Genomic DNA, 61,652 nt, shown 5'->3' with positions numbered 1-61,652 from the left:
TGTGGAGATAAGTACCTCTGCAAAGACGGTCCAGCTGAAAGTCACAAGACGTTTAGAGCAGCCCTTGATGTCCTCAGGATCTAGCCAGCAAACAACAGCTCAGTGCATCCCATAGTTTCTCACTGTTCTATTTCAACCATTAGTAGACTGACAAAGTCCAGATTTCATGGATTCACTTGAACTTAACCCAAATTCCAAGATCAGAATAGAAAGGCAACTCAAGCAAAAATTATCATCTTTATTTTATTATTTTTCTTTTATTCCCAGCAAGGAATATACAGCTGCAGCAGCTATATGCCAAAGAACTTCCAGTGATCTGACTTACTCTGACCATAAACCTTGAAACCCCAACGTCTGGCAAGCCTACAAGGAAGTGCACTAATAATAATGTTATTGCTGTCCTAAGCCCAAATGGACAGTCACAATTTTGTCTTGAGGGGTGATTCAGGTAGGACCAATGATTCATACAATGTCCTGTTTCTTTGAGCTGTAGTTTATCTTATATAACATACAGGCATTCTTGTTCAGAAATTGCTTTGTAAAGTACTCTAGCCAGAACAGTGCCCAAAGAGGAGCTAATTCATGGTCACTGTTGTCTTTCAGAGCCAGGCGGAAGCCTGTCTACGTCTCCCAGCTCGAGGACTTCCTACGAAATGGCACCTTACGCATTTGGAGCCTGTAAGCAGACCTTTCATCTTTCTGATCTCCAACCTTTGATTGGATAATGTTGGCCATCAATAACCCATGTTAAGCTCTCACATCAGTCTGGCTCCTGCACATCCCTCCAAAAAACAGTCCAAGTCTAAAACGTCCGCCTTCGTCAGGTCTGTCTACACATTAAAGCGTACTGCTTGTCTATCAGTTTCATCATACAGCTGTGGAGGCCTAGGGGTACACCAAAGTAAAATCACTGCTGGGGCGAGACTGGGGTAGTCTCAGCACCACCAGTAACACACTGAGGCCAAAAAGCATATGAGAAGAGCTTGATGTTTTTTCTTCTTTTTCTTTTGGCTTGTAATTACATATGTGTTGGCTGCCCCTGATTCTCTTTTTTGCTTGCCGGCTGTTTCTCACAGTTAGGACAAAAGCAGGAGAAGGCATGACTCCCAGGATCAGAGGACAACCAGCAGGCTGGAGGGTATACAGGAATGTGAAAATAGTGGCCTGGGAACAACAGCAAACCTCTCCCACAGGGCACCCCCCTAATGTGGTAAGATGTTTTGCTGGATACAGTAGTGCCCTGCCAGGGTGTCTAAACAGTAGACAGCATTTACATCTAGTCTTGGCCTTTACCTTGCATACACAAATTTGACCAGAAAACTTGGCTCAAAAGTGGAATCCCCTCGAAGTTTGAAGGGACTAAGACTTGGGGTTTTGGAAAGGCCTACGTGGAAGATTCTTAACAGCTTCTTAAGGGAAAATAATATAATTGTGCCAGTCACACAGTTCATAACCAAGAAGAAGCAGAGGTCTTAATGCCCACTTCTCCATTCACATTTTTCCCAGTGCCTGCTCATGACTGCAGTTGTGCCTCTTGTCTCCCAGGAGATGGCTCTGGTGCTGCTACAGCAATTCAACCCGTTAACGTGATTTTTTTTTTCTTTTTCCCTTTTTTTCCCTTTTTTTTAGTTGGAGTTAGTCACCTACTAGGTTAATAAGTTGGTTGACCTCTGAGAGAGTCAGAGCTGGAGCAGGGTTTGATGAGAGCAAAGATGTGAGGGATCAAGTATGAGAGTTTTTTGGCAAAAACAGGTCTTTAGTCTGGTTCTTCCTCCTCATATGACAATGCTACTTGAAGTCCATCTTATATTTATCCTTTCATTAGAGAGTCCCTCCTATATTAAGGCTTTTAATAGATGTCCACTGAAATACATTCATATTAATTCTGGACACAACTGGTTTAAGCAAGTGTAATAGCAATTAACAGGAAGAGATTAGATGGAGGAACAAAAATCAAACAGTAACAAAATTAATGGACATTTTATTTGGAATTAATATTCATAAATGTCTAATGCACAGAAACTTGGGCTGTATAGGTTAAGTACTTATACAGGTAAAAGTGATAGTCGGAATGAATAAACTTTACATAATTGGCTTTTAAATTGATTCTTGCATTAGTGAGAACTTAATACTAAGATCAGTATTCCTTTTGAAATATTAACTAGCATTGACTAAATAAATTAATCTTCTGTTTAATCCCTTCACTACCATTTTGCAAGCTTATGAAGCAATGCACACAAATACCATTTAGAGAGAGACTAGTATGTTCTTAATAGGAATAATTACACCCTGTCAGCAATATTCAATCTAAATATTCTTTTAAAATAATTTATAGAGGAAGACCTTAAGTTTGGGACATCTTCCTTAATCTTTTAATTATGACTTCAGAAAAGTTACCAATTTGCAGCAATTATTGGAGATTTGATTTATGGTGCCCTTGCCAATGGTCTACAGAAAGATGTTTGATCACCACCAGCAAAATCCTGCTGTGTCTGCTGCTGCTGGTTAGCACTAAAGGAAGTTGAAAATAGATCAAACGTTTGCTACTTCTGAGCCATAAAAACATTTTCTGCCTTAGTGAAACAACTCCAGATGAGTGCAAAAGGAAGAAGTACTCTGTATGACATCGTTAGGATATGATGCACCCCATGGAGAAGTCTGACAGTCCTTGTCCACCGACGGAAAACTCCATTCCCCATTGTCTAAGGGAGTGTTTCTTGCTTAAGGAACAGACAGCCTGGTCCCCATACATTCATCCCTCTCCACGAGCTGACAACATCAATATCATCGTCATTACCACCATCATCACAGGTATAGGATCTCTGGTCTTACCTCATTCACTCTGTACTTGCAGTGTTCTTGGGCATCTTTAACCAGAGTGTAAATGCTTCATGTAAATTAATGCAAGATCCAAATATGTGCCTTGAGGACAAGCACTTGTTTGGTCAATAAATTCTCAAAGGTCAGTGATTTAAATTTGAGAGCTGTTCAATAATTAAAACAGGTTTAAACTGGAATCTTTCTGTTTAGTCCAATACTAAGTTGAAGTGCTCTGTACTTGGGCTTTTGCCACTGTTACATGAAAGACAATTGTTAAAATGGATTAATAAGGCTTTGATTTGCCTGTTCCATTACAAAAATACATTACACAAATATTAGCCTTCGACAGCTTGGTTGGTTTGTAGGACGGAAGGCACATCTTAATACCATTATTGTGCTGCAAAAACATGTAATAAAGTTAGCCTCTCTATCAAGCAATTTACAATGGAAATAGGGACAAAAAGACTGTAGAAATTAAAAATAACAATGCTGTGAATATGGCATTACATATATTAGGTGATTATGGAAAAGAAGTAGCGAGGTTGAATTAAAGTAAATAAATTGAATGACAAAGAGAGCTTCTCATGTGTGATTAGCAGGCTCCCCATCTAGCCATTCAAGCACCAGTCAGAGCTATTGTGCTACTAAATTTATTATTGGTACCTAAATTTGAAGAAGGCATAACTTGATACTTAACCGTGTCTTGAAACTACTGAAACTGCTGCTGTTTGAGGACTAGGGAAAGTAAAGCAACTGAGCATATAATCAACTCCTTTAACAATGATCATGAACGGTGAAGGATAAAACCAATAGTGACAGGAGTTAATGTTTTATAGGAAGTGGCCTTAATTCACCCTGTTGGTGCAAGTGACTGTGTCTGAGGGGGTTCCCACACTGCAAAGATACGACATGTACGGTCTGCATATCAAATAACCCACTCTCAGCACAGCTGAGCAGTGAATAGTTTTCACTAGGGTCGTCACCACCACCCTGTGGTAATAAAAAAATATTGCAAGAGTTATGGTGCACTGGTTTTTATCTGGGATGCTATGTCTACCATGCTCTGAGGAAAAGGACAATGCAGCAATTAGCTGCTCTCCTTGAATGAACTTCTGTTGCCAAATTAGCCTTGCTGCTGTACTAATTGAGAAGAAGAAATGAGAGCCACGACAAACAATCCTTTTCTCTTTACCCATTAGACACCATGTGAAATTTTCTGGGGTTGCTCAGCCTCAGCCTCTTCTCACACCTCAAAAGTTTGAGTCATTAAAAATTAGCCCACCCTGCCAGATTAGGGCTTCACCCTCAGTGATCTGTCCTGCCATGCAGAAAATCTGGATCTACTGATGAACCTTCCTGGCTGCAGCATGCTGGGAGAGCTGGTGGCTCTGTGGGACAGCACTGAGAGCGAGTGGCTCCTGGGGACATGGCACTGGCACCAGCAGGGGCTCCTGGGGCAGCAGGACCCTTATACTGGCCCAAAAGAGATTGTGGATTTTACAAGGACAACAGTCAAGGTCTGTCTGTTCAGTCCTGAGGTGAGAATGACATAATTCATGAGCTGGATCTGCCTTGATGGACTCTGCGGTTAGTCCGGTTTGCTTTTTTAGCAGAGAAACAAGAGAAGTGCTGTAGGAATGGCCTTAGAGAGACACATTACCATCAGCTGCTTTTTAGTGTGCCCTGTCTCATCACAAAACAATGCCTTGGAAATAATTACACCAGTTCATCATTTGCTCTTAAAAAATGTTGCATCTGAATGGCAGGAGATGTGGGGCTTTTTTTTTTAAGTTTCATTGCAGTGCTAATTACCTTTGTTAGGAGCTTCATATGGCAGTAATAAAGAGATGGATGATTAATAAAATAAGATATACCCAACCTTATTAGCAGAACACCTTCTAAACACTTTTTCAGTCCTTAATGAGTCGGCACCTCTGAAGTCTGGTGGATGCTCATAGGTAGACGCCAAGGTTAACTGTGCCTAGTGACTCTCCTACTGAGAGTTCATTTCAGTGTATATCTTGGGCCTTCTGCCTTCTTATTTCTTATGTGCCAGAAATGAGGAATTTGGCTTGTGCCTGGTTCTGCCAGCACAGTCCCTTGGGAGCACCTGGAGCTCCTCCTTCTCCCTGAAGCAGTTTCAGCTTTCCAAAAATTGCTAGGAGAGTCAATAAATCCTATTAGTCCATCATCCTGTGTTTCTCTTCAGAATGCAACTCAGCCCGTGAAGAGCAGTGGATCTCCTTGCTCTGCTGACCTCTATCCTCTCAATTTGTCCTCCTGGACTTTGCTGACACCAAGCTCCAGTGATATAGGCACCTTCCAGCCTTCACTTGCCTGCAGAGCGGTTTGTCTGCCATTGCTGATGGCTCACGCTGAATGCTTGAAATATTAAAATGACTCTAGGTAAAACCTTGCCCAGGTGTTGCCTTCCCCCCTGCCAAGTTGCACAACAGAAATATAAGCTGTAACGTAAACAGAGGGAGTGTGTGATGGGTGTGGGTCACTTGTCTGGTGCAACCGCGGTACGTGCCAGCAGAGACATTATCTGGGGATGCCATATGGAGCTTATAAGGGGAGGGGGAGTTTGGGAGAGTGGGGATGTATGTAAATATGTATGTATAGAAACATACACACACCTCTTTTTGAAATCAGAGCCTAGATATCTAATAGTGGCAGTATGCGATGTCCCAGCCCTAGATATTCACCTGGACAACCAGTCAGTCCTGACTGCAGTGAACTAAGCCTAACACAGACCTAAGATTTAAAAAATGCCGAACAGTTGTGCTGACAGTTTATACAGTTTTGACACATTCTCACAATTACATGTTCTCCACTTAGTTAGAATAACTGAGTTTTGAAAAATATTCAGAAACACACTGAATGTTTGTGTACTTACAGACTACATGATATGCAGTTGATACTGTAACATAGAAAAGCTTAAATTCTTATCTTTGTTACCATCATGCAGCCTCTAAAAACCACACCAAACTGGAAAAAAAAAAAAAAGAGACAAAGAGACAAGCAGTGCTATTTCTATTTCTGCACTAAAAGCTCCACCTGATAGATCAGCTCTCCAAGAACTTAAAACCTGGTGGCATGGAATGATCTGCAGGATTGGGCCTGAATGCGAATGAAATAAAATGCACAAATGAGCTCACCATGGCCAGATGCATTTCAGGCTCCTTAGAAAGCCTGTTGATCAGAACGCTGCACTCCAGCACTTGCTCAAGGGATGGTTTTCAGCAATCTGATTGACCTCAAAAAGTGCACTTGGGAGGCCTGGGAAACTCTCAGCTTTGAGGTGAACCAAGAGACAGAGATGAGGACATTGGAAAGAGGGGAAAGGAGCTGGCAAACCCAAGTAATCTGCCAGCATTTGAACTCACCAGTGTTTTTGATGAGAAGTTTTCAGCAAAATATGTTATTAAAGCTAATGTGTCTCAGTGAAACATAATGTTTGACACAGCCTTGAGCAGGAAGGACACACACACAACTTTCAGATGTGGTTCTCTGCTCTGTCAAAATAACAAGAAATGGAAAACTTCCCTGAATCAGAGCAGTAGAATCTCCAGCACTGTTGGCAATTGCTCTAACAAGCAGGCAGGTAAGCCTCTTCACACCCATTCTCAGAACATGCCTTCTGGGTGAACCCCTCCAAAAAGTTTTGCTTTTGTTCCAAAGAAAATAAAATTTAATCTTCCTTACCCAAACCACAGTACTTAAATCACTGTCCTCTGTTAGCAGGAGCTTCATTAATACAGAAGCTGTGTTTCCATTTACTTCCCAGGGGTGCTGTGGGAGCTGTCTGCCAGAACAAGGTAAAGCACAGTGGCCACAGGTACATACGGCTGGGACAGTAACAAGGACGGGTTTTGCCTGAATGACGAAGACTTCAACCCCAGAATCAGGTTTAGTAGTCTGTTAAAATGAACTTGTACTGGGAAGTACTGTAGCTGTTACTGGAAAACCAAAAGTGGAGGGTGTGACTTTTTTGCTTAAAAATAACAAAGTAAATATGACATTTAAGAGATTTTGTAGACAATTAAAAAAAACCACAATATTTTTAAAACTGCACAGTAAAATTTTATAAGACACAGCTGAGGAACTTCAGCTTTGTACATTTTTTAATTCAAACATGTACAGTAAGAGAAAAATAATGGGAATGTAAGTGTGTACTTATTTCCAGAAAATAGATTCATTTGACAAACAGTGTTCCAAGAGTAAATAAACTTTGTAATGCAATTACTTCGGAACAAATGCACATCAAGCTACTTCAGTCCTATACATTGTAATTCAGCTGTCAACAGCCAATTCATCTGCTCTGCAGCCAGTACACTTCATTTACGATGTGTAACAGCACACAGATGGTAAGATGCACAAAGCAATGGACGCAAGATAAAATGTTACAAAACACTTGTCAAAATAAAATATATATGCAAGTCATCCCTGGTATTTACAACAAATAGTTTTAAATTAGAGATGGTTCAGAAGGCATCTCCTACATACAAATGCCACATATATAGAAAAAAAAGCAGAAAGGCAGTCAAAGAAAGGTACTGTGTTAGTTACGGCTAAAGACCTTTGGCTCAAAAATTCTGTTATAATTACTTTCAAAAGACAACTAAAATGTGGAACATTTGAGTAGTCTGTCTTTGAACTCCCTTATTACACTGACCACTAAAACTCAATGTGAAATTTAGCATGGCAAAAGCCACTTGTAAAACAATCTTATTATTTTATACATCAAATGCTCTGAGTTAGATGCAATTATGGTTTGGCGTTATCCTAACTCAGTGGGAACACACTTGTGGACAACTATATTTTACTGCATCTCATGCATGAAGTCTGAGGTTATCTGCTCAGCAGGCCATGGGGAAGGCTCTGGCTCTGCTTTATCTAAACGAGGCACAAATGCGCTTAGTAGTTACCCTAAACTTTTTATAGTAACTTAGAGCATGAGAAAGTGGGAGGAAAAGAACAGATGTTGCCATGACACCTTTTTGATCATCTATAAGCTTTGTCATCAGAATGAAGTATCAGGGTAAGAGCTGCTAGAATACAAACTTTTACATTTTAATTTGAACTCCTTTTCCTACATATTCTAAAGCCAGGCTGAACCCCAAATAAATATTTGTTTTAATTGTTGGATAATGTAATGGTGTTTTCATTTAACTGTAGTTTGTTTTAAAGATTATGGTGTAGTCTAAATTTGGCCTGTCTTGTTATATTTTATCTTAATCTGTTGCAAGGTCAGATTGCAAAGAAAGACAGAAAGAATATTATAAAACAACCATATCTCTATGCAGGGTACTATATGTAAAACTGTCCTGAGTAATCTGCACCATGAAACATTTCCTTTTTTTTTTTTTCTCTGAAATTCGCTTATTGAGAAAAAAAAAACCTGCTGCATCCAAAACCACATGCAAACATTTCTGTTCATTTTCAGGGTTAAGGCACCAGCACTACTACATGGGAAGAGCCTTCATGGGCACAGACATGTCAGATGATATATCCCAAAATCTCCTTTTCCTTTTTGCAGCACTGCACAGAACCAAGGCCTGGATGGAAGTAGGTTTTAGCAAAGACAAATATGTAAATAAGTGTTGATCTCATAATGTCTTCAGGTCCAGCTGGGACAGTTTCTGGGTGAGCACTGCAATCTAACTTCTGGCATTTTTTGCATCTAGAACAAATCTTTCAAAATATGATTATGAAAAACATCACCTCCACTTCCACACCACTTTGGTTTGCAGGCCTGAACGTGGCAAGTACCCATGAAAATGGTTATGTAAGAAACACAGAAGGGTTGCTCATTTAAGGGGAAGGGCATGCATCCATGCCTGCATTTGGAAGTCTGCTCCTTGTGTTTAAATTGAGCATTTAGAATTATATTTTTTAGAAATGTGAAAGGAGATGGCTTGTTTTAAACATCAAAAGAAAAATACAACCCAGCCAGCTTTTTTCACTAGCTTTCCTGTGCATTTTCTTTAAGCTGGATCATTGAAAATGTCAGTGTGTATTTCCAGTTCTTAACAGTTTCAGGTCATCTTCCATCACTATGGGAAAGCACAAGCAATGAAGTTCACTATGCAGTGAACGATTCGGCTGAGCATCACCAGACTTTGCATTATTGCTGCACTAGATACACAAGGCATTTGAAATGTACAGTTCTCAAAAGATTAAAAATCAAACCTACATACCCGGGGTTTGCAGAAGTTGCGACAAAATTATCAAATCACAAAATCTAGTGACTAGTGGGCTTCACAACACTGACGATAAATAAAAAGATAGAGGTAACAAAGTAGTAGGAACAAATACATGTTTAAAATAAGGCTTTTTTACATTGTTATTAAGATGCCTGGCTTCTAGCCCCTTGTTTATTCTTCATATATTACAGACTCATGACAACACTGATTGTGTCCATTGTCAAAGAATACTCTTGGATCTATCCTTATCATCAGGTAATGCCCCCAATCAGCAGCATAGGGTATTGTAAAGACATTCATAACAGATCAGTTCTGAAACATATGAAGTCTTTCTTTCCTTCCATATCAGCAACAGTCTTGTCATCCTTAGTGAGAGTTATCAAGCAGAAATGATCAGTGCTGCAAATAATCAAGATCCTGTTTCTTCCTGGTGGCTTTTTAAAAGTTATTTTCCCAAATCAGCTTCATGTCATAGGCAAATCGCAGCAATGCCAGACTGACGACTCTGAGACAAAAATCCATCTCTGATCCACACAATTTCTTTGTCTCTTTCAGTAAGGATTTCTCTTCCTTTGTGAAGAAATAATTGGTTAAAACCCATTGCCAATTGACTGTGTATAAGAAGCACGGATCCCAGACCACTTCAATATATTTACATTACCATTAATCCATTTTCTAAGTCAAGATATATGAAGTGTGAGAACTATGTAACATAGCAAGCGGTCAGCACATACTGTCTCAACTGACTTTGTACATTCACATAATCTCTGTTAAAAAATAAAAAAATACTTTTTACACAGAGAAAAAAGCATATTGGAAATACAAAGAAGTATCTCCCAGGCTAAGAAGTGCACAAAAAGTGATATAAAAGCTCTAAACTGAAGAGCATACATGCATGCAGTATATTGCTGCGACTGAAAGTAAGCAAACCGAGATGCCCTGGGCTCTTCTTGTTTCCACTTGTGTGCAAAAACTGCACACATCTTTACAGTCCATTTTGCACTCTGTTCATGTTTCTATATGACAGAATAAAATTTCCCTGTTCCAATCTGGAATATGGTAAGGCCTTGTGGGATGTTCTCCTGCCATTTGGCAATTTAATAGAAAAAGACAGGAAGGATCAGGGTCCACTGAATTCTGCAACAGCAGATTAATCACATGGGATCTCTCCACTTGATTTTAATGGGCAGTCTCTGCTCAGTGCTCCAGAAAGGAGAAAACTCTCCTAAGAATCCTTGCTGATACACCTACTATTAAGGAAAACCTCCTCCCTATCCTAAATTTGGCCATCGATATAAGATTAAGAGAAATGAAATGTTACAATGACCTGCCTGATTCCATCACTACTTCAACATAACTAAGAAAACAGAGATCAAATGCTGCTGCTTCAGAGTAACAGCAAGTTGTCTTTGTCAGAAAGGAAATTGCTCTTCATCAGCAATGCTCACACCTGGTAACATTGACTTCAGAGCAGTGTTGAGGAACTTCCTTCTTCTTCTGGACAAAGGTGCTATTTCGGGCTGAAGGGAGCCCGAGATTTTCCCTCCACAACTGGAGATTCACTGAGCTCAAATAAGCTTAACTGTGCCTCCAAGGTCTTTCTCTGGAGACAGTCTCCCTGCGTGCCGATGCCCTTCCCAGGTCCTTGGCCTCTCACTTTTTGAAGGGGGTGAGTTTGTTGAAGGTGTGCCAGAAGAGGGATGGCTTCCGCTTGGGTTCTGCCAGGGCAAAAACCTGCTGCTGCGGGATGCTGGTGGGCACAGTGATGTGGCGCTGATGGATAGGATGCAGGCTTTGGTGTGGGGGAGGCACAGGACACCCGTTATAGCTGACACCTGCAAAAGGAACAGTTTTAACAAAGCTTATGAGTCAGCTAGCAGTGCAACTAATACTGGGAAAACTGAAGCACGGGACCATGGGACAAATTCAATGGTCAGTAAAGCCAGTAGAATTTTGCCATGATTGTGAATGGAAGCAGTACTAAAGGTTACATGTTCTGACGTCAGATTTTTTAAAAATTGCTGCATTGATTTGGCTTAAGAAGAGAGTAATACCAGTAAAATAACATTACAGAATTACCAAAAATAAGCAGCAGTTTCACATAGCCAGACTATATTGTTTGCACCAGTAAATTTTGGTATTTCAAAGCAATAACTTAACATGGTAGATACTTGTATTTTAGTCAACTCTCAATAGAAGGCTGGGTAAAATATTGCTACCAACAAAACTGTTATTTCTTAATTTGGAAAATATTTTTCCAGGCTAATATTCTCAGACTTTGTGTATTCTGAACAGAATTTCCTGATCACAATTTTCAGCAACTTCCCTGAAAATCCAGACAGGCTTTCTAGGTACCTAGTGACTGATATCAAGATAAAATGCTTTAATAATATTAATCCCAGGGAGCAGAAGACTACCTAACATCAACTCCTTCACTTCTAAATTCAGACTTAATCTGCTCCCACTTGCTCAATTTATTCTCTCAACACACTAGAGATTTACCCAAATCTGACTTTAAGATGGAAAAGGACAAAATTACAACACGTTTTCTGAGAGACAAAAGGAATAAAAAAGCTGTTTCCAGAAAAACACATTTCTAGTCCATCCTTCCATGTAGTCTAGGACAGAAGGAAGACAGTCTGAGTGTGTTATCATAAATACAGCAACATGTGGCTTGCAGGAAGAACTTTAGGATATTTTAAACAAAGCACAGAATTGCTAAAGAAGAACAAGCTGTTTGAGTGAAAGCAAAGGAAGGAATCGGTAACCCTCATTTCTAATTTAATCTCTGCATGCACTTTCTTACATCCTGAAATAAACCACTTGCCTTACCTCTTTTCTTCTCTAATAAAGAGAATACTGACTTGCCTGTCTGAAGGAGACTAGGGAGCTGATTTAGCAGACAGTTTACAAAGGTTTTGGAATTTCATATTAAAATGCAGGTTAATGGAAACTATTTCAACTCCATGTAAACCATGGAAATTTTTTAAAAGACTGAAGAAATCAACTACAGCCAGATTGTGCTATTTCCTAACATAAAGAACACTGGAACACAGTAAGAATGTCAAGCAATTCTAAACACCCACCTTTAATTTTTCCATGCCTTGACTTACGGGCATTCTGCATAGCTTGTTTCTTCTGATTTTCTGAGATCTCCATTCCTAGGTCAAAGTGTAAATTAGGGCACTGGTATAAAAATACTGTATCTAATAACTGATTACATTAAATTCAAACCAATAAGCAAACTACAGAGTGTTTCAAAAAGATGGACCAAATTTTAAAGCAGTATGATTTCAAATTTGGTCCATCTTTTTTAAGTACCCTGTATATTTTAAACAATTTTTAGTAAAGCTTAAGAGTGATATACATTACGTTTTTAGAAGTATGTTTTGCTTTGTCATATAAATTTAAATATAGTTTTTCACTGGGATGACAATAGGAACATTAATTTGCCTGTAGATTACTGGGAAAAGCTGCTTTCCAGTTCCAGCAAATGGCAATCACTGGGGAACTGACTACACAAAAAGTTATTTTTATAGATAAGTTCAGGTAACTAGAGATTAAAAAAAAGTGTAAATTTACACTTCAGAAAGCTACAAGCCACCAAGTAATGGATCACAAATGCAGAATCTGAGCTAACATGGGGTAACAAATTGAAGTCGCTGGTATTGCAGTACAAATGTGGGTACCTTTCCCTCCACTCGGAGGTGACAGTATCACATAACCCATCAGACCCCAAAGCAGGCTCAGATGTGGTTGTGGCTGCACCAGACTGGGGCTGGATCCCTCACCCCGGTTTCTTGTGTACTTGCTTGCGTACTTGTATGACTTGCATGATGCTACAGCGTGTGGGGATCCTGTGCTATTTACCGTCACGTGATGGGTGTGTGATGGATCTGTGCTGACTACAGAGACGCCAGACATGTGCTGTGAAAGGTGACACCAGTGGCCAGTGTCACTCTAGTGTCCTCTCCCTGTGTAAAGGACAGCTGAGATACACTGATGCGGTACATACATGAGCACAAGGAGACCACAGCGCACACACGCTGTCACTCATTTCGCTCATATGCACATAAAGAGCACAGAAGTTGTGATTCAAAGCCAGAATGAAGTGTCTCGTTTGGTTCCATTTTGCATCTTCCTGCAATACTTTTAAAATTCCCTTTGCTTTTTTAGCCTGAACTTAGGAAGAAGTTATTACAAATCAGCCTATTAACTCACAATACAACAGCACTTAGCCATAATTTTGGGGTAGCAGAACTTTATTTTATTTTGCAGGGGGTTTTTTCCTTTATAGAAACAAGGAAACATTTAAAAAATGAAAGCAATTTAATCAACGGAGATCAGACCACTTTCTCAGGGTTACTATTAGTGGTTTGGAGAAGGATTTTCTGGCTGTGGCCTTTTCTTCCCATATATTCACAAAAGCTAAGAAAAGCTGGATATGGTTTAGGAGACAGTGACTCGTACCAAAGTGACTTTGAAAATAGAAATAAAATGCCATTTGCAATTCTGAATTGGAAGAGTATGTATTTGTTCTCTGAGAGGTTAGATTAGAGGTTTTATGTGAAGTCCAGCAAGATAGCTTACAAAATCAACAAGATAAATTTAAACCTGAGGTTGAGAATACTGGCGCCTTTCCACTGGTTTTGGCTAAAGGAAATGTTTAATTATGCCAAAAAAATGAAATTTTAGAAAATAAGCAGTTCTTCTGGGTAATGGAGAAAACATCTAAGCCACTGAGACTCACAAGACCAGATGGGCATTAGCTGTTACAATTCAACTATCTTTCCTCTGGTTCATGATACCTATGCCAAAACCAGGTACCACCAAATCCAAATAATGAGTTGTAACATTTGAAAAACAAGTTTCCAGAAGGCTGGATGTTACATGGGCAGAAAAGACTGTATGTGCCTATGTGCCCTTATAAAAAACATAGTTTCTCATCATCCGAATTTTCTTCACAATATTGCACCGTGCCTTAAGAGCAGCAAACACGATGGACCGTCCCTCGCAATACTTGTGCCCAGCACCAGGGGAATCTGTGACCTAGCCCTAAAGAAGGGTTAGCACTATTATGATATGATCACTGCCACTGCCATCGCTGTTGCATGGTTACCCTTTGGAGTGTCACATGTTGATTTTCATGAGGTCCCAGTAGAATAAATAATGACATGTAGGGTTGTAGCTGCTACACTTTTGCAGTTTCCTCACACTTGGGGATTTCTGGAGCAGTGTCACCTACAAGGAATGGTAACACCTCACTGCTTGCACATGACAGCCCTGTTGCTGCCCACAGCAAGCACTAGTGCAAGCCTCAGAAACATCCTGACGCATGGCGTTTAGCCTGCTCAACATACTCTCCCAGTGCTCCATAACAACCACTGCAGGAGGAGGTGTAGATACAGATTTGAAGAGCTAAATAATGCTCCTCAGAAATTACAGGAATGGCAAATGCTTACACTTTCTCCTCTTTTGCTCAGCCCTGTTCACAAAAGTGCACAAGCTGTGATTTATTCAGTACCATCCTTCCATCTGACTGTACTGCTGTTCTCATCCTATGCTGGAGTTGAGGCTTTCAGTAACTTTGTTACTATAGGGATTGTTTGCATCATCATCATCAGATCCTCTGCACTGCTTTATTACTTTCCAATCACCTTCAGCCATTTGCAGTATCCACTTTATTTCAGAGTTCTGTTTAGGCAGATTAGGAAAGGTGGCCACCACCCATCCCCATGAGAACAAGGTGACTGAACGAGCTCTACACAGAGGAACTCGTGAAAGCCATCAGTGTTGTGCTCAACAGGATCATAATGTCACAGCCTGATGTTCAGAACAGGAGAAGAGTTGGTTTTGAAAAGTTTGCAAAGTTTGAGGAAAGCTTGAGGAAAGTTTAACAGTGGCTCCTTCACTGTTTACTCTGGATTCAAGACAATTTGGGTTAACTGCAACTGTTGGTGCAATGGGAAGAGTTAAAACTGGGTTTAGAGTATGAACTGGTAAACTTGGAAGTATTTTCTTTAGCTTATGGAGTATCTACAATACATTTGGAAGAGGCCTTATTTTTCTCATCTTTACAACAGTATGAAACAAGAAAAAGCCACTAAGATCAAAAGGTTTACATTGGTAATCTAAGGGTTATTCCTCTTTTCCTCTTCTTCTGACCAGATGTTTCAAGTGAACATGGAATGTGAGATTTGGCACCTTGTTCAAATTTTAATCCTTTCTGAGTTATATAATCTACTCCAATACACTTCCAATCTTAATCTGCTGTCATCCAAAGCCTGGACAATATTATAAAAATACGTTCTTATGCAGTCAACACACAGAGGTGCACGAATACCTTCATTACTTCTTTAGCAATATTAAAAATAGCTTCATTTTTCTTATTAGTGTTGCTGTCTCCTTTGTGTATATTTTGCCAATGAAATTTTGTTGCACTTTTTGTCACTGATTTTAAAGAAAGCAGGGAACTATGCAAACCTCACAATTTTAAAATAACAACCCTCAATGTACATTCACGCAGAAGGCATCGTCCCACAGGCTGTGGGTCTAAAGCTGATCCTAGGATTTGCAAGGTCCTACATTTTTCCTTGCTCACTCAATGTTGGGCTTCATTTCTCTGTAAACTGCCCAATGCTGTTGTTGGGTCTGTAACTAATTAATGGTACCACACAACTGCACAGGTCTCCTGGGCACAGGAGGTGCCATTATAGGCCACAGACAGTATAAATCTACAATTATTCCTGCTTCGCTTTATTATAAAGTGTCCTTCACAAACAAACATTTCGGGCCAATGATTCATAAAAAAGTGCTGGGATTTTGGATGGGTTTTTATTATTGACTAGTCTTTGTGAATTGCATCTTGCCATATCTCATTCCGCTCCATAATGCACCAGAATGACTCGGGTGATGCTGTGACACGGATGTCATAGTTAGCTGCCCTGGACATCAGGCTGAACACACTGGACAGGCTTCACTTACACAGCTAAAGGTCATGTCGGGTAAGAAAGACACAACAGTCTCAGAAGGCAGAGTGCACATCTGCACAAAGCATAAAGAAGTGGAAAAGCAAGAACATTCCCCTTTGTTTTTACCACCTTTTAGAGAGGAAATCCTTCCACTCACCCATTTCCTTGTCTTCCTGAACTCTTCTCCTTTCATTTTCGCAAGCCTCCATCCATCTCTTTTTATCCTCCTGTTTTTTTGCACAGAACAAATGAATGTCCTCTGTTGCTCTGTTTATTATCTTAAAAGCATTCTTAACATTAATGTTAAAGTCTTTGTCTCTGCCATCTTCAGTGTCCACAATTTCCATCTCATCCATGTCAATACGATCCTTATAATACAAGATGTCCCTCCTCAGTAGGTCCTTCTTACAGAACACGAGCTGGTGGTCAAAAAGGAAGAAAGTCCTCTGCTGGCTTTTGCCTTGCTTTGATATTTTGGTCAGTTCTCCTGAGTGGATCAGTTCAGAGCTTCTGGCTAACACATCTGGTCCCTAAGGAGATATACACATATGTAGTAAGTAAATAATATTTTAAGATCTTACTGTGTGCCTAACCAGTCTCATTTTACAATCAAGTCTGTTCATTCACTTTTCTTGTATTTTTATTATTTGAAACTATATATTTGAAAATGTCATGCAATGTAGATAATCTCATACAGGCAAACTCAATGAATGTAGTTCTGCTCTACTTTATTTCTGCAGAAATCAGGAGGAAAGTCATTAAAGTTAGTGAAGCGGGTTCAAGTTCTGATAGAACTATCAAAAATTGAAAGCAGATATAGGTCTAGTATTTAAAAAAAGATCCATTTTATCAACACAATCCATTGTCACGTCAAAGAAGTGTCCATGCTAATAGATGCTGCTCTTCCTCAGTAATGAACAAGGTAATCAGTAACAGAATAACTGCAAATGAAGCAACTGGACTTTTAACTGAGCAATGACCAGTTGAAAAGTAGACACCATAAACTACCTACTATGCAGAAAAATATACACTGTAGAGGACATTAAGTACTGTACACAGTACCTTTGCTCAGGGAAGGGACCCATTGACACTTACCTCCCAGTCTACGATAGAGACTTGCCAACGTGCAATCTTGTCTATGCTTTCTAGTCTTCGTTTTCGCTCATTGATCAGACATGCTACGTTCTTCATAGCCTCATATGCGGCTTTTATGTTGTTATAATCACTGTGAAATGTAGGCACATTTCAAAGATCACTTAAGCAATGGATATGATGCAATCAAAAACTGTGACACAATGCTCGAAGTATTAGCCCACATTGCCCATTTATTCCTCTCTTCTGGGTACTTAAGTAAGAGAAACCTGATTCTCTGCTATCCTGAACCTCACACAGTAGTCTGTACAACTCAGTGCTGCGGTACTTCTAGGCTTTGTCCAGGAGCAAATTAATAAACTGGTAGAAGGAGGCAGAAGAAGTAGATTAATTAATTGAAATAGTCTCTACTGAAAACAATGGTAGAACTCTCATTGACCTCAGTGATACCTACATTTCACCAAAGGAACCTGTTGTTAAGTAAGATTTTACTGAGATTTTATTGGGAAGGGCATTCCTTTAATCATGTTTAGCAATTGTATTTTCTCCTTCTTGTTCCCAATGGCTGGGTCAGTGAATGCAAACAGAGAACACTATCTGGGCAGAAAAAATACTGAAAGCAACCTTAAACAGGGTGAGCAAAGGAACCAAGAATATGGGTACCAAAGAGAAGAATTAAAGGAAACAATGCTGACAAAGTGGCCCATTTTCATGGAACAAATGTGTAAGAGACAAGACCGTCACCTTCCCCTGCCTGCTGCAGGTCAAATGCAAACCTCCTGTCTTCTTCCATTGCTCTGCTCCCCTCCTTCTTTCCCTGAGCTCCCCACATGCTTATGAATCTCCCGAACCTGCAGGGAGGTTTTGGTTCCATTTGTATAGCATCCATCACTCCTTCCCCTTCCTCAGAGTGTCTGAGAAGAGGGAAGGAAAGAGATATATTTGTTGCCTTGGAGTCTCAGCAGAGCAGCTGCCTTCCCTCCTTTATCAGAAGGCCTCTTGCAGAAAAGGCAGCCAGAAGCAGAAAACAGCACAAGCCAGAAATAAATCCTGCAAAGGAGTCAGCCTCTCTGTCCTTTTGATCTGCTTCTGTCTCAGTTCCTATTTTCATCGCCTGCTGCTGATAGACGCGCTTCCCTTCTGAATCTGCACGTTACTCTCCCTCTCTCTATTTATACCTCTGGAAACTCTTTTCTGCCACACTGTCTACAAAAAGTGAGATTAACAATAACAGGATCCTACTAACACCAGGGAGATGTCCCATAGGGTGACTGCATGATAGCCACGGTGCTGCTCTTGCCTTTCCTTATCTCAGTTCCTTCTTTCTCTGTTGGTGTGTAAGTTATTTTCCTTGCTGCATAACCTCTGGCCTTCCCGGCAGGCTGTGCACATTGGATCCTCAAACTTTTTATGAAAACAAACCAAAAAGCTACAAAAACAAACTTGTCTGGAGCTCTACCAAGGCTCTGTGTGGGTGGGGGCCTGCCCGTTTGTGAGCATCTCTGTATCTGGGCATGTGTCTGTGTATGGGGGCATCTCTGGATGCTGTGCCACAGAAGAGGAAAATGGGTACTATGGGTGGAAGGTGGCAAGACCTTGCTGGCACTTCATCTACAGGCTTAGTAGCTCAACAGATACCCATGTTAGAAATTGTTATTGCAGGTCTTTCCAGGTAACCACAGAACTGAATGGAGGCATTTTGCACCTGAGCGTCAGTACTTGACATCCTCCATGCAACGGCCTCTGGAAAAAATCCCTTCATCTCCAAGGAGAGCTTTCTCAAGGTTAAAGGAATGCAGACTTTGGCCCAGGAATAGAACCATAGAATCACAGAATCATTTTGTTTGGAAGAGACCCTCAAGATCATCAAGTACAACCATAACCTAACTCTGGCACTAAACCATGTCCCTAAGAACATCATCTATACATCTTTTAAACACCTCCAGGGATGAGGGATGGTGACTCCATCACTCGCCTGGGCAGCCTATTCCAATGCCTGACAACCCTTTCTGTGAAGAATTTTCCCTAATATCCAACCTAAACCTCCCCTGGCGCAACTTGAGGCCAGGAAGCATCACCTCAGGCTGCATTTGGACTTTGAGCACAGGAGTCACAATGGAACATTTTTCTTGCAATTGTACAAGGTAAAAAAGCAGACATTTAAAGATAAAATCTTAATTTAGTCAACTAATTAATCAGCTCAGGGGTAAACTAGACAGGCTAATAACCTGCAACTTCAGTTCTTATTTATGCAGCTGAAAAATCTAATGGCTGGACTTCATTGCAAACAAAGGCAATGTTTATTACTAATAAATTTCTAAAAAAAATTTACTTTCAAACTTGCTCAGATTGTGGTTATTTTTCCTAGGCCCTCTTCACCTTTTCCTGTGTCCACAACATTTATGCAACTTCCCCCTTTCTGCTGTGGATTTCCTTCTCCTTAATTTCTTTGACACATTGGCTTTTTTCCACTCTGATTTACACATCCCTCCCTGCATCCTATTTCAGCACCTTTTTTCCTTCTCCCTCTTTCAGTTTTTCCTCATTCTGGCTTGTATCCTGTCAGTCTCCTGTGCTACATTCCAGATACTGTTTTTCTTGACATTTGTGATGGTTCCAAGATGCCCATCTAGTAAGCAGCTCCCACGTATAGCAATGAGTTTTGTTCCTGATCTCAAAAGCTTCAGTGTTGTGTCACCCAGAAAGCTTGAGTGTTGTTACTATTAGAAGATTTGCCTTTTTTCATCCTCTCACCTGTGCTCCTGAGTGGTGTATTTGAGCAATTCTGCAAGCTGCAGAGGGTATTTGCAGATTTTCTGAACGGGTGTGAGAAGAAAACCATCAATGGCAATGTCAATCATCTGCTGAAGCAAGCGACAGGCCTCAAAGAAGTGACGGTATTTGCCCTGTTTCATTAGTTTGGAAAGTTCAATGCAGGCACTGGGATGATTGTTACAATACTCTGAATAAATAGCAAAGCCTTCTTGCTACAAAATAAAAAAAATAAAGAAAGAAAAGTCAAAGCTTTAACTAAAGTATGTGCCTACTGGGGAGGAAAGATTTTTTTAACTTTTATTATATCTAATTAGATTAAATAATCCATTTCCTATATTCTTTCCAAGTTGATCAGCCTTGAAAGTATGCAGAAATCTACTTAATAACTGTCCAAACTATGTACCTTATTTGTAAGAATACAGAAAATAGAGGCCTCCATTGAGTCAGGATAATCAAACCCACTTTAAGAAGTACTTTTCTTTGGGGAAGACAGCTGTAGGCTTACAAAGTGTCTATCATGAACTCACAGCCTCTTTCCCCATCACCTTCTTTCCTTATTTTGTTTAGTAAATTTTTGCATGCCCAATATGAGATCACTGCAAATAGTCCAGCTCATCTGTGATAATTAGTTTTGAAAAGGAAACTTAATTCTGTATAAAGTTACATGCTGGCTAAAGATGAGGAGAAATCTAAAACTTTTAAATAATTAATTAATTGTGAATTATTTCACAACTCTGAAATGCTATCTATACATAGCTTAGTATTTGATAAGCATTTATTACTACTATCTCCTCCTTACATCATAACATAGCATTTTCTTATCACATTTTGATAATTTCATAAATAAAATCAACTTTTGCAACGTACATGTTGAAGAAAACATGACCCTATTTCACTCAGATGAGGTTCCTCTTTGTTGTACTGTTTCTCAAGATCCTTCAGAAACTTCCTTTGGAACTTGTAAATATCTTCAATATTTCCAAAAATGGTGCTTAACTGAGCTGCGGTGAACATTCCTGTATGTTTACGACACTGCCGGATATAACCCTGGAAATTAAAGAAAAAGAATCATTAGTTTGAAGATGTGAAAAGAGGTTCTACCCTGAACAGTCTGTTTGAGCTGGCAAAACTCCTGTGATCTACGGCCAGGTGAGTGGTTTCCCAGCCATACACACACACACGAACACGCAGTTTCAAATTTTCATCTGAAATGTTTACACATCGGTTCTTGCAGTCCAGCTTCTGTCTCACAGTACCGTAAATGAACCAGGGAACCAGAAACCTGCAGAGCGCGTGAAGCCTACTCGCATCTCCTTGTTCCGACTACCCGCCAGGCCGGTGGCGAGCCCGGCGTGAGGCCCCGTGCGCGCTGCTGCCTCAGCCGCCGCGCTTCTCCACAGCAATTGCTCTGTGCCATGACAGTTCTTCTCTGTGTGGATAAGAACAAACCCTGAAACGACTAATATCAAGACAATTTCTACCAAGGCGAAAGTACAGGTTCCTTAACAAGTAGGTAAGCAGGGCACGGTCTAAGCCAGAGAGGCAAAACGGAGAACTCACTGTAACACATTCAGAATGCTGCTGTTTGGTAAAATCCATATAGTATTGGCAGGAGGTAAAAGTATCGGCAAGACCGCACATAAAAATACGATCGGTTTTCCAGTTTTTTTCTCTTTACTTGTAAGAACAGCACAGGATTCCAGCGCACTTCATTCACAGTGTTAAGTAGATACACAACTGAGTCCTCCAGTTTTAAAATACACTCGGAGTAAATTCTGCTCTGCCATCAGTAACCAACATTAGATGGCATCGGCACTCACATCGCTAAGAGGCAAAGGTACGGTGGGGGTCTCTACGGGCCGAAACAGGCAGCAGCAGCCGCCGCACACAGCCGGCATGTCCCCAGGTACCTGTTCCACAAAGCTGAGCGTGGCGAGGAGGACACGGTGCAGGGGCTGAACGTCCAGCAACAGCTGCTGTGCTCCTGCTCTGCTGTCAATTGGTTATGGTGCCGGGGTGCAGACGAGAGTGAAGGTTAACTGGTGTGACAGGGGTTATTTGCCAGGCTCCTCCGTTTGGCTGCTCTCAGGCAGGTTTTCCCCAAATCGCTTTGGGAGCAGACAGCTGCAAAAAGCCTCGCAATTGCTCCAGTGAGGTTTACCAGGAAGCAACCCTGAATATTGCTGGCGCCCCTCCACAGCCATCTGCTCTGAGAGCTGTGCCGCGGCTACGCTGCAAGCCAGCTACCACATTTACTACTGTTAGGAGGATAACACTCAGAAGGAAAACCACTTCCCGTGCAGCTCTTGTCATGCAGACTGCAGACACTTCTTCAGCGTAAAATGTTTTTCAGCATATATTCCAGCTTGACCCTGGCTGCACCAGCCCTAGTGATTCATTCTAGTGCAGAGCTTGCAAATTTGGATTATTATCTGCAGTAGCTTTTCTGGCTTAGTCGTACTTGAGTATATTTTCAGCCTTATGTCCTGCTTGCACCACCCTACAGATTCAATCTGAGGAAAGCAGACCATCTCTACCCCACATGTTGAACATGGAGCATCACTTCTCTACTTGGAAAATCTGTGTTTGCTCTCCTGTGCTAAACTCAGAGGCATGTCAGATTTAAAAAAAAAAAAAAAAAAAAAAGAGGTACGGAATATATGTATTAGAGAAAAAGAATTACTAATATCAGCCTAAGAATTAATAGGTCAGTAAAACAGGAACGTCATGTCCCAGAACTCAGCTAACCATGGCAGCGACACAGCTGCATGTATGAATTCCTCCCTGATCATTTAGGCACACAGTCAAGCTTACTAGCTTAAGTCGGTAGTGAGTCTAAATGGCAAAACTTCCATTTAATGTTTAAAAATTAGCCAGGTAGCAACCATTTTTGCCATTTTGTTTTTCCCTTTTTCTTCAAAACGCATTAAAAAGGCCTGATCTTTAAAAATTAAAAATAAAAATAAAAAAAACCTTCTGTCTTGTCTACTTGGTTGTCCATGAAAGAATCTAATAATGAGTGGTGGACTGAAGAACAACATGACAAATATAGACAGAGACATAGCAAACTAAGGGTACAAAGAATATTTTGATAGGTTGCTTAGCACCCTTCCAGATGCTAACCACAAATACAAGTCAAATACAGGTCAAATGTGTCACAGTCCACGTCAAACTCCAGTGAAAAGTATGAAGAAGCTTCCTGTCCAAGTGTGGGCCTCCAACAAAATTTGAACAAAAAGCAGACAAAACTCCCACATTTTATGGTTCAAATAAGCAAGGTAGCTCTAAAACACCTTTATAGACTTCTTCATAGCTACTAAGCATCCAGCAAAAATCTCTTTGTGGGAGAAAACAACAAAAAAATTTCACCCAGTAAACATTATCTCTGCAAGTTACTTTCAGAAAGTATTGTCCCTGAACTGTAATTGATGTTATTAAAGTGACAGAAAGTTTTCTATCTAAATCAAGTGATAAAAAGTTCTAAATAAACTGGACTTCCTTCTCACATTATTATGGAAATAGTCAGATAAGCAAAGCACATTTTCCACGTCAAAAGTGGATTTTTTTTAATAAAAGAAGGAAGCAGTGCCTTATGGCAGTCGGCAGAGAGGAAAGCCATAAGCAGACACAAGAAAGGTCTGACTGACAGCCTCAAAAGCGCAATTGGGAATATTCTGATATGAAAAACCACTCCAGTTCTCAACTTATATGCGATGTTTTGTTCACATAAAGTCAACAGAATGCCCTCAGGTGTATACCTCACAGATGTCCTTGAGATGCTTGATATAGACTCGTTCTGTGTTCATAATTTCCTGTATAACGTTGGTTCTCATCTGATCCTTGTTTTCAGCTATTTTCTGGCGATGTTTGCTCATATCTGCATCTTGTTCTTCATCCTGGATACTACTACCATTTTCTGGCACTTCTTCCTGATTAACTCGCAGCTGCAGCCAGAACAAACAAAGCAAACTAGAGTAAAGCAGCAAACTTTTACAAAATGTGATAAAACTGTTACAAACTTCTTACAATTAAGAGAGGACTTGCTACAGAAATGTTGTCATTCTTACCTTATGGAGAGTGGTCCACAACAGAATTTATTTCATTGCACCTACTGCATATTCAAATAAAGTGTTGGGCTCTCTGCCTGGTTAAATACATAGCTTTCTACTCATAGTATCTGAGAGACGCCATGTTGTGTTGCCTGTGTATTTTTCAGACCTAAGCTTATTTTTGACCCTTACTAGTAGCTTATGTGTTATTTTGGCCAAACCAGCATATGGGTAAACACTACAAAAGCAGACAACTCAAACACTTTTAAATACTTTGCCCCAGGTTCCCCATCTGTATGACGTGTTAACAGCACCTCTTTTTTCAACTTTTACCCATGCTGGCTAGAGATCTTGGAAGGGCAAAGGCAGGAACCATCTCTTGCACTTTGTGTAGTACTTCACACATTGTGGCGCAAGCTTCATTATAGGCTCTCAAAAAGTACCTCAAAATAATTTCTAAAACATAGTTCAATTTTACACGATTCGAGAATTATACTGTCATTAATCTGGCTGAGTTCTGATCTGGGAGTTCAGACTGTGAACCAGATGCCTACACAACATTGTGATAATAAATTAAGCCCTATGTTACCAAGAAATCCCTGTGGCATAGCTTTCTCCACTCCCTCATGAAAACTGCTACGTCCTCTCCATATAGATAGCTCATGGTTGAGCTTTCTGATGCCCTCATTTCTGCTCGAGAAATTCCTTTCATTACAACAGGACCACAGAAAGGAAGAAGGCAGAGTAAAAGGTGTCGGAGGAGCTAAGGGATCTTGGGGTGTGATTCTCTATTGCTTTTTTTCCTTGTGAAGTCATTAAGAGTTACACCTCTGACATTCAGACACAAAGACGCTAAGGATCGGGCCCTTCACTTAAACCTAATGCCGTGACCATTGCACCGTTGCACCCTGCTAGGAACCTTGTGTGACAATGGTGCAAAAGCAAGAGTTACTCACCCTGACAAAGCTCGCTGGAAACCAGGCTTCCTTGTCTTCATTTCTTCCCCACCACCAGTCTTTGTTGGAAGCTTCTAGGACTCTAATGACATCTCCAGCTTTGAAGCCCAGCTCTTGATCATCCATAGTCACATGGTCCCAGAGAGCCTCTGCATAGACAATGCTGCCATCGCTGATCAGCTGAGACAGGAAGAAAATGAGGTTGTGAAGGACAAAGGATAAACAATTAACTGCTTATAGATTACTAGAAAGATTAAAATACCTCAATAGCATGTCCGTGATTACTCCTACTACAGGATAAAAGTAACATTTTGGATTTTCAGATATCTCTGCATATATTATTAGTGAGAACAATTAAGAGTCCTACTCCAAAGCGGTTACATAGGCTAAGGAGTTAAGCTCCCAGAAAAGTACTAGTCCCTGTGCTCCTCCCTTGGCATCTGCTCGCGGGCCCTGCCAGAGACAGGACACCGTGGCTGCTGGATTCTTCGCTACGTTGGCTACTGCCGTTACACTTTTTATCAATATGAAACCTCAGACCCGTGGAAACCACACACCCCACACCCCCCACCCCGTCATTACAGCCACGCAAAGCCCAGGACGTTACCTCATTAATTGCTAGCTGTTCCCCTCCAGGCTGCAGGTACCTGGGGGTGGCTTGGCAGAGCTCCTCGTAACTGTAGTCTTCCTCACTGCCATTGTCATCCACTAAGGCTGAAGATTCAGTCCCACCATCTGCAGCAACTAAAACAAAGGTGCGACAGCTGTTTGCTTCATCATTTTTATGATTCCCCCCAAAAAACAATACAAGAGGAATCGCTGAGAAGTTGCCTTTGTTGTCAGGAATATAACAATAACAGCAGAAGTGGAGGGCAGCAGAGCTCTCAGGAAAACCACTTTTCCGCCACTAAATACTTTTTATTCTTCTTCGGTATTTTCTCATTTAGCAGCTCATGAAACTGAGAAATTCTCCTTTTCGTGCACAAAAACCAGAACTACGACTGTTATTTTCTTATTTTTTATCCAGCGGAGATCTCAAATGCCCTGAATCAGAAGGGAGGGCTCAGGGCCGCTTCCCACACAGCAGACGGGAGAGCTCCAACGGGCTCCAAGCAGCCAGAGGGGACCACTGCCGGTCCCAGGCTGGGCACTGTCACCTCGTCACGTTCCCTGCAGGGATGTAACCACCCAACACCTCCGTGCCCACCCACTCGTCAGAGAGGTGGGCAGCCCACACCACAGCCCCTGCTCTGACCACGGCCGGAGGAGGCTCTGGCAGCACCGATACCTGTGGGGTGGCCCAAGGGGACAGGGAGTCCAGCCTGAGCACGGTGTAACTGCCTGCGAAAAAAATTGTTCTAATTGCCCCAAACACAAAAAAAGCCCCTTGGTTTGACAATTGTGCATTTTCTGACCAAAGAGGCAGCTTTGTAAAGAAACAGATGCCAGAACTAAGATGGGCTTCATCTTATTTACGCAGCCACATAAACCACAACAAACATCATTTAAGTGACTGTCACTATGCACATTTAAACGTGCAGTTACTGTATAAAACTGTAAAAGCCATTTGGGGCTACATCGCTGGGTGGTAGATCCTTTCGGTGATCATCTCTACCGGCAGAGGAAGAAGACCAGGGACAGATGAGGCCACTGACTGACCCATGTCCACACTGCTCAGTGCTAGACTCTTTCAGAGCGGGTTTGCCTTTGGAAGCCAGCTGTTAAGTTCAAACAGATGAGCTAGTAATCAAGAAGCATTTATGACCAGTGATCCAGTGCTTGGGTGGTCCTTGTTAATTTATCCCTAAAGGTTTATTCCCATGGCAGGCTCAAGCTGTGAAAAACTAGAAAGCCTGAAGATCGTACAGTGCCCAAAAATCCTATAAAAAAATTAAGTAAAAAAAATATATAAAAAAACCCAGAATGGGCTGCTATCACTAAACTCCTTTTCTAACAGTTACTGTGTCCCAGATAAGCTGCCATGCAGCCTACAGAGCATCTCTCTCACTCCCGAGTGTCTGGGAAGGGACCTTTAAGCTGAGTTACTGAACCTGCTGCTTTCACCTGGCCCTGACCCTGCCTCTTCTCCGCCCTGCACCAAGCCTGGGACTGCCCAGCGCTGGGCTCCGGATGGGTGAGAGTCGCAGAGAGATGACTCCTGGTTTTACTGCACACACTGCACAACTAATAGACACACCATTGCCTATCCATTATTTACCTTGTAGGGAGAAACACTTCAACCTTCTCCTCATGGGTGCTTGTACCATCACTAGCATCTTTGGTCACTTGGGTATTAATTTGCAAGAGAGATCAAAGCTGATCACTGCACAGATTCACTAAAAAAGTTAGAAGATTTCTCTTCCCTTTAAAAGCGCAAAACCATGGCATACTCCTGATGTAACTAAACATGGCTATTTGGCAGTTCTCTTCTACTCCCCAGCATTTAAAATATACACTCACATTAACGATACAGTCTGCCTAACCAGGGAAGATGCAGAATCCCTATTTAAAAAAACCAAGATTTGTTTCCCTACAGACTCATAAATCTGAGCACTTATCAACTTTTAAAATACATCTTGTGAAACTTACTGAAACTGCTTTATTTTAAAAAATCTGTAAATAAATAATTCATTAAATCAATTTTTAGCTTATAAAGCAACACCAAAAAATTAATCCCAATGATCCTTTATACATCTCCACTGTACTGTGAGTACTGCCTGTTGGTTTGTTCCAGTAACAACACCACATCAAAACAACCTAATTAATTTGTCTCCAGATGAAAAACGACTACAATTTTGGGACCGATAACTGTTCATTATTCTGTACCAAAGCAACAAGCTTACATTGTCTTCGTAGTTATTCTCAAGCAAAAACCAGTCGCTTGCATTCTGCGTCTATTCCTCTATTGTTTACAGCCATAAATATCAGAGGTAGGGGTGGGCTTTCCTGATCACACCAACGGGATGCAGAAACTTGAAAGACAGCCTGGGACTGATTCTGATCTCCGAGCAGCTTTGTCACCAGTGTAAGGCTGCAGACTCCCATGGATGGCATGGTGCAGGCGTGATCAGAATCAGGCCCCCTGACTGCCACAGTTTATCAGCTCAATCTAAAAACACTGTAAAAAATAGCGAGAGAGAGCATGTTCTACTCACACGTACCCATCTGAAGGCTCTCCAGACTCCAGAATCGTGCCACTGCCCCCCTGGCTACCATGCTGCCGTCAGCCTGGACCCCAGAGCAAGGGCTTGACCTCTGACAGGTGATGCTCGGTCCTGCGGGGCTGGCGGAGGGTGACGAACGGCTCTGAGCTACCCCCGGCGCGGAGAAACAGCCTGTTCGCTGCCTTCAGCTGCCGGCTGTGCCCCCGAGCCCGGCGGGGAGCTGCCGCGGCTCAGCCTGGCCGCCGCTCCCTCGCCGCTCGCTGACATCATGGGGTGCCCTTGGGGAGGAAGTTCCAGAAAAGAAACAAAAACCTGGCTGCCCGGCCCCGGCCGCGCTGCGCCTGCAGCCGCCGGCGCTGCCCACCCCGCTCCCAGAGTGCCCGAGCGTCTCCAACGCAGCAAGCCAAGGAGTACATTTGTTTTTCATTAAGGCAGCTTAATGCGATTTCAATCTATATTCAAATGACTGCAATTCAAAGGGAAAGACTACTTGGACGAGAGCTGGGAGTTCTTTGTATTACAACACTGTTTGGAGTATCGGTCTATCCTTGTTATATTATACCGCTTAAAATTCCAGTAGAAGTAAACAATGAAGGTATTTTTTTGCATGGCCATTAAAACTTCTCTTGTTCACAGGCAAATGCTGCACCATTATTTAGGGCACAAGCAGCCGAAGCGTTAAGGCTGTGGCAGACTGCTCCCAGGAAAAAAAGAGGACGGAGACATTTTCTCATTCAAACTACAAACTTAATTCAGCTGCTCCAGAAAACAGGGAATGAAGCAGGGAAGCACCGAAACAGTCTCACTTTCACTGGGAATGACCCAGCCAGAGCACAACCTCATTCATTCTCCACCCTAATACCTGCACCGTTCTGCAGGGAAGCTTCATCTGTTCAAGCACTGGAAGCAGAGGCAGGAGCTGCTCCCATCAGCAGAGCGCAAAGCCTGCTGCGACCTGTGCTTGTACACAGCACTACATTCACAGCTTGGAAAGCTCCATAAACCTTATGGCTCATTCTTTACCTGCAAACTGTGTTGCTCAGCTGAGCCCGTCCTTAAACTGGGGACTGCCTCCTCCAGGGACTGTTCACAAAACCCTGAAGGCATTTCTGCACACAGAGACCTCTCAACACCCACTGAAATCACATGGTTTCCCCTAACACTGCTTCAGACAGAGAAGGAAAGGCCAAACATCGCCCTGCAATATTAATGCCATCTTCCTACAAAAATCCAGACTGCGCTGCACCACATAGGAGACCGATAGAAATTATCTTCCAGATCCCCAAACTTCCCTATTATTTCTTGCTGCAAGGAGACTTGCTGCACAGCACAGTAAAAAGAAGCTACTACATATTACAAGATGTTTATACAAAGGCCCAAAAATTTTTCTGGGCACAAATCAGTAAAAAGAAAAAAAAAATCAACCCAGCAAACAGAAAGGACACTGAAGTGTTGATGATCCTGGGACCTGCAAGTGAAGACTTCATGCTCTTAATTACAGCCAGAGCACAAGCTCTCAGCTGTGTCAAACTCCTACTTGCAAGGGAAAACCAGCTGAACTGCTAAAGGAAAATGAGATCAAACCCCAGATAATTCTTCTAGAAGAAATGTTAAAAACTATCTCTGAAAACCAGTCATTTGGTTTGATTTTTGCAGAATGGAACAGACTGGATTTTTGCAGAATGGAACAGACTGTGTGCTTTTGCCTGATGACGACCCCAGCACCACCGTGGGATGCTGCCGGCAGCAGGGTGATCTGTTTTCCCTCCTCTGCGTGGGCACGTCCACGTGCGCGGCCACAAACTGAAGCACCACAAAAGTCCTCATTTGGGGGGAGCTGGTGGCGGGTTCGTTTCCTCACAGCATCAGCCGGGGACAGGAGGAGGTGCAGGCTGTCCTTTGTGGTGACAGTCCACAGTGACCCTGTCCAAACACGCGGAGCTGGCTTACCCGCTGCACCAGGCCCTCTGAAAAGGCTGTGGGTGGCACATACTAAAATACTAGAACTAAAAGCTAGTTTACCGCCTCAAGAAAATCCAGTTCTTCATAGCCCGCTGGTTTCAAAGCTTCCCCCACTCACTGCTCTGACAGCAGCCAGTAGCGAATGCCCAGAGAACATAAAAATAGATGGTGCATGTAATGGCATTTTTCTGTTGTACTTTCCTAAATTCCAGCTATCTGCAGATTGGAGTCAGATCCCTCCTGAGGCAGAAGTGATATCTTTGTGTTTAATGAACTGAATTTTTCAAACCTCCTTCTAAATTTCTGTAAACTTTTGGGACATGAAATATGTGTAGCAATTAGTTTCATAGTTCAATTTTATAGAGTGTGAAAACTATCTTTTTTTTCAACTTGCTGACTTCATTTGGTGCCCTTTAGTTCATACATTATTGGAAACAATAACTATTATCTATTCATTTTTCCTATGCCAATGATACTTTTATTCCCTTATCGAGCTTTTCCCAAGTTGAAGAGCCCCAGCCGTGTTAACCATTCCTCACACAGAGACAGAGAGTAGGTTTTCCTGTCCTTTTGCCTTTCTCTGTATTGTCCCCTGTAAAAAATGCCTTTTGAAGTAGAAAGGAACGGGGGGATGGCCCCCCCACACCACACCAGTGGCACAATCGGGCTTTCTGTTTTGTTCTCTATTCCCTTCCTACAAATTCCTGCCCTTCTATTTACTGTTTTGACTGCTACTATGCACTGAACTGACACTTTATCTGTTAGGATTGCAAGGTCTCTTACTGAATGACAACATCCAGCCCAAAGTCTCTTCTTCTGCAAGCACACCAGGCTCATGTTCCATGTTCCACCTTGCCTTTATCAACACCAATTCACCTGCTGCCAATGCACCGTGTCTCAGTATTGTGAAATCCTCCTGCAACTCTGTTCAAGCAGCTTGTGCTTTTACTGCCGTGAATAATTTAGCACACGAGCAAGAATTATATTTTCATTCTGTACGTCCCTTTCCACATTATTTGTGAAGACAATTAATATCTGACTCCATGTGACCTCTCTCCTTAAGAAAACCAAGCACTTTCTCTGTTTCTTAGTGCTTACTCGCTTGTTAAAGCATGGGAGGATCTTTCTTATCACAGGCCTCTAGTAAGAGACACTTCTGAGAGATCTTGTCAAAGGCCTTTTGGAGAATAAAGTATATTATACCTGGCCAAACCCTCAGTAATGTTTTTTAGAAAACCTAATCCATTTGTGGGGCACAACTTTCTTCTATATAGGGCACATGGACTCTTCTTCATCATAAAACTCCACCACCCTGTTGATGTTACTCTCTGTTACAGTTCTAAGACCTAAATACATTATTTATATATTCTATGTACTATTATATCAGGCCTGCTGGTCTATTGCTCAGTGGATCCCTCCTGACTCTTCTTTATCCCAATGCTGCCTTCTTCCTTGTACTGAGGCAATTTTCAGGAACGAATTCCATGCTGAGGCAGTAACTCAGCAATTTCATTCTGAAATCTCTTCAGAAGTGTTAGTTCTGGCAGTTTGTTACTATTCATTAAGTTACTCTAAAACTGTTACTGAGATTTTGAGATGGATTCTTATCTGATTTTTGCTTAGGTTTTATTTCTCAGTCACTTGCAAGGCCTACAGACTGTCTGGTAATCTACTGGCTTCTCATATTTTTGAAAAAGGACATTGTTTTTATATCTTTAGCAAATTGTTTCTACATTCCTGTAGTTTTACATCAAAACTACTAGAGTTTTGTTTTGTTTTTCTATTTGGATACAATTCAACAACCTGAAGGATGCCTTTTATTTTCTCTTCTTCTCATAGTTTCTTTTTCCTTGTGTTTAATGACAGAACTCTTCCGATGCTTCAAAATTCTGTTTTGACAGGTGACACGAATTTGCTCTAAGCATCTAATATGCTGCCCTTGAACACTCTTCTGTGCTGCCTGCAAGCATTAAACACCTTTGGCTGCTCCTTTAAGTTCCTTTGTTACATAAAGGACTTCTCACTTTCTTTACATTCTCTCTTTTAATTTAAAACACATACTATATTTGAGTTTTTGGCTCCCTTCACCCCTGCAAGGATATTGGCTCAGAGCGCATTATGGACACAGAGGGCAAGATTCATTATCTGTCTGTATTTTGTCAATGAACAGCACCCTAAGTTATGTGTTTCTTCCAGTCAAGATCACCTAGATCAGCTTAGAACTCTGAAAAGTCAGATGAGACACATCCCACCCTTAGGGAGTAGCTCTTATGTGTGAACGTGCACACACCTCAGGAATGGTTCAAGAATCTGTTTCCCTCCCTGTAGGTCTCCTGATGAGCTGCATGGAAGAGTCATTGATGGTACACCTAAAAACAAAGCACTGTGCCCCATTAGGGCACTTAACCCACACGACAGCAATTCAAGTCTCCTTTTGTGACTGTGCTCGCTGTCCTTGAAACTTCTCCGGTTTCCTCGGTTTGTCAGATTTACTATCACCATCCTGGTGATCTCAGGTAGTTCATAATTTAATCCTGTCACTATACTTTTCCCTATTTAGGTATGGCATTCCAGTCCACAGATCCTGTGGCACCATGATGGAGTCAATTTGTTTATCTGATTTGGCTTTCAGTTTTTCTTTAATACATTACAGACCCTCTTTCACTTGTACACTCTTTTCTGCTATTCCTATTGAGCTCATGCCATGGTGATATGCTGGTTGTGCTCCACTGGTTATCCTCCTTCGACCAAGTTTTGGATATATGCCATCTAGCTTCTTGAAAAATATGTTTATTTCTCCATCTTTTTAAACTTTCACTGTTACTGGCAGGGTTGTCTGTTTTACTAAATCCTCTTTAAACAGCACTTGTCCAACTGTTTCTGTCTATTTCTTCCTTGAGTTTTGTCAGCTTCTGCCCCATCCTTCATTTGAGGATGCAGTGATCATAGATCCTGTAAAGGATATGCTGTCCCACACGGTGTATTATTTTACTTTGCCAGCTATCCCCTAGTTCTTTGTTTAGAAACTGCTCCCTAATCTCCTGATTTGCATGTCAGCAGCCTGTTTTGTTTTGGTTTAGATAGCAAAGGATTTTTTTTTTTTGAAATTGGTTCATAAATAATGTAAATCTCTTTCTTTTTAATGCAACTTTCTGTGTGAATGTGCCTGGAGGCAAACAGGCCTCCCTGTCTGATGCTGAGCACTGAGCATGGTATTGGCTGCACTTTGGACAATTTTACCATTGGGCTCCTGACAGCTACCTGACAGCTTTAATTTTGCCTCCAGCGCTTGCCTCCTGTCCGTCACCCCCTCCCTGGCACCCACCTGCCCCACAGCCACCAGCTCCCCTCCAAAGTCCCTTGGGCTGCCTAGGTGCTTCACTTGACGCACCAGCTGCTTCCAACACTCTGCTTGGTCCTGTTTGTATCATCAAGCCCATCTATCTATGTGACTAACCATCCCGTTATCCACCAGCATAGTTTTTATAATGTCTTTTCCCATCAGTTAAGAGTGCAATCCTTAAAAGGACCACATAGACATTCTTCTCCAGTCCACAGGCTTTTCTGATCCCAGCAACACTGGGACTGCTCGGCATGGAGCAATAGATTTCATGTTGCTCCTACATGTCCTATCCATGAGTCTTTCTGCCTCCCTGAGCTTTTCAGACACCTTGGCCACAGAATACAGCAACCGTCATGCAGCTGCTTGCAACATCAGACATATTCCGCCCACCTCCTGGTAATCACAAATACGGTACTCAGTGTAGTAACCCAGGAATTTGCGTTTCCTGCATTTTGTCCTACTTACATACTCGCTCTCCGGGGCAGGGTGGGGCAAGGACAGGGCAGCAAGGAGATGGTAGCAAGCATCGAGGAGTGATTAATAACTTTTGTTTGTTCACTCCTATAGCCAATAACCTACTTGGGGTGGGGTTTTTTATTTGATTGGTGATAGGGATGAAGAACCTGAAAATCTCCTCTCCCGAACAGTCAGTTTGTTTGCACCTCAGTTCTTGAGCTGTGCTCCACACAGGCTGAAACTACTTGGTTACCCAACCTTGATGAACTGGGAAAAGCATGATGGTAGTGTAATATTGTAGGCAAACATCCAGGACAGGATACTACTTGAATTAAAGACACTTAAATTGATTAATCTAAATGCCAGAACCCACATTTGAACAAACCATCTAAATCAGCAGGTATTGCTCACAATTATTAACACAATAACACAGCTGAGAGAGCAATCCATCTCATCCCAAGGCAGTTCCTATTCTTAACCTTCATTGACTGCAATGGCTAGGGCCCCAGATCAGTTGTTAAAATGTATATACCTAGAGCCATTTGAAGATATCTTGCTGGCTTCCAGTTGCCACTGAAGAAAGGAACAGGTCTCCCATAGGTCCTCGGTCATGCCTGCCAGCTGCAGGAGACGGTCAGGTATTCCACACAGCAGTGGACCCTGGGGTGCGTAACCGAATCAACCCTAGTCCTCCACTGCCTGAAGTGGCTGTTCCAATGTTTAACTCTTACGTAAGTCCCTGCACCTAGACTAAATTTAGGTGACCTAAACTTGAGCTGAACCCCATCCCATCTACTCAGAGCTGAGCCTATCTAAAGGAGTTCACCAGATAACTTAGCCAAACTCAAGTCCCACACCGCAATATGCAAAAAACATGGCTTAGTTTTTAAGATACTTATAAAAAATTGCTCTACTGTGATAAATAGGTAATCTCTTTAATACAATTTAATACTTGTAACCCTTCAAGCACAAGAGTAGCAATATCAGTCTCAAGGGAAGTTTCCCTCACATGTTGGCTGGTTATTATTCTGTCTCCTACAGCATGATGATTTACTGTCTTGTAACAGCTGTTCTTCTAAAAATTTACATCTCCAATTCTACCTCCCATTGTTATAAAAGTAGACATGCAATGTATTAGGCTTCAGCAAGGAACTAAAATAAGATACCACTGGTTTTCAGTGCTTGGGTTTAGAATTTCTTTCTGTAATAAAGGGCTTTTGTGCTATCAAATTTCACTGTACATGAGCAAACAAAAAACTCTCACATGTTCAAAGACAAGGAAATGCCTTGTGAATTTAAGAGAAAAAGGAAAGAGATCGGAATGTGTGACACTAGTTACTTTATTATTTTCTGCTGGATCTTTGCAACTGCTCTCAAACTGCAAAGTCCATGATATTCCCACTTTCTTTCAGGGCTTTGATTTCAGAAGCTTTTCCTGCTCAACTTCTATGTTTATTGCAATGAGGCATAGAAGTCATATCTAGTATAAACAGTATTGCTTTCGCTTCATTGTCTTGAAAAGTGGCAGAAATCTTGATTTGTGTATTTGTCATCCTGATGTTTATGTTTAGGAGACCAGTTATTCCAAAGCTAAATACCTGGAAAGACACTACTCTCAGATAGTTGTCTAGGTAATTAATATTATTTCATGTGGTTTCCAAACATGAAATGGAAAGGATAACTAAAAACAGAAAAATAATTCCTACTCTAGAACACTTAAAGTCTCTTTTTCTTCAAAACTAGCTCACGGCAAACCTGTTACTCTGTGCACAGTCTTTCTGGAATCACGGACTGAGGTACCACATAATCTCAGCAAAGGTCGCAGCATTAGATGTCCAATTTACCTTCATGTCTAATCTGGATCATTAAGGATACTGAGACACATACAGCAAAAACACATGCCAGACGGGTTTTACAGTAGTTCCCCAATATTTTACTACAATATAAATTAAAAGGAAAATACTAATATAATATATATAATGTATGTCATTGCTACAGTTAGAAATTCTCAAGTCTGTTCCCTGGAGAGCATCATCTGAAGAAAACTGTCATGCTCCACTGAAGACTAGAAAATGCAGTTTTAATCTGTTCTTATATAAATTAATTTGTAGTTGAGGGATTTTTTTAGCAGAATTTGGACATCATTGCAGCTAAAACTTAGCTTAGAACCGTAAAAGCTAAGTACTGACTAGTAAACATATGTATAATTTTAATATAGAAACATTGAAAATGCTATTTGTTAGGTTTCCTACTTCAGTCATGACAAGCGCTGATGCAGACACCTTCACTTATTCTCTCCACAGAGGCAGAGTGAAGGTTCCGTGGAGTGTTTTGTTCACTACTAACAGTGAAGGATACAAAATCATAATTTTGCTTTTATTTCCGGCCTTTGCCAGTGAAACATGAATAACAGTTCAGACTATGCCCATGGCAGTCTGAAAGAACACAAATGGTATTAACCCAGGTTCTGCTGGTCCCACCTGCCAAGAAATGTCCCACTAGTACTGGATGAGACTTTCTATTAACTGAAGATAGCATTGCATGCTAATAGTAAACAATTACAGCAAACATACACAGAGCACATCAGAGAGCCTGATGAAGGGTAATGCTTCCAAAAAGGCAATCTTTTCCAAGAACCTGTACACCATGTACCAGAACCCTGGCCGGGCTCCACTCACCACTGCGTAAGCAACTCCAACTACATACAGTTCTCTGAAATAAGCTAATTAATTATTTAAGGCTTGCCTATCTAGGTAGATAAGCTGAATGCAGGGCAAACAGAAAATTAAAAACACGTGAGTGGTATGGCTGTGGTTTGGGTATGAACTCAAGCATATTAGACCTTATTTCCTTCATGATCTCTTATTATCTTCAGGCAAGTATGTGAATAGTGAGTGGAAAATACAGGAGTGGAAGTGGTACAGAAGAATAAACCACAGCAATGTCAAACAGTACATGTGAAATGCAAGTTTTACATGAATACAGCAGCTACTAATGAGAAACTTGCAAAACAAAGCAACAGAGCTGGGTGCTGCTTTGTCAGTGAGTTAATTTGTACCCTTTTGTGTTCCACAGTATAATCTACTTCCCGACCAAGCTGGAGTAAGAAGTCGAGATCTAGAAAATTAAAAAGACTTGCCCATCTTACCGTTGGATGTTCTCATCTGCCGCCTTCGTCCCACTCGGTCCAGGCCGATGGGGGTACTTTGTGAAAAGGTGAGGGGCCGGAACCTGGCGGAAACAGCTTTGTAAGGGGGGACCTGGTGTGCTGGAACAGGTGGCCGTGTTGCAGGCTACAGAGAAAACAGGAAAATCCAGTATTAGTAAAGCTACCAGCAAGTCCAACTGAGCAAAACTCAGGTATGAGGTTTCTTCAGATAGCCCAGCTAATTACAGGGCCAGTAATATCCCCTACTTTGAAATTACATTGCTTAAACACTGCATACCATGTCCACCAGCATTACAGAAATTATTTTATTACATTATAGTTCTTGGTTACATTAAAAACTCCACAGCCTTCTGCTATGATCAGACACTATAATTTTCACCTTGTAATGTTCTGGGATCTACACTGTGTTGCGAACAGCCTGCGCAATGCAACAGCTTGAAGTTGTGCTCATTTCCTGGGACACTTGCTTTCTTCAAACAAATGTATTGCTTTTAAGTAAAATAAACATATTTTACAAGGCAAAATAATTGGCTAAATGATCCTCTGCTCTGAAGATCCCAAGAGTCTCATTAAAAAGAGGTAATATTAAGTTTACTCATAACTTTATCTAGAAGCCATTTTCTTTAGTTAAATCATTCATTTGCTTAATTATGATTAGAGAACCTACTCGTTTTATTTGCAAATCGAGTTTAATTTTATGTCAACCCTGAACAACTCCGCATTAGTCAGGCTGAATGACCTTGCATAGACATTCAACAGCCAGACCTCAGCAGACAAGCCTCACAGAAACTTGTCTTTACATCTTCTCTTATCTTTCAGTTGTTACTTTTCATAGGACCTTCTACTAAGTAACCTTAAAGATCAGGGTTGGTTTTTTTGTGACCTCTTGACACTGTTATGAAACCAAAGATTTAGTGTTGTTTGAAAACATTTCCTCACACCTAAGCTGTCAGACTGGGATGAGCATTACACTTTTCAAATATCCCTGTGGGTTTTCAAAGCTTTTAAGAAAAAAATCAGCAAGGTGAATATCAGTCTTCGAAAGCTCCTCATAAAACACTTCTAGCACATGTATTCCTGCTTCATTAGTCCTCTTTTACATTCTAGCTACTAATTTACGTTCTAATGTGACTGCCAAAAACTTCTGTGCATATTGAATATGATTTAACTACAACCTCATCTTTAAACCCCATTTCTTCAGTGCTTTAGCAACAGGTCAGGATCTCACCACCGAATAACAACACGAAAAGTAAGTCAGCTATATTGCATCAAACAGCTAATAGAAGTAACGTCAGTTACTATATGCAAACAGCATATAGCAACAAAGCTGTTTATTTCTGGGCAACTAAAATTTTCCTGTAAGGCTTCAGTCCAGATCCCTTCCCTGGACAGACAAGGATGTGCTATTGTTACTCAGTGGCAGGCCCGAGAAGGCCATCACTTGGGCTAAAAATGTGCCCCACTGGGGAACACACCATAGTTTTGGTCTTGGCCACAGTGATCCAGCACCGCGCTCCTTTAACCCGAGCCAGCCCTCGCAGCAGCGTCAGAGCACGGAAAGAGTTAACTCAAATGGCTGCCTCGATGCATGTTCCTTCATTAATAACCTGATGTGAGCAAGGTTTCGGAGAGATTGGTTTGTTTTCAGCAGTAAATGAAGAGCTTGGAGAGTGTTCAATAACTTCCACTGTACACCAAGGATTATTTGGATTGCTGATATTCAGTATCGCTTGAAATCCATCTATTAGAGTAAGATGGCCTAGAATTTTTAACAATAGCTCTTTTCTTTTTGTCCTCCAAGCTAAGTAGTGATAAGATTAATTTTAAAATATCCCAATTATATGGAGTTTGAAATTACTGCCTTTGCCTGGGGAAAACATTCATTGGCTTCAGTTGGAGTTTTGCTGCTACAGACTTCAGGATGCATGTATTCATCCGGGAATTATAAAGAAAAAAATGTGCAATATACAATAACAATGTTCATGCTAAAAATTGCTTTTCACAGAAGACTTAAAATCCTGCCATTGTTTCAGCATTTTATTTCAGTTGGGGGAGTACTATACCCATAAATGACACTGCATTGAACTTCCCAGAAAGAGATCGAGTGGCATGAGAAAGATTAAGAGGATTCAAATTTCATTAATAACCACTGGAAGTACATTTTTTGAGGATGTAAATACTACTTTTTTTTTTTCTTTCTTTCCTTTTTTCTGTTGCTTTATCAGCTTGTCAATTGCTTTACATAGGAGTCCTCCAGCTTTTCTGGACAGTGGAAAACACCTGCTCAGTGCAGTACTACAAAAGCCCGTGAGGCTGAAGCTCTGTAACCAACTACAAGACGGCGCCATCTCCACCATCAGAACAATACCACTGTACCTGCTCAGGACAACCTCCACGGAAAAAGGAGCTGGTTTTATGTTTCAGAAGTTTTTTATTTCACTTGCTATTTTCTTACAGGCTTCCTATGTTCCATCAGGTATATAAACAGGGTAGGGTTTTTTTCCATATTCACAGTTTTCTTAGGCTCTTTATTTCAATAATTCCTTCATTTATTACCAAGTTTCTAAAGCTACTTGCTTATTAGTTTGGAGTATCATTGCTATGCCAATACAAAGATTTTGAACAGCACAGCTAATGCCACAGATTTTAAACAGGCCTGCTTTTGGATAATTTGAAATGACGAATAAAAAATGTTTTACTATCCTATTGTTTGTACTCTTCTGTTCCTCAGGCCCTACACCCTGTAAGGTGACTAACCACACAGCTGTATTACACACAAATCAGCTCTTATACACCAACATGCGACGTAACAGCCATTCCAAGAAAGAAACAAGGTTAATTTACAATATGGAAAAGATTATCCCAAAGTCAGTATCAGTTTTATTCCATGCTGTTTTGTTTTTAACAACAAGACAAAATAATTAGTGACCAGGAAAGCAGAATTGTAAGTACGTGATGTCAGCTTGACAAAAGGGAAGGAAGAGAAGGAAGCATTCGTTCTATTTTCTAGGCTGAAGATAGAGAAGGAAGTGAAAGGGTCTTTTGCAGTTTGCAGAAAGCACATCTCTTATCTTACTTGTGTCAGCAGACCTTCTATCTCTTCTGGCGGACCTCTGCCATAGAAATTGACCCCACCTATTACAGAGATGGGTCTTCTTTTTCGCCCTCTGTGGTAGCCTACTGTATTGCTTTGGATCGCAGACCCGATGGAAGCCAGTCCTGGCTGATTTTCTCCATCCGTGCAGTCTGTCTTCTGTGACTCCACCGCAACTGTATCTTCTGGTATAGAGAGACTTCTGATGGACATTTGGCCGTAGTCTGAGAGAGGTCTGGGCCGAGATCTTTTTCCAGAGCCCCATCTCCTGGGTGCGACCCTTTGTGTGTCTGTCTTTTCTTCGTCCTGGCATGGGGACTTCTTCCAGTGGTCATCAGAAACAACCTTTTTAAACGTGAACAAGTCAAATAAGCCACAGAATTTTCTGATACAATTAATTTGAGAGTTTTTCATATGGCAGATCAACTTAACATTGCTAAAAAGAAAGCATTACTGTAAATACAACAAATGCAACTGACGGTTCAGGAAGAACTGAGTGCTTAGTAAGGTTAACACCCAACCAGCAGCACCTCTTAGGCAAACATGACTAATAACACTAAAACCTTACCTATTACCTCACCAGCACAGACAGGCCCTATCATAAACACTGAATTCACTGGACGATGTCTTGGAAAGACAGCTCTGGCACTCACAGCACTTGCTCCTGTGCAAAAGTAGGATGCTACATCTAACACCACTAAACAAAAATTCAACCAGCACTCTCTAGGTCTTGACTTTTCACCAAAGCCTGTAGTGACAGGACAAGCGACAATGGTTTCAAACTCTAAGAGGGTAGATTTATATCGGCTATAAGGAAGAAATTCTTTACAATGAGGGTGGTGAGACACTGGAACAGAAAGCTGTGGCTGTCCCATCCCTGGAAATGTTCAAGGTCAGGTTTGATGGGGCTTTGAGCAACCTGATCTATTTGAAGATGTCCCTGCCCATGGCAGGCGAGTCGGACTAGATGATCTTCAAAGGTCCATTCCAACCTAAACTGTTCTATGATTCTATGGTATTCCTCTACTTTACTTCTATCCAGTGATGAAAACAAACAGTAAGGCTGCAGTCTGACTGCTTGCTGATCCCAGGTAACTGTGAGCCGATACCAAAGTGGGCAGCGGCGTTGCCTCCGTCTGCTCACTCCCACTCTCACTTGGGTCAGATCCAGAGATTGTGCAGCCACATGCGAATTGGGTGAGCGAGATCACCCACTTGGGAAGGGAGAAGCTAATTTTTTATATGCTCAGGGAGGTTATAGTCATTTGGAGTAGGACCAGAGACACGTTACAACACAAATACAAGAAAAACTGATGTTTTTTGAGAGGAAGCCTGGAAAACGAGCACGTTGTTCCTATTTAACAGCACATCTGGCTTACAGAGGTTAATACCTACAAGTATCATCAGTGTACTGGTACTGCAATTTTGGAAATAAAATAACTTCAAATAAAATACTTGTTAGAAGGAACATTTTTAAGGATTTCAATGTATTTGGAGTAATACTGCTGTAAACTTCTCTAGCAAAAGCCCTGCAGTTTTTATTTTGAGAAAAAATTCTGCACATAAAAATTTATTATCACCTTTCCCTCAAATTTCCAAATTCTCAGCATTTCCTTGGATTTTCCTGGCTCTTCTATAAAGAACAGAAAAGAAACAGAGAGAGGAAGACAAGTGCTTCTGGGCTGGGTGGCAGTTTGCACTAATGCCTGGAGTGAATGACAAACTCCAAAGCACTGCTGAGCAAGTGAACATTGTCCCAAGTTCTCATACCAATTATAAACAAATTCTGACTTTTTGTAAAAGAATCAGTCTACTTCTTTATTAGGATATCTTTAGACTACCCAAGTGCATTTCTGAGAATGTTCAAAGCTAATAAGCTTTCCAGTAAAGAGAAGCATAATTTTTTCTGTCTCTGGCTACATTTTGTTTTTCTGTTTCAGACCAGACGAAGGCATTTCAGGTATTGCATATTTGGAGCATCCATGCAGCCTAGAATTAGTGTTTTACAATTATGACTGTGAAAGAGGACTTCTCTTCTGTCACCTTCTTCTCCACCTACCATTTGCAACCAGGCCAGTAAAACTTTGATGAGCCTTTTTTAGAAGGCCACCTGATAGAGTAGGCGGATTTTGGTTTTTATTTGAAAGACAGCTTCACTATATGAAACCACTTCAGCTGGTGGGCAGAGTTATTAAACAGTCAGCATTTTAACATGATAACTGCAATTAAGGTATGAAAAATGATCAACATCACACATGGCTCTACATTCAATTATTTCACTTACAGCATGACATTTATTCTAAATAGAACACTTGCGTAAATTTTGACTTCTGTGGCATCACACCTGTCACTCAAGCATGCTTCAGCTTCTCTGCAGATTCAGCCATTTTAATAGTAAAAGTAAATAACCCGAGAGTGACTCCCTGGCTGGTGTACCAACACAGCTTCAGCAAAGCTGTCTCTTAAATCAGCCCCTCCGAGGTCAGCGCAGCAAAATCACAAGTTAAATAAGGTTCTTACCTCAGAATCAGACACAGGTAAAGGGTCTCCACATACGCAGTGACTGAGAAAGGAGCTCACAAGAGTCATTTTATGTTTTCGTTTTGCAAAATCTTGTCCGTAAGAGCTACAAACGTGAGCACACACTCTGCATAACCAGTCAGGCAAAGTTCATCCCATGATCCTGTACTTTTAGACTGAGGGAAGGACACGTCACGTGTTGTCTCCTAATCTGCTTTTTCTACCCTTATCTTGAGCAATAACATTGGCAAAGACAGGACTGCTCTCCTGCAGCACTCCACCTACAAGTAGTGACTGACACCAATGACAATGAGATCAATCTCTGCTGTGCAATAAACAATGCTGAAGGACGTGTATTTTTAGGCTTAGACCTATAAACTGCATTGAGGAATACTAATAAAACAGAAAATGTAATCCTCTCATAGCAAAAATCAGAGGAAACCAGACTGATAACCTCACATTCCTCTAAGTGACCTATCCAAGCGGGACATGATCAGGTGACCACTTACTACTAGAAATAAAATATCCAGCACACAACTCATAGGCTCCAGTATTGCAGTCCCTTAAGCATAAGTGTGATTCTTGACACCAACGAAAAAATTCTGAGGAAAAAATTTTGTTCCACCTATCACTGGCTTTATACTGGTGCAGCACCACTGACCTCAAATGACCTTCTCTTGATTAATCCTTTATAAATAAAATCAGGTTTATATTATACAATTATTATTGGTAACATCTGTAGACAAGAGTAGAGGTATACAAGGCCCTTCATATAGGATGAAAATAAAAATGTCATGCACTGACTCATGTATTATAAGTGTTGGTCAAAAATTTCAAGGAACATCAAGATTTCTGAGAAATAAAGGTCTAAACTGAATCCCCATTACATTTTCTGAAATTCACACCTGCTAATCTAGCAACAGCACAGGATCACCAATGCTAGCAATCAAGATTATTCATCTTATCTTTTAGGTTGCATTCTCCGTTGGGTTTCTCCTGAGACTGCAAACACAAACACGTCTATTTATTTATACTGATGCAAATGAATTAGTTTTATCTGGACAGCTAAATTCCTATGACAGCGTATTAGTTAAATTGTTGTATTTCAACCATTTTCCTGTTTTCCTGACAGTAGCATATCTGCAAATACAACTGTTTAAAATTAATATTTACTTTGATCCAGGCTACACTTTTATTTGCTATAGTTCCCATGTAATATGTCGCTCTTAGGGTGGAATTCGGGTCCAGATTCCCACATCTCAATTTTGATGTCTGCAATGGTACATTTGCATGTTAGCTAGACGTTAAAGCTGTCATCGTAGCCTGTAGAAATCTGGGTTGAGATTTTGTTGCCTGAACATTGGCACCTGGGGCCATTTCAAATGTCCTAAGGGATCTAAAACAGCTCCATGTACCGCGCATCCTGTAAGTGTGACACAGGACCTACGGGAGGTGTGGGCCATCCAGGAGCAGCCCCTGGAGATGAGGGGGAACTGGCCAGGGCACCTCCAGCAGCACTGGGTGCTTATGTTCATGCAATCGAGTTGAGCCCCCAAACAGGAGCATCAGCCAAGCCTACAGAGCTGGCCATCCGGGCAGCACTGCGGGCAGGAATCAGGTGTCAAACCAACTGCAGGTAGATGTAAGATGGCACTACAGCCATGTTCCGCAACACTGCTTGGTCACCATCTCCTGCTCCAGCAAGGTGCAGCTTCCCTGCAAGGTGCTTCCCAGCTGTGCGCAGCTGTCTTGGATACCCACCCCTCATTGCACTTGACAGCTATTTTTAGGTAACTCAGCTCAGCTCTAGGTGCCACTTCCAGGTGTGCTGTTTAGGGTGTGCTCCCCAGGGCCCCCTGACCACACCGACCTGGCTACAGTGGGTGCTTTCCCAGGCTGCTCCCAAGTAGCCAACTCCACCGCGGAGTCTGAGCCCAGCCAGACCAAATCTCTCCTTTTCCTGGGCCCACGCTGATTTCCCAATCCAGGCTCAACAGCTTCAAGGACTTAATCATGATCTCACTGATCTCGACTTGGCACTGGTACAATTCAGTGGCGCATGACTGCTGTCAGCATTCCCTGTTACTGATTAACACCAATGTAAGCAACATCAGCACCAGCTGTTTAACCAATGAAAGCTTAGCTTAGCCTTTAGAGCCAGGTGAGAACCAGGTTCTGCACCTATAACTCAGGAAGCACTACCCATGGAGCATGAGATCTGATCTGTACAGTACTGATAAAGAGTCACTTACATGAATGCAACTTTTATCAGTGAAATGGCAAAAAAATTGCCAGTACCTGAAATTGCATGGCCCAGCATGAATAACACTTCATCCTATACCTGACCACACTCTCCACTGCAGAAGAAGCCTAAACTGTAAGTCTGATCCAACACAACCTGCTGCTGGTCAGTTTGCTGCTGTTGATACACTTGTGAGGGCTCACATACTGTTGCCATCATGCTGGCAAAGAAAAACAATCCCTGGGTAAGTTTTTGTTAATGTAGTTATGCCAATAAACTCCTTAATGAAAATAAAATCACAGCTCTATACGTATGCTAATGCCTCTGTAGATTATTGAGGCTCCTTGCCCACTAATCTGCACTTCTACCCCTACCATTACCTATTTAGATTTTGTAGATGTTATTTTTATGATATAAATGTACGGATACAATTAATGCTTCCTAACACATACTTATAAACAATTATGGCAGGGGACACTTAAATCTCCAGCAAGTTTTTTCTCTTGCCGCACAGGAAAGGTGCCAGGGTCTCTTTTTCTCTAGGCCATGTCTGTTAGATGCTCTTCAAGCTTATTCAAAGTCCTACTTCAAAAAGCTGATTTTCATTTAAAGTCAAACACATGTGACCTGCAGAGTACCTATTAATGTTTGGATTTCACAGCCCCTACGTGGCAATCTGCTGGGAAGTCACGGGTAGGTGCCTCTTAGATAAGGACCCTCAGCTTTGCTGCTCTCCAGGGGAAAGAGCATCGTCCTCCCGTCCTGCAGCGCTGTGCCACAGGCCCACCCGACAGGCTCCTGCTGCTCCTCCTGCTGCACACAAACCCCAGGGGAAACGCTGCTCAAGGGTATTTTATAGATGTTTTACACTAGAGCAACTGGCCCTCTTCTGCCTTTTATTTTTTCTTAGCTCCACGATAAGTTGCATTGCTTCTTGTTTTGGTATCTCTGTATTTTTGAGCTGCCTGGCTGAAATGCAGCCTTGCTAACTACAGCTGCCTTCTTCTAATCCAGAGAAAGAAGATAATAAAAATCTAATAATTGAATCATAGAATATCTCAAGTCGGAAGGGACTCATAAGGATCATTGAGTCCAACTCCCTGCTAATGTCTTCACAAGAAATGCATATGCACTTCCAAATACAATTTATAAAAAGGTGTGATAAATGAAAAAAATAATTCTGGCTGAGAATAAATTACAAAGAAAACCCGAGTAGGCTGAGAAGTTTCAAAACACAATTACTACATATTTTCAGTGAAAACTTGTGATGGATAATCAATCGTTCTTCTGTAAATGACAAGGCTTAAAAGCAGAAACTGAAATACTTATGGGAAAAATCCTGGTGCTTGTGCTATGTCGTGTAGGTAGCTCTGTATTTTGATCACATGCATACACATTTCTGTGTATGTTTAGGAGTCTATATAAAAAATGTACAAACTTCTTATGCTAGCAATGACAGCTTTTTGCCAGTATTACAACTGGTGACTATTAAATAGCTGATATTAACTGTCAAATGCTAGGAACTCAGTAGTAATATTAGAATTGATTTTTCAATTCATGTAAGCTAGCAAAAATATAAAAGAGCAAGTGATCATGACCTAGTGATCATAAATTATTTTATCACCTTCACTTAACAGATTAAAAGTCCAAACAACATTTCCACCCAGGTACATGATAAAAGGCAACCTTTGCACTTTTTCTTGTTGCTAAACAGAAGTAGGGGAGCATTAGTTGAAGTTCATTTATCATCACTACTAACTCAGGTCAAAAGCTTATTTTGTGTTTCATGGACATAATATTTTTATTTGCAAACTGTTGTGATATACACAGAGATTATAAGACTCCAGATACAATACAGCCTCCCAGAGAAAATGTATGTATTGCTTTCTTTCCAGATTTTATAAAAAGATCCTGAAGTCTTATGAGAGCCTAGTGATTCCCTGTTGATCCAACAAGCTGAGAATTTGCGACAGTGATACCATCACAGCAATAGTAACTGTGGAAATTCTTGCTTTTACTGTAGCACCAATTCAGTCTGTGTTTGCATCCTCTATCAGAATTGTTAAATTAGTCCAATTCACTCACAGGAAAGAAATTTTCATCTATTCCTTTCTAAGTGCAGATTGCACTATATTCTTTTTCTCTACATCCCTCTGCCTCCTCTGCCACTAGCATCTTTTCTTTTTAATTAGCCTTTGAGAAGATCCCAAATGAATGCATTGATTATCTATCCCAAGCATGCACATTGCTATTTGTCCAGTGGTCTGCAAGACAGGAGAATACCATCTGTGAACAACTGCAAAATAAAACCTTTAAGAACATATGCATTTACAGCTATACAAACAAGCAAAGCAGAAGAAATCAAAGTAATACAACCATATTCAAAATTTAATATAAGTTTTAGCTGCTTGGAAGTTATAAACATTATGTCAAGATAATCTCCTTTTATTCCCTCTCCCTCCAAAACCCGGCGGACCCTCAGTTTAAAAATTTGCAGAAGACCACATCAGAGGTGCACCCCTAAAGGAATACCACTGCACTATACTAGTATGAGCTCCTAGAATGAATATAGGAAAAGCTATGTGTAGTAATAAAGTAAAATTACATTACTGTGCCTGGTAATATAGTAAAATCAATCCCCATTAGCAACACTAACTACTATGGTAAAACACTAATTTTTAAAGTTTTACAAATTGGAAAAAAAATACATAATTCTACTCTTGGGATTTGTTGACACCAAAGCAATTGTAGCGTTTTAACTAACAAACAGACCTATAAAACCGCATTAAAAGATTGGGATATATAGATACAACCACAAACAAAATTTGGCTATGTATTTCTAAGCCATTTTTGATTCAGGTTTGCTTCATTTAACCTGATCCTTGAAAACGTGCTTATCGTAATCAACAAGCATAATGTTTTCCCTCTCAGCAACATGCCTTACCAAGATTAGCAAGTTCACCTTTGTAATATCCATGTTTCACAGATAAGGAGCAGACACAAAACAGTTAAGTCATGTAAATCACAGAGGAAGCACAGGGTTGAACTGGAAATGACAAGCGGATCTCATGACTCTCAAATCTGTTCTTCAGCCTCAAGGATTTCCTTCATCCTCTCCTCTAACTCATTTCCAAGGCCAAATCAGCTAACATTTCCGATTGGCATAGGGGAGTTTGCATGAAAATGTATTTGCTTTGCAGAAATAATCTCATCAGTCATATAAAACTGCAAGTGTGCTAAAACCAGAGAACTGTTTCCACTAGTTTTCCAGTGACTGATACTTGGGGATGGCTGGGTGATGCTCTAACAAACGCTGTCCCTTTTTTACTTCAGTATCTGAACTGGAACAGCAAGCATGCAGTGTATAGTAAAGGAGTACTCATACCCTCCACCTCTTTTTAGAAGATGTATAGGCATTAATCATCCCTAAATACATCCCTAAGTAATTTCTAAATTGACTCAGAACACCCTAGATCAAGTAACAGGTCTAGGAAAAAAATGCATTTTCCTTTTATTTGTCAAAACAAGAAACTTTTTCCAGGCTTTGTAATATCCACTGGAGAACCTCAAAAGCCAGATGACAACCGCAGGTTGGAAGTGGAACTTTATGCTACCAAAGCAAAAACATAAAAAGCCATAGGCTTTTGTGTCTCTTCAGCGTCTCTCCCGGCAGAGGTCCTCTGGCTCTCCCTTCTCTCCACCCTTCCTGAGAAAAGCCTCGTCACCCCTGCCCAAGCCCAAACCCAAACTCAAAGCCAAGCCCAAGCCCAGCCATCAGCAGGTCCCAGCAGCAGTCACAAACTCCAGCCTGCGTGGTGTGGAGCTGCCTTGGACAACTCTACATCTGCAAATCATAACTTCCTAGCAAGTGGAATAAGAGTGAGGCTGCTGCGGTTGAGCTTGGGCATAGGAAGAGTCAAGGTCGCTGTGCTCGGTCTCCCCTGGCGCTGGGCTGGTCTCCCTGCCTGCTGCAGCATCCCGCCCAGCATCCCACTCAGCATCCTGCTCAGCATCCACTACCACGAGTAGCACAGCAGCCTGCGGATGCCAGAAAGGGGAAACGCAGGCAGCTCAGAGGAAACTCTGCAGCTACCTCTGCTCAATTTGGACATCACAACCTCCTAGCATTGAGATGGATTTTCAACGCTGACAACTCAACAGCATGCTCGATGTAAAAAGCAAATGACATGGCCAGAAGTGCCGTTCCACTCTCTAGGGTACTATTACTCCTGATCCCAGGGTGAGCAGTGCCTCTGAGGTGTCAGAGGAGAGCTAGAGCAGAGTCAAACATCTGACACTCCAGAAAGGCAGAGGAGCATGAATGCAGTAAGGATAGGGCGCAGTTTGCGAACTGCAGTGGAGTCCCTTCAAGCTCCCCCTTTCAGCATCCACAAACCCTTTCACAGGCATGACGATAACCCTGGTTTTCAGGAATGGCAAATTTTATTCAGAACTGCAGAACTACTCAGTCTAAAATTTAACCTGACCCAGAATTTCGTCTGTCACCACTGCCTTGTTTTTCTTCCTCCTAATAGAGTATACAGCAATAAAAGATTACAGGCTGCACTGAATGGCTGACACCTCTGCTGCAGCAAGTTGGAGGAGTTTTTGCTGTGACAGGAAAACATTTGTGTCTTTTGAGGACTCTCTTCTGCATAATTTCAGTGATCAGTTCTGCAGCTTGAGTTCGTAGCAATGCACAGTGGTTTCTGGTTTAGCTCTGGGCAAGTGCTCCTGGAATTCACTCTTTGAGCAACTGTGAAGACATCGTGTGAGGCATCCTGACTTGTGCAGAGCAGCTCGGGCAGTTTAGTGAAAATCTAATGTCATACAGTCTAATTGAAACCTCAGTTTGCCATCAGAGATGCTCTGAGAGCCCGTTCCAGGGCTCTGCAGCTCTGTGCTCAGGCCCTGCAGCCAGCAGGACTGGAGTGCCACCAGAGTGGTGAGCCCTTGCTTCTAATTACAAGCTCCATAAGAGTAAACCTAGTTTAAGAAGTTCCCCCCGTATTTACTTTGCTTAATTATCCTTCACAGTTTAGCACATTTTCAGTTATACAGATCAAGCTGATTAAGCTACACTCTTAATTGCATGTGGACGAACCAGAGGTGAATAAACCCAAAAAGAGTCCAGAGAGTTGGAACCAGCTAGCTCCCAGCAGGGGTGCTCATGCCCAGCCTCACAGCACTCAGGAGCTTGTGGTAGGTACCAAGGAGGCCCATCCTCAGCTCCTGGATGCTGTATGCTCCTTGTGGGTATTGAATATGACCACATCCAGCCACCAGCCCTTGGTCCTTCACTATGAGGACACTCTGAAACAAGAAACAGGGAGGATGAACAGTGAGGACAGAGCTGAATCCTCTGCATACTCTCACCCATGCAGCTCTTCTTTTTCCTCTTCTCCTCCATAAGCTGTCCCCAAGTTAAGCCACCCGTGCTCAATATTCAGAGCCCAGCAACCTGTATGGGACAGACCAGCTCAGCTCTGCCAGCAGCTGGGCGCTGGGGGACTGCACAATGTGGATTAATTTGGAACACTGACTTTTGCATGGCATGAACATAAATAAGACAGCAGACAGGTCTTAGAGCACCTAAAATACAGCTTGCAAAGAAAATGTGACTCAGCCCTCATTATAACAGAGTTACCGCTTCATTGTAATTTATCATTCACTTATAGTCATAAAGATACTTAAGTAATAAAAAGTCTGGTGTACTGTGAAGCCAGATGCCAGCATGGCAACTTAGATAGCAGGTGCTTTAAGAGCTTGTGAAAGACTAGAGGAAATGTCAAATAACTTGATTTGTCTTTTTTTGTAACAAATTCAGAACAGTGCTTGTTTACATAGCCTGGACTGGACAGTCCAAAGCAAAGAGTTTAAGTTTTTGTTATTTACAGTGACACGGGGCTCTTTTTCAGGAAAGTAGAGACTATGCAAAACAGCCCAAATAAAAACTTGTACTTAATCATCTCTTGATGCTATTTAAAAGCGACATATTGAATGTAAGTGACAGGGGCATAAAGCACACTGGGAAAGCAAGGGCTGTCACAGATGAGTTTGGGTGACTCATCCCTCTGCAGCTTCAGAAGTGCTGCGGCAGGGATCCAGGCTGCATTTCATTAGCTCTCCCCTGGGAAGCAACCCATGGCCAAACGCCTCCCCTGCTTCAGTCTAAATCTTGCATTTTGGTGAAACCAACAAAGTGATAGAAGTGACAGGATCTCAAGCCTGAATCAGACAGGAAGAAAAATCCTCCAAAACATCAATTCAGGTAAATGGATAGATGCCCTTGTGTGAATACTGCAAAATCAGCTTTACGGTGTTGGGTAAATGCAGGGTAGAAACATTTAGTTTCCATGTTTGGGAAAATATAGAGATGAACAAGTCCCGCAGACTTAATTTGCTGACTAATCTACTAGATGAGTGACTAAGGGAATAAACTAGCTTTTCTTCCAACTACAGCAGCCAGCCCTTGAAGGAGAACACGTTTGAGCCTGACCACTTAGTGCCTCGTAAGCTTTGTACTGAAATATGTCTCCAAGCCACAAGAGATTTTAGTGGTTGTACTGGAATACATACTGGCTTTTATATGAAATCCATATAGAACAAAAATGCATGAAACATGGAAACTGTGCAGCTTTGTCCATCAACACAATGTATTTAAGGTTCAAAGTCTTAAAAATTTGGGATTTGCATTGCTCAGGATTACATCTCAAACGATCGTTGAGAATTAACTTGACTGTCATAGGAACAATTTTCTGGGTGGGTACAGTTCTGTAACATGGAGGTGTAAGGTAGAGTTAAAAGTGAATTGTAGTCAGAAGTTCAAACCCCAATGACCTCATTGTGTGAGTATGCGGCATTCATAAAAGTGCCTGCGGGCTGAATAAACTTCAATTAAAAAATAACCTGGCATAAAGAGACAATATCTTTGGTACCAAGCTACCGCCATGCTGAGGGAAGCATGCTGTAAAAGAGGAGGAAATGAGCAATGAAACCCTTCAAAGAAACGTCAGGGAGAAACCACACCACTCTTCCTGGTTTGTAGACACCCTGAGCGCCACAGCTCCAGGCTTGTGTATGGGACGAGGAGCAGGCGTGGAAAAAAGTAAGGACAGAGTTTACATTCCTTGCATAGTAAGACAGTAGTAAACCTTGCCCTGCACAGCTCCTGCTTCCAATCCGCAGCAACCACCTTCAAACACGTTGATTTTTGGATCAGAAGAGAGGTCGGGATGCAGCTGCACCACCTGGATGGGCACAGTTGTCTTGCCATTCCCAGAGGGCTCAAGGCAGCGCTCACAGCAGTGAGGGGGCTACAGGCCCTCGCTGCTGCTCCAGCAGCCAAGGGTCCGTCCCCTGGCCACCACCTTCCTGTCCTGCAGGGCTCCATCCCACACCTGCCTGTGCACTGCACAAACCCAGAGCTGCCAGCAGTGCACACGCTGTGTGTAGACAACTGAAGCAAGCACTAAAAGGCACTCACAACCAACCTAAACCGTGTTATAATATAAAGAGAAAGTTTAAATTCCATGCTGGACAATAACAGAATGCGCTGTTAAAATTAAAACTGCAGTAACTTTTATCCACCCGATGTACACACTCGTTTAAAAACTATACTGGTCTGTCAGGAGCCAAGGGGAGGGACAAGTTAAACTTCTCTTGGGTTGTGATCGCAGATCACCACTAGATGGTAGATCAGTAGCATTAATTCTACTTCCCATTTTATTCCTGAGAAATACAACTGGCACACCTCCACAATAGGGCTCATGCCTCTTCTGCAGTGGGAAAGCAAGGCCTTAAGCGAGAGTTTTGGAAAAGTCGGATGGCTGTGGCAAATCTAGGAGTCCACAGCGGGAATAACCTCAGAGCCCCAACATTTATTCATATTGGGTTTATTTTTCCAGTCTTACCATAGCTGCAAGCACTCCAGTAAACACACACACTTTTCTCCTGCAGAAGGACAATATTGATAAGCTCTTAACCATTTACAGTCAGTTGGCAAAAACCATGCCAGGTTTTTATGAGTAAGGCTGAAGTTTGTGCAGCTGCAACACTTGCTTTTGTCTATCTCATACCTAAGGTATAAGATACTTTCAGTCAAACTGAGGTGGCTTAAAAGATACCTCAGCTTTATTTTGTAAATAGTTTCCATATTCATACAGATCCAGAGGGATTTTTGCCCTGGTGCATTTTGCCCAATGAGCAGCAAACCTTTTTTTGCTGCCTTACCCTGAGTAGCTCAAAACCACATTACTGTACATTGCCAGGGCTGAGGGAAGGCACAGCTTCAGATGGGTGCAGGATATGTCTGACAGCTCTTCACCAACACTGACACATCATTGCAACTGCTCTAGTGCCAGCTCACACTGTACTTTAGGTAGGGGCACAGGGTTATTAAGTGAACATACCTCAGAGGCACTGCAATACATGTACCCATCTACTGGGAGTAGGAAATCATGCATTAGGTGCAGTAAAACACTGGTGTCTTCGCCAAAACATTAGTAGCGACACACTCAGCCCAGCATGTAAAGTACTGCTGTTTGAAATTTGCAGGCAAATAAACTAACCCTGAGCATGGCCATGATTGCACAGTGAAAACATTGGATATAACTGAATGCTTAAACCTCTATACTGTATCTTTCATGCCACACTGCTCTACAAGTACTACCGTGTTCTGCAAGGCTTCCGCAGGCAAAGTGGTTTACACTGAATCAACACTACTTTAAAATATACAGACTCCTGAGAGACCTTTCAGCTTGGAAGGAAACACAGCCAGACCCTGCTCAGGCTGGTAACACCTGACAAGCCCACATGACAAGGGGGTATATCTGCATGGGGCAACAAGCTGCCCTTGAAAACGTACATAAATGGATTTGCTGCCAAAACTTTCTTTGATATTAATGCACAAAGAAAAAATAATTTGATGTTAGCATCCAAACAGAATATATTAAAGGAAATAATTGCTGTCAGCATATTTTAGCAATGACAAGCTGCAGTAGCCATTAGCATTCAGGTTATTTTGCATCGTCTGCATTGTTTTGCATTAATAAAGACAAAACCACATAGATATATATACACCTTCTAAAGGATTTTGCTTTCTTTCTTACCTCTTCCTTTTTCTCTTCAGCACCAGAGGCTAAATTGAGGCTCAGCTGAGAGTGGCTGCTTATGCCACTATCTTCATTTCCATCATCATAGTACACAGTTTGCACCGAGTCCTGGAAGCAAACAGGATTCCTGCTCAGCTTCATCCCCGGTACCTCAAGCTTCTCCTCGCTCTCCGATGAGCTCAGTGACAACGTGCTGTGATGGTTTGGGCACTGGAAATTCATATTGCACTTCACCTTCTCTGCAGTGGGACTTTGAGGCTTTGGAGTAGTCGGCCTGACTGGAACGTGAGGGTTTTCAGCTTCATACGTAAACTGCTGGGTAGCTTTTGGTTCGTCTGAGTCCGAACAAAACACTTCATTGGGAAATGGACTAATGTCATTCAGCGTGGGTGATAAGCTATCAGAGTCTGGGATACCTGATGACGTCCTGAGGCTCCTGTCTTCAGCAACAGCTACATTCATCTCAGCCTCTTTATCCTGAGCAACCGTGGGGCTTTGCAGACAAGGTGTTCCTGGCAAGGAAGAGTCTGGACTAGACACTGGGGAGGTGCATCTCTTTCTGTCATGATCTGTGCTGCTGGAAACCCTGCGGGAGTAGTCATCGTGCAGTCTGCTGTTTGACCTTGCTCTCTGGGACTGCTCGCTGGGAGAAGGAGCCATGCTCTTAGGGGCATCCTTCTTCCATGCGACATCTGTAACGTTACTGACAAGTTTCAAAACTCGGTCAAAATCTTTTGCCCTGATAGGGCTCTTCCATCGCTTGGATCTCCTCTCAGGGTTCCCACCAGTCTTGTCCGAGTCAGCAGAAGTAACACTCACAGTCCTTGTTGGCATCTGTTTTTCATTTCCAACCTTGAGGTCGGTGAGGTTTGAGGTGGACTTTCGTTTGAATGAGCTTTTTTTCAGAAAGTTCAAATTATCTGAACTTTTGCTTCTCCGATAAATGATCCTGTTGTTTTCAGAGTCTTTCACTAAAATTTCACAGATCTTTGGCTCTGCAACGACAGGTGATGTTGGCCTGGTACAGTTGTGATGACTCTGAACTTTATCCGTGTCTAGCAAGTTTATGCGGCCAGCACCGTAAGCCCGCCTGATGCTGCGTGAGCGATGAGTATTCCTCAGGAAAGACTCATCGCTCTCCTCTGCATCAGAGCAGTCAGAAGCTAAACCATCCACTGCGTTCTGGAAATCATGTAAAGGCCCCGAATAAGAATACCTGTTAGTCTGAACTCTCATTACTTCCCCGTTTGAAACATGGTTGTCTACACCGTTCTCATTTAAGATGTCTGAGCATTCCTTTGTTTGAATTCCTTGGAGAACTGAAGATTTCAACTTCTTGAAAGATCCCATTTTTTTGATGGAAGACAAAGCATTCCACGTGGATGAGTTGCCCATCAACACCAGAGAACGAGGCCTGTCAGAGCTGGAATTAGCCCGTTTACGAGGGGTGGTGAAAAAGCGCATGATTTTGGAAGGGTTGAGCTTATCCTCTTGAATTTCCTCCTCATGACTGTTGCTGGTGCTGTATCCCCCATTATGACTGACACAGGTACTTTGGTTTGGGCGCTCTTTATTATCCATAACTACACAAGTAATGGCGCTGCCATTTCCACAGCTATTTGGAAACGTTGTCATGCTCTCGATGCTGTACGCATGGACATGGAGGCTGGGGTAGCTCAGAGTGACACTGCTGTCTCCATCAGCTGGCCTCGTTGCCTCTTCTTCATCTGCTGCACCTTGGTTTGTCTTGCTTTCACATCGCCTGGGTGAGCTCAGCTCCTCAGGCTGCACTGCCTGCATCAGGAAAACAAAAGCAATCATCAGAGAAATTTCCTTACAAAGTCCCCAGGTAAAAGCAGTTTGAGTCTCAGCGCAGGAAATAAAGGCATGCATGAAATAGAGGAGTTCTTCTTTGCCGAACAAAGGTGTGTTGCAGTGGTGGTGAGGAGACATTCATAACTCCTTCAAAGTATAATTGCATTCGTTAGCAATTCAAGAGATCAGAATAATTTCAATATGTACTTGTTTTTCTAATGCTTAATAAGCTAATAAATTCAGTATGACTATCATGCCTACTTTACAACACAAATCATGTTCCCTGCACACATTTAGAGAGAGAAACCCTCAGCAACATCAATCCAGTGATCCTGCTCACAGCGCTCAGACACTGAGTCCCGAGATATATGAGAAGTTTTCATCCCAAAAAAAGAGCATGTCCACCAAGCACCACCTAATCCTCCAACAGTAGGCAAAGAAGAGGAAAACACACATTTTTTCCTATACTTGCTGCTGTCGGAAGGCTGTATAACACTTGACTGTCTTATCTGTTCCCTAGCAGGTAAACTTAAGTTACATCAAGTGCACAGCGAAGTATTTTTCCCTAGCTGAAGAAAAACAGATTCAGTAATATGTAAAGCCAGAAGCCAGCCTATGCTGTCATGACGGCACGATGAAAACTTGACTTTGGAAGTGACCGGAGTCTCTGTGACTGGAACACGTAGTACAAGGGAATCCCTCAGCTGGGAGTAAGAGATCCAGCAGCCCAAACCATGCTGCGGTGTTTGGGAAAGCTGCACGGGGAGCCCCCACCATGCCTCCCCCGCCCCAGCCGAGGGTCTTTTTTGAGCAGGCAGGTCCTTGTACCACCATGCTACACAACGCCCAAAGGCCACCGAGATGTCCAGGCCAAAGCTCGCACCACCTTAAAAACGAAGGTCATGGTACGGTTCTCTCTGCAAGGGCCAGTGAGACCTTCACCAACCGGCCACTGCCGAGTGAGGGGAGGGGGACCCCCCGCGAAAGGAGGAGAGAAAATGTCTAGCTGTGCTTGAGGGAGAGAAGTAGCCCCGGCTTCTTCTTTGTCTCCTTGCCACACAAGTGGCTGCGGGGCCTCCGAGGGCCAGCGGGGTGGCCACTGGCCAGCGGAGAGGGTCGGGCGAGGTGGGGGTCCGGCGGCAGAGCCCCCGCAGTCCGCCGGAGATGCCCGAGCCTGTCGGGGTTTCCCACCGCGGTACCAGCGCAGCCAGCGGGCCTGGGCAGCGGCAGCAGATCCCGCAACCCCAACCACCACGTGAGACGAGGGAGTTCTGGAGCTCGTACCCACTGCTTTCAGGGCTGCTCTCTCCCGAGTGCACTTTAAAAGGACTTTTTGCGAGCCTCTGTCCCTCTGGGGATAAAAGGATTTTCTTGTGTTGCAGCGAGACGCCTGCAATCTCCCTCGCCGCGGTTTTTAATCCCCCTCATTCAGAGAGCCGCGGCGGGAGCCTGCCGAGCTGCCAGGCTGAGCCCAGCCGAGCCCAGCCGAGCCCAGCCTGGCCCCGCCGCCGCGGCACCGGGGGCTGGACCAAAGCCCGCCGGGCACCGAAACCTCGGCCTGCCCTTGGCCCTTGTGCTCTCGAACCGCCCGCAAATTTCCACGCGGATATACAACAATAAGGAGAGTAAGACGCTGCTCTCGGTACAGAAGTTCGCAGAGCAAGCGGATTTGGGAGAAACTGCACCTGAGCAGGCAGAAAGGGAGCGGGAGAGACGCAGAACGAACAGGACGAAATTAGATTAAAAAAAAATCAGCTCACGGCACGGAGTCTACAACAAACTTCCCCGCGATGCTGCCGGGAGGCGACTCCCGGAGCAGCGCCCTTACCTGGGGGGAGCCGGGGGACCCCGCCGCCGCAGCCCGTCCCCGCCGCCCGCTCCCGCATCGCTATGGCAGCGGCCGCCGCGGCGGGGCGGAGGGCGGGGGCGGGCAGCGCGGCGCACAGGGGCAGCGCTGGCCGGGGGCGGTGGCCCGGCGGGGCGGGGAGGGGAGGGGCGGGATCCCCCGGCTCCCCCGGCTCCCCCGGCCGCCTGTGCGTGGAGCCTGCCGGCGGCTTCGGTCCTGCCCCCCGGGAAGGGTCTGCGCTGCTCCGCCCGCCCCGAAGTGGCTCCCGCCGGGTCCCCAGCGCGCCCGCCTGCTGGAAGGAGCCTCCCCGCCGCTCGGCGTGTGCGACGGCGGTGCTCGAGCAGCAGGCGCCCGGCCACGCGAGGATGATGATGTTTAGTGCCTTCAAAATGTCATGCGTGCTGTCCCCGCGTCGCCTCACCGCTCACTTTGGCTTTATAGGTACGTCTGCTCTGCTCACCCTTGTTTTTTGTCACGGGCACAGGCCTTGCACAGGGTTCTACTTGTGCAGTGTTGGCCAACACATACTAGTTCTCACTCCTTTCCAAACACAAGTTTCTTTTCCCAGCTATGATCTGTGGGTTAAACAGTCCACTTCCTTACACAATATAAATGACCCTCCTAGTAAGCCCAAAGTAATTGAAAAAAGCCTCAGGTCTGTTGTCACTCTTTTTCACCACAGCAAAGTATATTTAGAAGCTTGTTGCATATTCTGTAACAAAACACAAGGTAGAAATGTATTTAAATTGGGCTGGGACCTCATTTTGTTTGTGGTGTCAAACACAAATTTCTTACTGGTGAACAAAACAGCATATTTTCCTAAACGTGGCTTACTTTATTAAGCTTAAAACATATATGCTGGAAAAGAAGTTCTTGCCATTAGCAAGCTCTTTTGGATAGTCATGCTTGGTTCCCAACTGTCTTTCAGTCCCAAATCTGGACAACCTTTTGGTTTGCCACTGTTACTCAGAGTTAACAGCATGAACAACATTTTATGCACAATCTGAACAGTGTTCATATGCTACAAGGAAAACTTTGTGAGACCATGTCTTTCAGCCTTGTAACAACTGGTAGCCCTTGCTCAAACAGTTTATTGTCTAAAAATATTTCTACACTTGGACTGGTGCTGTAGACATAACTAAAAATGTCTTAATGTACATCAGGTAAGAGGCAAAATGAAAATGGGACAACACAGATTTTGTGGCAGAACAGACAACCTAAAGAAGTAATGAGGGCCATCAGTGCCACTGCCTCTCCTCTGAGACTGGTGTGACTGTACAAGCTGTAATTACTTCTCTGGAGAGCTGCGTAGACATACTCTCAAAGGCAAGGCGTAGTTAGGGGATGAGGCAAACAAATGCGTTTAAGGGATGTAGGTCAAACGAGGTAGCAAATAACTCTGGGAGTGACCACAGGATTCTCCGGCAGTCAGCAGCAGCAGGCACAGCTTGCCACCAGCCCAGGCCTCAGCTTTATGGTACGTCCCATGGAAGGAGTGAGTTTTGACGCCTGACTCAAATGAGAGGGTAAAGTGGTTGCTTTACAGTGTTGGTCATGGAAAGCAAAAGAGAAATTGAGATTAGGACTGGAAACACTGACACAGTATGGAGAGGGTCTATATGGACCATGGCTCATGGTCTGTGTTAGCTTGAGACTACCTGCAGGAAGTTCTCAAGTCAGCGCAGACAAGAATTATCTGCTTCAGACCATGGGAAAAGGAAGTCCCTGAAGGGGGACTCAGTGAAGGTGCTGAAATGGCCAAGAGAACGACTTTTGCAGCACCATTAAGGGAAATATTATGTAATTGATATGAGACAAGAAGTGTCTAAGAAGTTAACTTCCAAAACACGTTCAACAGGTCTTGTAAACTTATCTCACAGCCTTCTAGGAGCCTGTGCTGGCCTTTTAAAAATGTCTAACAGCACTATTCAAACCTTAATTTCAATGGATTTGTGTTCCTATGTTCTTTCCATAAATATTCCAGCTATATCCATTGCATTAGTTTTGAATACCATTTTTAATCCACAAGCCCCCTCAGAGAAGGGAACCCTCAGGTCCTCCTGTGTCCTGTCTACCAGCTGGACAAAAAGACAAAGCAGAAAAAAATATTTAGCTGGATGGAGCCAGTAATCAAGGTCTCTTCTTTATCCAGCCAACAGTGTTTCTGGAACTTAAGAAATTCAAATAATCTGAACCATTCTTTTAAATATGTTTGAAGTTCATCAGCAGGTTAAAAACTGCTCGAGGAGACAGAAATTATGTGACCAGGTACTGACAGACTAACAAGATGTTTGTGAGAACTCAGTTTTCTTAGAAAGCCATGCTAAAAATCTCACTTCACATAATTAGGTAAGAATATCCTTGTATGTCATATTTCGTAAATGTCATTACATTTAATAAAGGAAATACCTAGAAAATTGCAATTACAGAGATGGCAATATTTAGTCAATTAGACATTTGTCAAGTTTCTAAAAGTAAATACTATGGTTGTAATCTTCCAGACTTGTTTGTCATTGGTTTTCTACAGGTAGCATGCTCTCGCAGGTTCATTGAGTCAGTCTGTCCTTCCACATGCGCATACTATTTAGCGAAGCAAGGATGCAGCACACTAACGAGTGTGTCTGAGAACAGGATTAACTTCCTCTACTGGAGACCAATAATTACTCAAATATTTCCTTAAATCTGAATTTATTTTTTTTTAAGGCTAGGAAGTGTATATAGTATTCAGGTGCTGTCACATCAAGGTTTAGTAAAATGGTACAAAGCAAAATTTATCAACAGCGCTGCGATGAGAAAGAAGGCACATCTCTCTTCTTGCTTTTAATTTGTGCTTTTTCCAGTTTCTTACAGTATCTGAAGAAAAACAAGCCAGTGTTTCCTCAAAGTTACAAACCAGTGTTCCGGTAGATTGATCCTTCCTATGTAAATGTTTTTCTACAATCCTAAAAAAGCAAAATGTCATCTAACATTCTGATTTTAAAAGGTGCTTTTAAAGTGGTATCCCTGGCTGTTTTTCCAGCTTTTTTGTTCCTTTGTAAGATTAATACTATTTGCCACTAAGAATGTTTGAAAAGTTGTAAATAAGAATGAATTCATAGCACTTGCATGGGTATTTCTGAAAGACTGAGTTGTATACTGTTATTTACAGGGTAATAGTTTAGCTCCAGATGAGTCACAAAGGCTGCAGTGAACTGAGAGACAGTGCCAGCATCACACGTTATGGTTGACCAAGTATAGTAATTTATGAAGAGAACTTTGAAAATAAATTCCAGATTGGTATATGCATGAGATTTTTAATAGTGATTTGACAACAGTCATCACACTTCCTGGAACAAAAAAGAAATGCTTGTTTTAGAAACTCTAAGTCTGTAATATAAAAGAGGTTTAATGTGCATGTGACAAGGAATGAGAAGGATTATTCTAAGTGTAATACAGGTGGGAAAGGATTACAAAAAATGTGACAAGGGAGGAAGAACATAGAGTTTTAATGATGAGGGAACAACACTCCCCCACTTTTAACAGGTAGTGATACATCTCTTGGCTTTCCCAGAATAGCAAAATGCACATTTATGTAATAAGCAAGTCACTCAAATCTGAAAAATCTAAATGAGAATGATTCTTTCTACTTAGTTTAGAAATCCTCTATTCCATTCCCACAACTATTAATTCTTTCATGGTTCTTTTATAGATACTTTCTAAAAGTTTATTTTAGTGATTTTTTTAAAAAGGTACTCTTAAAAGAAAATAATAATAATTTAAAAATAGCCAAAAGGAGCAACTTCAGGAAAACATAAAAGCATCTGTCCTACTTCAAAAACTACTGGGAAAAGATGGCAAAGGAAGGGGATCTCTAAGACATACTCTAAATTAAGGAGTGACCAAATTTCATTGTTAAGATGCAGGATTCCTGAAATAAGAGATCCCTTTGCTTTAAATGACAGTATCTTTTCCAGGGTGCAGTACAGAGCTAATGCTCCAGTTCTGCAATTTGCACCTTCCTTTTACATCCCAGGCAAAGACTGTCCTGCAAGCAATTAACCTCCAAAGAATCTTTAC

At 42.2% G+C, this 61,652-nt stretch overlaps 1 protein-coding gene across 3 annotated transcripts; it reads right to left on the bottom strand.

Annotated features, from left to right (window-relative positions):
• Nucleotides 1-9,886: 9,886 nt before the first annotated feature.
• On the bottom strand, nucleotides 9,887-55,423 carry SPATA13 (spermatogenesis associated 13). 3 transcript variants are annotated; one of them, XM_065634770.1, is made up of 12 exons: nucleotides 53,933-55,423; nucleotides 40,043-40,405; nucleotides 36,946-37,090; nucleotides 25,480-25,616; nucleotides 24,873-25,052; nucleotides 23,626-23,811; nucleotides 20,735-20,914; nucleotides 19,847-20,079; nucleotides 17,096-17,225; nucleotides 16,158-16,530; nucleotides 12,112-12,190; nucleotides 9,887-10,857 (listed from the first exon to the last, which is right to left on the bottom strand). In XM_065634770.1, exons 1-12 carry the CDS (start codon nucleotides 55,397-55,399, stop codon nucleotides 10,683-10,685), a joined length of 3,648 nt encoding a protein of 1,215 aa, XP_065490842.1. In that variant the 5' UTR covers nucleotides 55,400-55,423; the 3' UTR covers nucleotides 9,887-10,682. The 3 variants fall into 3 exon arrangements, with proteins under 3 accessions (XP_065490842.1, XP_065490834.1, XP_065490851.1); XM_065634762.1 differs by having other exon boundaries at nucleotides 9,887-10,864; nucleotides 12,116-12,190; nucleotides 53,933-55,285; XM_065634779.1 differs by lacking the exons at nucleotides 36,946-37,090; nucleotides 40,043-40,405; nucleotides 53,933-55,423 and adding an exon at nucleotides 28,034-28,111 and having other exon boundaries at nucleotides 9,887-10,864; nucleotides 12,116-12,190.
• Between the last annotated feature and the right edge of the window lie 6,229 nt (nucleotides 55,424-61,652).

This window comes from Caloenas nicobarica, chromosome 1 (genome assembly GCF_036013445.1).
Source record: "Caloenas nicobarica isolate bCalNic1 chromosome 1, bCalNic1.hap1, whole genome shotgun sequence".
Classification (NCBI taxonomy): domain Eukaryota; kingdom Metazoa; phylum Chordata; class Aves; order Columbiformes; family Columbidae; genus Caloenas; species Caloenas nicobarica.
The sequence above is the reverse complement of the archived record's forward strand: the minus strand, read 5'-3'. Positions and strand labels throughout refer to the sequence as shown.

Bases quoted from the DNA above. Each gene is read 5' to 3' on its own strand.
- SPATA13 (XM_065634770.1), bottom strand. From the start codon at position 55,399: ATGCGCTTTTTCACCACCCCTCGTAAACGGGCTAATTCCAGCTCTGAC. The intron at 25,053-25,479 runs GTAACGTCCTGG...TTCCTGTCTCAG, and splicing joins AACAGCTAGCAATTAATGAG to CTGATCAGCGATGGCAGCAT. The intron at 23,812-24,872 runs GTGAGTAACTCT...TTCTGGCTGCAG, and splicing joins TTCCAGCGAGCTTTGTCAGG to CTGCGAGTTAATCAGGAAGA.